Source organism: Plecotus auritus (assembly GCF_963455305.1).
Source record: "Plecotus auritus genome assembly, chromosome: 1".
In the NCBI taxonomy this organism is placed as follows: Eukaryota; Metazoa; Chordata; class Mammalia; order Chiroptera; family Vespertilionidae; genus Plecotus; species Plecotus auritus.
In genome coordinates, this window is record NC_137770.1 from 237,743,831 (window position 1) to 237,815,919 (window position 72,089).

The window sequence follows — 72,089 nt, forward strand, 5'->3', positions numbered from 1 at the left end:
TCAAAGAGAGGGGATGTTTAAACTGTGTTTTCAAGGATTTCACTATGAATAACAGGTTTGAGAGAGAGGGGAAGTGAATATACATACAACAGGCATAAAAGTGATTGTAGCAGATGTTTCTGAAAGCCTGACTGAGATGTGGGTCTCATCTGCCAAGCTCTAACTGCCCATGACTATCTGGGCAAGTCATTTCACCTCATTGGATGTGATTCTTATTCTATGGATGTTTACACTGCCAATGCCTCACACATTTTCTGCCACGTGGTAGGCACTAATAAAATGTAAAATCAAATTGAACAATGACAATCTGAATATCTGTTTTAAGGATGAAGGACACTGCTTACATAGACAGGTTTATACTCCCTGATTGCTTGTTAATGGAGACTAGAGTTATTCAATAAGTTTTAAGTATAGCATTTATTTATAAAGTGCCCATATTATAAATTTTATTTATAATAGGCCAAATTATGATATTCAGAAAACTATAATTTGGGAGCCCAGATGTCATGGGGAGGATGAATTGAGCCAAAGGAAGAAAGGGAATGACTTAGGAAACATTTAAAGGTGTGAAAAGAAATCTAGGATTAGTTAAATTAGATGCATGAAAATTGTTTACTAAAGGAGCTAAAGTACATGTTAAGTCAGAAGATGAATCTAGCAAATGTAGTCACCAAGTCCTATGTAAATGTGGGCCATGGGGATTTGCTTGAGGAAATCATTCAGGAAGAGAAAGGCAACCTACCTTCAAGCCAAAGTGATAAATGGTTGGGTAGGTCAGAATAAGAGACCTGGGAAATAATGGGTTGAAAAGAGGAATAATGGAGGGATAAAGAAAACAAGGCATACTTCTTGTATATTTAGGCAGGAGGAAAGACAAATTCAGAATAAAGAAAATCTTTCGGTACAATCAATTAAAAAAACAAATCAGAGCTCAGACCTTAGTTTCTTTAAAAAATATATTTTTATTGATTTCAGAGGGGAAGGGAGAGGGAAAGAGAGATAGAAACATCAATGAGAGAGAATCATCTATCTTCGGGCATATGGAAATGCAACCGTGACCTCCTGCTTCATAGGTGGACACTCAACCACTGAGCCATGCTGGTTGGGCTAAAGAAAACCTTCATTTTCTTTCCTTTTGGCAGCCCGTACTGAATCTGCAGTACACCTGATTGTGCTCTCATAGTATGGTGGGGTCTTACTCTCAGAACAGGCAACCCCAGATTATTGAGAATGGTTTCCTTACACATGAGGTTTCTGAGACAGCACCAGGTTTCCAAGGCAGTCACCTAAGAGGGATACCAGTATTTAAATTCCTCTCCAGAAGTGAGGTCTTCATAGAGGAAATTCAAGTGCATTTCCTTGGGTCTCTGACTTCACTGCAAACCAGATTGTGTGACATCTGCATGTACAGCTCATGGAGAAAGCTAGTGAAGCTTGATGGCTACAATGATGGATGGGTGGTCAGGCTTCGAGACGTATTAAATAGAGGGAAAGAAGGTATTAATTCTATATGCCTATATAATTTACATTTAGTAGACTCACATATGTGGAACTATGCGTGTTGTAAACATGAAGGGCACTGCTGGGTTTAAGGGCAATTGCTTAAGGGTCATGAAGATGAGAGTTTGATACTAGATTCTCCACTTGCTAGCTTATTTACATCGCCAATTTACTTAAAGATCCTCAGGGTTCTTATCTGTGAAATGGAGATAATACCTGCTACAGTAATGTTATAAGGTCAGAAACAAATATGCAACAGACAATGTAAAGATAGCACAGTTTCTCTGATAATTTCACTAAATAAGTATTGAATGATAGATAATATGCATGTTACAGTAATTGTAAACTTGGAATGCATTTTTCTTTTGCCAGACGTTTGGGGGAAATAGGCATCACGCATATATAGCTCTCTTCAGAACATTCGGCTCACCACATTCTACCTGGGGGTCTTATATGACTCAAAGCTTTTGAACCAGAGCAAGAGTAAACATGAGCAGGTCTATTTCTATAACAGGGCCTTTGTATATTCTCTGCACCCCCCCTCCACCTATATTTGCACATGTATAGATAACTTCACAGTCGGATGCCTTGTCTAAGGTTTATGTTAATAAATCGCTGTTCCATGACCCTTTTATACTATGGACTAAGGAGAGGCCATAGTTTATTATTTCTGTTTTATGGATTATATCACTGAAACTCTAAACCTTAAATGGCTCCATTTTGACCCCAACATTTTAGTTCATGGAATCTATCCCAAGTAAATAATCAGAGAAGGGGCTAGAGATTTATGTATAGGCATGTTCATTGTGGTGTTATTTATTATAGCAAAACAGAAGAAAAATCCCAAATATCCAACTTTAGGAGATTTATTAAATATATTATGGTCTGTTCATATGATGGAATTTGTTCAATAGTGAAATGACACCTTTAAAAGGCTATTTCATGATATAATATTGAGTAAACAAAGAATGATTTAAAACTATTTATATAAGTGTAATAAAAAATTTAAAATATTTTACAAATTACCAACTCAAGTAAATATACTCAAATGCTTTCACTCCTTTTCCTTTATAATGCTTGGATTATAGAATATTTTAAAACAATGTTTCCTATCTGAGTAAATATATCTGCAATAAGCATAATTGTTTCAGTAGAACAAGTGAAAGTACATGTCATGTTTTTTAAAAAAAGAAAAAGGTTTTCTTTTTGGAGAACTGAATATAAACACCAGCTCTATTTTCATTATTACAAGTCTATATTTTTAATAAATATATAGATACATATTCTGTTAAACCAGAATATCAAATATATACAAGGTGGGGCAAAAGTGAGTTTCCAGTTGTGAGTATGTGAAACAGAGTTAACTTTTGTTTTATATTTATTAATTACTAGAGGCCCAATGCACGAAATTCATGCAATGGACTTGGCCCTCGCAGCCCCAGCTTCTTCTGAAAGGTCTTCCAGAGGGTTGTCTGCTTTTCAGTCTAATTAGCGTATTAGCTCTTTATTATATAGGATTTTATTATTTTAAATTAGAATAACTGTAAAGCTACTTTTGCCACACCATGTATATATAATATACATATATTTTAGAACAGGGGTCCTCAAACTTTTTAAACAGGGGGCCAGTTCACTGTCCCTCAGACCATTGGAGGGCCGGACTATAGTTTAAAAAAAAAATTATGAACAAATTCTTATGCGCACTGCGGGTCCGGGACGAGTTGGCTGCTGAGCAGGACAGGCAGCGGCACCCGGTGGGCTGGATAAATGTCCTCGGCAGGCCGCAGTTTGAGGACCCCTGTTTTAGAATATATATTATAGACATAAACTTCAACATTGTTATGCATATATATTATGTAACAACTAAAGGCATGGATGGGGTCCAGCCAGCCTGCCCTGATGGGGGCCCATCAGGCCAGGCCAGTGGAGGGAGGGGCCACGAGTGGTTAGCTGGCCATCCCCGCCCACAATCAGGGTGTTGGGGGCTGACTGGGGGCAGGGCTGCCCAGGGTTGTGGGGGGCTGATCAGGGCCTGGATCAGGCTGGTTGGCTGCTGCAGTGTGCGTCATAGCCACTGGTCATTCTGGTCATTCTGCTGTTCCGGTCACTGGGCTTTTATATATGTAGACTAGAGTCCTGGTGCACTAATTCATGCACAGGTGGGGGTCCCTCTAGCTGGCCTGTAGGGATCAGGCCTAAACCTGCAGTCCAATGCCACCTGCAGCTCCTACCAGCTGCTTCTGCTCATCCTGGTCCCCCGTGCCTGCCACAGGCTTGCGCCCAGTCAGTCCCAATCAGGAGAGGCTCGTGCTGCTGCAACAGCGCTCGCCAGCCATGAGCCCTGCATCTGGTGCCCTCCCAAGGAGAGTGGCCTGTGGGATCAGGCTGAAACCAGCACTCTGACATCCCCCAAGGGGTCCCAGATTGAGACAGGGTACAGGCCAGGCTGAGGGACCCCACTGGTACATGATCAGGCTGGAGAGAGACCGCAGGAGGGCTCCAGAGAGCATCTGCCCCCTGGTGGTCAGTGCACATCATAGCGACTGGTCGACCAGTCGACTGTCTGCCCCCTGGTGGGTCAGTGCATGTCATAGTGAGTGGTTAAACAACCTTAGCATATCATTAGCATCTTATGCTTTGATTGGTTGCTCAGTTGTTCTGCCATTTGGTCTATTTGCATATCACCCTTTTATTATATAGGACTAGAGGCCTGGTGCACGAAATTCGTGCACGGAGGGTGGGGGGGGGGTCCCTCAGCCCAGCCTGCACCCTCTCCATTCTGGGACCCCTCGAGGGATGTCCGACTGACCGTTTAGGCCCTATCCCACCACTGGGATCGAGCCTAAACGGGCAGTTGGACATCCCTCTCACAATCCAGGACTGCTAGCTCCCAACTGCTCACCTGCCTGCCTTCATGATTGCCCCTAACCGCTTCTGCCTGCCAGCCTGATCACCCCCTAACCACTCCCCTGCCAGCCTGATTGATGTCTAACTGCTCCCCTGCCAGCCTTTTTTCCCCTAACTGCCCTCCCCTGCAGGCCTGGTCACCCCTAACTGCCCTCCCCTGCAGGCCTGGTACCCCCCAACTGCTCTCCCCTGCAGGCCTGAGTCCCTCCCAACTGCTTTTCCCTGCAGGCCTGGTCGCCCCCAACTTCCCTCCTCTGCCGGCTTGGTCACCACTAACTGCCCTCCCCTGCAGGCTTGATCACCCACAACTGTCCTCCCTTTCAGGCCTGGACCCTTCCAACTGCCCTCCCTTGCTGGCCATCTTGTGTCCACATGGGGGCAGGATCTTTGACCACATGGGGGCAGCCATCTTGTGTGTTGGAGTGATGGTCAATCTGCATATTACTCTTTTATTAGATAGGATAGAGGCCTGGTGCATGGGTGGGGGCCAGCTGGTTTGCCCTGAAGGGTGTCCCAGATCAGGGTGGGGGTTCCCTTGGGGCGTGGGGCAGCCTGGGCGAGGGGCCTGTGGTGGTTTGCAGGCTGGCCACGCCCCCTGGCAACCCAAGTGGAGGCCCTGGTATCTGGGGTTTATCTATCTTCTACAATTGAAACTTTGTAGCCTGGAGCGGAGCCAAGCCTTCTGCTTGCACCGTGGCGGCAGCCATTTCTGTTGGGGTTTATGTATCTTCTATAATTTAAACTTTGTAGCCTTAAGCGGAGGCCTGGGCCAGCCAGGGCTGCAGAAGCTTGGCTTCCTCCATTGCCGCAGGCAACCCTAGCCTCCTGCTCTTTCCAGCTCTGTGGCTGCTGCCATTTCTGTTTGGTTTTATGTATCTTCTATCATTGAAACTTTGTAGCCTTGAGTGGAGGCCTAGGCGGGCAAGGGCAGGCGGAAAGCTTGGCTTCCTCCATCGCTGTGGAAACCCAAGCCTCCCTCCTGCTCTCTGTGGCTGTAGCCATCTTGGTTGGGTTTATTTGCATATTCGCTCCTGATTGGCTGGTGGGCGTGGCTGGTGGGTGTAGTAGAGTGATGGTTAAATTGCATATTACTCTTTTATTAGATAGGATAGTATATATCATATAAGATTTTAATTAGGTTTAATTATATGTAAACACTGTATTCTGGTTTACCAGAATAAACGATCTGTACCACTATTCACTGTTGTCAAATCAATGAGAGTGACCTCCATAGATGGAGAGGAAATAATGGGATTTGCCATGTATGGTGCAGTCATTTGTCACATAAAATCTCTTCCCAAAATGCATCCCTGGAATGATTGTATTATTAGTTCAATGTGTACTTCAAGCAAACATTTATTAGGACCCTTTATTAACAATGGACATTTAAAAATATTTGTAGAATTTTCTGTTTATATTTTGCATCTTGTAACAGTTAATTAAAATATGTGTGATAAGCTTTGTTTTACCTCTTTTGCAGTTTCAATTAGGACTTATCAACCTTAACCTTATTGACCTTTGGGGCCTGAAAATTCTTTGTTGTGGGGAACTCTTCTGTGCATTGTAGGATATTATGAAGCATCCCTGGTCTCTCTATTTCTCCCCAAGTTGTAAAATAAAACATGTCTACAAATATTGCCAATTGCCTCTGAGCACAAACAAAATTTCTCCCTGTTGAGAACCACTGTATTAAACAATAGTTGTGTGACTGAGAATTATAAATACGTTAACTAGAAAATCTCAGTGGTTTCCTTTTCTAAATGAACTCATTTAGTTCTTGTGAATAACATTTATTTTAATTTTGTATTGTTTTGCTTGTACTAGTTATATCTAGACAGTCAATCTTGTTTGAAGATTTGTCTAATTTAAACAAATAAGTATTTCAAAATTTAATTGAGTGGAAGGGCTGGTAATTAACTGCTTATCTGATTTTAATCATTTTCTTCCCCCAGTCAGTTTGTGTGTAGAAAAATACTCAATCTAACACATAACAGAATATCCCAGTCAATGATTTACTCAGTTTTTATGGAGAAATAAGCATCGTTTACTAATCAGAAAAACATCTGTGTGTAGTGTGCCTGTGTAGCTTTAGTCAGGTCATTAAATTTCTCTTGGATGTATTCTTTTTGTGTATTAAAAAACTGGAATGAATACCAATATTCTTTAAAGATTTTGAGGGTTAAACAGAAAAGAGCAAAACATTTCAATATTACATCTATTACTAAAGCTATTGTTTTGACGACACAGTGCTAACTTTTAGGGATACAAAGGTGAACTGGGCCTTTTCATTGATTTCAAACAACTCACAACTTAATGGATGAGACACATGCATACAGTGACCACAGTCTGTATCCAGGGTGAATCAATGTCCTTCCTGCCAAGGATGGAACAATTTTCTGGGCAAAGGACTTTCCATGTTAAAACAAGAAAGGCACATGAAATCAGAGACAGTTGGTCACCCTAATGATATGTGCTTCTGCTAGTCTGTGAGAGCACAGAAGAAGAGCATATTTGACTTGGTCCATGGGGTTTTAAGGATTCTCAAAAAAGATACCACATTTGAACTTGAGATTTTGAAGATGAAGTTAGGATTTGAAGGAAGCAGGCGTCCTGCCAAAGAAAGGGGCAGGACCACCAAGGATTAGACAGCATATCAAATAGTGTGAAAATAATCTTATCACTGCAACCCAGGCTGCTAGTAGCAGAGTTGGCAGAAAGCAAATTTCAAGACATAGGATAGAGTTGGCAATGGAAAGCTAGGCATTTAACCTTTGGGTTGCAGACAATATTTACTAACTCTTACCTGGAAGTAACATCATCAAATAGGTTTAAGGAAGAGAGTTTTAACAGTAAAATATAGGGTGGATTGGCATCAGGCAAGTTAGATGACTCAGGACCCTATTACATCTATGTTTCCAAGGCATTGTGAACGGAAAAGTAAGGTGAATTTAGGAAAAAGGTGGGGGTGGAGGAATACAATTGATAAGGCTTACTGACCGATTTCATGTAAGACACAGGGGACAAGAAGCAGTTGAAGATAATGTCTAAGCTTTTTGATGATGGCTAAAATAGTGAATGGTAGAGCCATTCACAAAATTAAAAATATAGAAAAAAATGGAAGTGATTATGAGGTGTAGGGTGGGTAAAGACAATCAGCTTATTAGCTACATTGATCTTGGGGTGCATGCATGATCTTTATTTGGGCAATGATGTTTAGTCGGTAGTCACAAATGTAGGTTGAAGCTGAGCTTGAGGCTGGAAATGAAACTTTAAATGACAAAATATCATGTGCACAAAAGTCATTGTTTAATCTGGGATTTATGTGAGTTCACCTAAAGAGATTCTGAGAGTTAGAAGAGGAAAGTTCTGAGCACTGGGCTGCTTAGGGAAGGTTTCTTTCATTCTTTGTGGCTTTTCATTTACTTAGTGTCAGGAGAGACAGATTCTCACCCGCAAACACTGAAGGATTTTGAAATATCTGGTTTTAAAGAAATTGTCTTTGATGTTAATTTTGTTCTGACTTTTCAAATTTGTTTAAGGACAACTTTATTGTTTTCATATTCACTCTTATCCATAAAAAAAGGAAGAAAAAAAGGATTTGATTAAAGTTGGTGCAGCTGGAGAAAAACTTACCAGCAACTAATCATGTCACACTTTCCTAAAGGTTCCGTGAATTCATTTCTTGTTATTTTGGGTCTGGGTGAAAAGAGACAGCACTGAAATCACCTTTTGGTTGCTTGGCCAAAAACTCAGCTTCCTACGTTTAACTGAAATAAGTATAACTCCTTTTTGAGCCAAGAATTAAGGCAGTGAATTCAGCCATCAATTCCCATTGCATGTGATGTGAAATCTAACAAATTTTCAAACAAGCACTCTGGAAACAATTAAAAGTAAGCAAGCTGCCCTGATCAAAGGCGGCTGATGTTTCAAATTGCGTTTTGGTCACCCACAACTAGTCTTCCAGAATGTGCCTTGCCCAGTCGGAGCCTAGAGCATAAAAAAAGAAAGTTTTTGTCGTCCTGCCTAGTGTGAGTGTAAGGCTGTGGGTCATTAGGAAGCAAACACATTAGAACTAAAAAAAATATAATTGTTTGGTTTATAGTCACTTGGGGCTTCAGCCTGAATCAGACCTTAGCTGTGGTGTGGTAACATTATATGCAAAGCTCTATGAAAAGTTTGCTGATATGTTACTGTCAGAAGCACATGGGATATTATTAACTTCCCAAACAAATATGCAATTCGTGCTAACTTCAGAAAGACAAACACCATCATACTTACAAAACATACTTTCCATGCAAACCTGGGAGATAAAATAAATATGTTTTGTGTATCATTTCAGCTCTGCAAATCTTCTTTGTTCTGGACACACAGTTTGGGTCCCTGGTGATCTTGATCTCACAGTCAGGAATCCTCCACCTTTGACAGTGCATGGCCAGGAAACAGGGGTTCATTTCATGCTGAGTCCTTCCAAGGAATGTTTAAATGCTGGTTATGACTTTGACAAGACCCCAACTTTGGTTTACACATGTATTGTTGGTTCAGGGAACTCAATATGATGCAATAATAATAATAATATTTAAACAAAAAGAAGGATGATGCAAGGTCTTCTGGCCTGCATCCATGTCAGTGAACACACTTATGAAGTTGTAGTGGTGGAAGGAAGTGTAACTATCCAGCTCAAATTCTCACTTTACAGAAGAGGGGAACATGGCCAAAAGGATCTGAGATGACTTGCTGAGGGTCAGAGTTAGTCAGTGGCAGCTACAGGACTGGAGATTGGGTGTTTGAATTCCCACTAACTTTTTTTCAAGGCATCCTATAGCCTCCACAATAATAATAAACATCAATGTCCAAGAAATATTTGCAATGCTAAAAATACTGTACTGTATGTAAGCAAATTATAAGTGCCTGGAGTTTACAGAGTTCACTGTGTTGGTACTTAAATTTAGTCTTCAAAGGTTCTTAATCCTCAGGCTTGACCGCAAGCACTGTCACATTGAATGACCCCTTGAAGGAAAATGCATTATGTGGTAGATTTAATTAGTGATCCCAATCCCCGCGCCCCGAGTATTATTGCATATCCATGCCCTTGCATAATTCTTGGGGTGGATGAAGTATTCTTCTCTGTACCTTGACTTGGGGCTTGATGTGTTTTAGAGAGTTAAGGGTTGTCCAAAGGTTCAGATGTTAGGAGACATGATGGTAGAGGCTTGAAGTGCAATTGCACAATCAAATTTGCCCTTCTTTTTCCTGCCTTTTCCCATGAGAACATACCTGGGGTAGCCACTGATTTTACCCAGAATCAGAGTCAAGTGCAGTTAAGTCCAGCCTAGATTAGCTGAACCCCAGCTGACCATAGATGTGTGAGTGAGAAATCATTGCTTATTGTGAAGGCCATTAAGGACTTAGTAGTAGTTGGTTAAGGAACATTGTTATGATAATACTGACATAAACTATTATCAGTGTGAATTCACATATGGGGCACTCTACTTTCTAAGGCAGGAAATAAATGAAGTCTTGACTTCAAAGACCCAGAGCTAGGTAATAGATGTTGCCCAACGGAGTGATGCTAAGTGTTCACTTATTCAATTTCCCCTCATTGCTTTACATTCCTGAGAGATTAAGAGTGATTCATTTTTAAATCATTCTTATATATAGTTCTCTTCACAGGGAGTTGTTAGGGACTGAATGTGAACCTCCCCTCCCATATCCTGAATCACATGTTGAAAGCCTAACTCCCAATGTAATGGTGTTTGGAGGTGAGACCTTGAAGAGATAATTAGGTTTAGATAAGACATGAAGGTGGGACCCCCTGATGGGATTGGTGTCCTAATTTAAAAGAAATGGAGATAGAGATAGAGCTATATAGATAAGGGGAGAAAGAGAGAGAGAGAGAGAGAGAGAGAGAGAGAGAGAGAGAGAAAGAGAGAGAGAGAGAGAGAGAGAGAGAGAGAGAGAGAGAGAGAGAGCGCTCTGCTCTCTACCATGTGAAGCCACTGAGAAGTTAGCTGTCTGCCAGCCAGGAAGAAGCTCCTCACCAGGAACTGATCTGCTGGCACCGTACTCTTGGACTTCCTAGTCTATGGGACTGTGGGAGATAAATGTCTTTGTTTAGCCACTCAATCTGTGGTATTTTGTTATAGCACCCCATGTGGATGATGATTCAACACATTTGTATGGAGTACTTACTTGAGATGATTCAGGCCCTGATCAAGTGTTAAAAAGCATGATTCCTCAAGGGTGTAAACTTCTACTTCTTTACAAATTGAAATTTCCTTCCCCCAAAAAAAAGAAGATGCAGAAGAGATACATTTTCTCCAGAGTTACATTTCAAGTGATGTTTTGTACCCCATTATGGATTGGCAGCCTAGCTGATCACTTCTGGATGGCTATCTCAACAAGGTGGGTGGGACCCAATGATTAGGAATCCAGACCAACGTAAGGAAAAGATAAGAGTGGCTGGTGGTGGGAATGCCTAGAAAGTATCCCAAGGTCAAACAGGGCCTGGCCCTTAGAGGGTAGCATGGCTGTGATCAACAGGACAGAAATAGAGTCCACACATATGAGTTGAGCATATTCTGGGGCTGGGCTAAGCTCTGGGGGTAGGATTATGAGCAGACACCACCCCTCCCTTTGGAGGACTTACAGTGTGATGGTGATAGAAGGAAATGACACACAAGTAGATGATATTGTTATAATGTAGTTGGTGATAAGACAGGGATAGGCATGGCTAGCCCTTCACTTCCTCTGGTCTTTCCTGAAATGCCACTGTAATCCCCGAGTCTCTCCAGGCCCCTTTATAGAAAACCACATCTCCCTGGATATCTCCTGTCTTCCTACCAGCTTTACTTTTTGGTTCAGAAACTTTGAACACATTTTTATTTTACTTATTTTTCTAGTTTGCTCTCTTTCTCCCCTATCATAATGTAAGGTTTCTGGATAGAAATATTTACCTGTTTTACTTTGTTGTTATTGTTATTATTGTTTTTCAAATACAATAACAATTATTGTTTTTCAAACTGATGTCTAAAAGAATGCCTAGCATGTGTAGTTCTGAAACAAAATGTCAAGTGAATGAATTCATAAGAAGTTCGAGGTATGTAGAAGATGATCCTTCTTGCTTTATTTGAGACTTGGAAGATTCCACAAGGGAGTGATGCTGAAACTGAAGCTTGAAGTATATTTAAGTGTTAGCTTTATGTAGAAAATCAAGGGCTGTTCTAAGACAATCAGCCAGTCCTGTGCTGGGATTGTGTGCACACAGCTTAGTTCCCATTTTTCATGATGATGTTGTAAAGGTGGAGAATTTTTTCGTGCTGGGTGTACTTCTGGAAGCTTTTTCTTTATCTGGATTTGTTGCAAGAGCAAATAGATAAAGAAATGACATTGTTTTCCCTAGCCAGATATTTGATGAAACTCATTCACCTTGGCATCAAAGAAGTATAATGTGATAAGGATACAGATTCAGGAATTAAACGTAGCGATGGTCATTATCAGAAAGATGGCCCTAAAGGGCAGAGGAAGTCTTGGGTTTGGAGAAGCAAGTTAGAGAAGTGAGGGAGAGAGTGACATTCCATGCCACAAGTCCTCAATACTGGAACCACAGGTGGGAGGAGGTCTGTGTACCTTCAAAGATGGGGGAGGTAGATGTTTTGTGGTGGTGACCTGCTCCCTTGGAAGAGAGGCCATACATTGAAGCAGGAATGGAAGTATCCAAACAGAATGATTAGACCAAAGCTAATTATATTTTAATTATGCATGGAGGGTATTTTAATAATAATTCCATAATCATATTGAAAGCTTACTCTCTCTGGGCTATGCAGGCTCACTTGTTCCTTGTAATGATGCCATGTGGCAAATGGTATTTTTAAATTGTTTCTTAAGAGGGAAATGAAGTTAGAGAGGTTAAGTACCATATCTGACATCACTCAACTAGAATGCAGAACAGTATAAAGCATTTGTGTAGTCAAGATTTTTTTCTCATTTTGTAGCAAATAAATATTGAGCATCTGCTAGACCTCAGCTAGCCCTAGGAATATATTGTGAATAAAACTGACACATATTTGCCCTCATGGACCTATATAACTATGTGCAATCTAAATTCCCAGGCTGTGGACACCTTCAAGCCATTAACCTATGGGCAAGAGGGAAAAGAAAGGGATAGATGGGATAGAGTAGAGGGGAGGAAAGAACCATTTGCAGTTGCATTTCTCCAGATAGGAAAGGCATAAGAAAGTAAGTATTGCCTTGATTCAACAGCTAATAGGGATTCATTAATTTATCGAGTCCATTGATTCAACACATTTGTATGGGGTACTTACTTGAGATGATTCAGGCCCTGATCAAGATGCCTAGGATACAGTCATAAACAAGGTGCTAAATCAGTAATTCAGCAATTTCAGATAGTAATAGAGGCTGTGATGAATAGTGACTTAGGTTTTCTGAAAGCGGCATTAGAAAGGGATTCAGGGGAAGCTATCTCAGAGCTGAGATCTGAATCCAAGAAGAAGGCATCCATGAAAGAGTTTTTCCAGGCAAAAGCTGGGAATTAGGGGAGATTTATTCCAGGCTAAGGCTCTATGCAGAAAACATTAAGGCATAGTGTTAATAATAGAAGTGGGCTCTGGAGTTCAGGGGGCATTTAAAGGGCAAGGAGGTAGCCTGGTATGATGGGGGGGGGGTAGCCTTATCACATACTACTTTGCCTTATCACATACTACTTTTCCTTATCACATACTACTTTGCTGATGAGCGTGAGGGGCCATCAATTTGGGGAGATGATGGAATATTTTTCTCTTCAAATTATTGTGGTTTCTCTCTTTGAAGGCTTGCACCCCACAGGAACAGAAATAGGCTGTAGCTCACCTCTCATAGATGAATAGGAACATCCCCTGTTAAGCCCAGGAGGAGAATGTCCTCAAAGGCATTATTTTTCTGCATTTGAAATACTCTTGGTTTGGTCAATAGTAGGGGTGTCCACAGCACTGGCTGAGACCAAGTGCTCTTTTTAATGTGTTGTATATGATTTTTGCAATTGGAGATTACATAGCATGTTGTTGATAAGATCATTAATGGTTTTTCTAGTAGTTATTAATTGTTTTTCATCCATTTATAAATTGTGCCTCTGCAAACTGGCCCCATGGTATAAGTACAGAAATTGAGCTTTGATTATTATAATAAGTAAAGTATTATTAACGAAAGCAATTACGTTAATAGCTTCAACTAAGGAAAACAAAATGATAGCCTTTAGTGCTTTCCCACTGGGTAAACTAGATTAAATTACTTGCAGAAAAGAAAAATCTTTATTCCTGGTCCCACCAAACATTATAACTAGATGTTGCCTGCGGATATTTCTATCTCCTTTGTTCAGAAGCAGAAACTAAGGCTGGAGCTATACAAGGTTATTGCTAAGTAGTTGCTCTGATGAGGTTAGATCGCAGCAATCGGGATTTGAATTGGGTGTTATTTTCCCCATGTTATAGATGGATTAACTGGGTTTCAGAGAGTTTGTCTAACTTAACCTCAATCTTGAAACTTAAAAAGTAACCCAGTGGAGATTAAAAACCTAATCAGTCTTCCTTGGCTCAGGATTTTTCTACTGTTTTCTTTGATCTGATCCAGTAATAATATGTGACATTAAATTTTTTCTAAAGGATTAAAAATGGACATTCTCATGTATTATGTTTCTTACTTATTATAATTTTCTACAAATGGCAATGCGAGGTGTTTACCTTTATGGTGTTTATCAGTGTGATCAGAGAAGGCTGCGCGTGATTGTGGAGCTCAAATGTTCTCTAGGAAAGTGAGGCTCAGAGAGGTTATGGGATTTGCATCTGATCACATAGCTGTTAATGAGAGACTTGATATTTGAACTCAGATCTTTCTGCCTCCAAACTTCAATCTCTTGCCAAGAGAACTCAAGGTCACTTTTTGCACAAGGCTCCTTTTTTTCACAAACAACGTATTCATTCTGAAGGCAAAGGCCAGCTCAGAATATCTGCCAGCTCCCAGCTCTCTTTGGATGTCATATAATCTGCATTTCCCAAGGCCTGGCTAGTTGTTGGCCATGGGAAACTAATCGTAATATAATAACTCATGCTTTGATGACTTTTGCTCTTGCCTGTTCACATAGTTCCCGTTCCTGACAGTCTTCTTACTTGTGTTTGGAAGTCCAGTTCACGAGTGGCTCAAGGATGCATCTGTCAGCTAGACTCACCTCTCAGAGTTTGCTCACCTGCTCCCAGGTCCCGGGTGAACATCCTCTGAGGCCTGAAGGTGGTCCCCCAGCACCATGGGTACAGGCATCCTCCGAGCCTGATGTTCTCTGTGGGAGGGCCCCATGTGCCAGGGAATCCCCCCTCCTCTCCTTCCTCCAAATTCTCTTCTGTAGAATTGGGTAGAGAGCACACACAAGAGCCAAAATGGAATTAAATTATAAACTTGTTAGCATTTTGACTGCAGCACCCAGGGGCTGAAAAGGTAACCTAATCCAACATTCCTATATTGAAAATACCAGGTGTCCAGTGAAGGGCTGCTTTATTACCTATCTAATTTTAGGTGGAGAAGTCTGAACGGAGAGAGCAGAGACCAACAGCCACCCTTACTCAGTCTCTTATCACAAGGAAGAGGAGGTTAAGGTGACCCCACCCCTCCCTGAGCATAGGCAGTTCAAGCCAAAAATAATAATAATAAAAATAAGTAAATAAATAAAAGAGAAGGAATGGCTCAGCTGCCTTTCAGTGAGAAACTACATGGTGGAGAACCCAAACCAAGTGACATCAGACTGCCCACATTCCCAGCCAACAAAAAGGTGGCTCAGTCCTAACAAGGAAGGCAGTGGAGGGGTGGTGGTGGAGAGACAGAGACAGCGACAGAGACAGCCCTTCTAGAGAGGATACAATTTCTACTGGAAGTTCCTTCTTCAGGGATTCAATACCCACATTGCATTCAATACCCACATTGCCACATCCCTGCGGGTGCCAGACTCTCATCTTCAATTGAGTGTGGAGAATATTCCTCTTCCCAGGTAACCATGCATTGCCCTGCAGATCAGCTCTTGCAAACAGAGCCCTCCAAAAACTGCCCCTTGCCAGAAACCTGTGCTCCTCACAGCCTAGCAACAAGCAGAGACATCACAGGGCAGCCAGCTCCGGATGCTCTGCCTTTTCCTGCCTTGCAAGGTGCATCCTCTGCCCTTGTTCTCCAGTCTTAAATCCTCTTCTAATTCATCATTAGATTAGCATTCTTTTTCATTTCTCTCCTCTCCTTCCTTCATGCTCTGCCATGTCATTTGCCATGGCCTCTGTTTTCCTTGGGAAAACACAAGCACGCATACACCGACACAAAACCAGACCAGCCCTCACATCAGAGCAGTGCTGTGTTCCAGGGTGAACTTTCATCTCTTATTCTCTACCTTAAAACCTAACACACCCCTCTCCTCCTAGACTAAAGTTTTCTTTACTTGCTTGCTGGCCATTTCATCATCAAAGCACGTACTACCTACAGTTCCATCAATAAGTGCTCAAAATACAAGTAGATGTAGCTCAGCTCTGGCCTTAGGGCCCCTACACCTAACTTCAGAGACAGGTAGGTCAACAAACATTTGAAACAAAGTGTGACTTGGGATATAATTGGGGTATGAACCCAGTGAAGAGGCAGCACAGCTGGTTGGTAAGCACAGGCTTTCTGAGTTCACATTCCAGCTCTGGGATATACGTGTGTATGGTTTAGGGCAAATCCCTTATATCCCTGTCTCCTCAGTCTCCTCACCTGTAAAATAGAGGTATTATCAGTACCTCCCCCAAGGGGTCAGGATGGGGATTAACTGAGTTAATTTATGAAAACATGTCTTAGAATTGGGCCTGGTACAGAGTAAGTGCAGGGAGGATGCACTTTCATTAACTGACGACGGAGGGTGGAGAGAGTGATAAAGTGGGTAGTGTGGGGGGCTGCCCTTGGATGTCTTCTGTAAGGAGAGAATATTGGAGCTGTGTTTTGAAAGCAGAGTATGGTTTTGCCTGGTGGGTGAGGTGTGGAAGGAATGTTGGTTAGAAATGGACATGAGCCCAAGGTTGCAGTGTGAGAGAGGCTCTTTCGAGCATTGCTCCTATTGGATGTGGCCAGAGAGCAAGGAAAGTGTGAAGAAATGCTGGCAGGAAAGGAATGCCGGGAATAGGCTGGAGCCAGATGTGGGTGGTTCACGCATGTCATAGAGAGACGTTTGTATCTCATCCTTAGAAGACAGGGAGTTTGGGGGAATGTTAAGTAGATTCGCTTCATTTGACTGTGACTATGGTAGCAGGCAATGGCTTTGCTCTTTAAAATCATGGAGTGGTGAGGAAGGGCACTTTCTAAGGATTCTTGACCCTCGAGGTGTGTCCATTTTTTTGTTCAAGGATTGGCTCCTGCAAGCCAGCAAATTCCCGCCAATCACCATGGGTTACAAAAACGAACTAATTTTCTGGATTGAACTAATGTTTCAGATCATTTTTCCTTTCCTCCCTCAAAAACTCTGAGGGTTTCTCATGCAGCTCTTTGCCTTGGTCATGTTCTTCCTTGCCCTTCCTTTTTGGCAGGCATCCAAACCTCATGGTAACCAAGCAGAGGCTATGATGTTTAGATGTTTTCCCTTCTGCAAAGTGACTCACAGGTGGAATGTGCTTTTTCTCCAGTGGAAGTATTATTACTCTAACATTTGATCCAGGACTTGAACTAGTGCAAATGACTGGAACTCTGAAAAAACGCATGTGAGTGAGTCCTCTCCATATTCAAGGGAGTGGAGGCGTCCTTGTCTAGCAATGAGAACTCTCTGACTGCCTAGGTCTCTGTCACTGGATCTTGTTCTTTTTCTTTCTTTCTTTCTTTTTTTTTTGTACCATATAAAGACTTATCATAGATTTGTTGAGCTTGACTCATCCCACACAATGCATCTCTTTCTCTGCTGTAATGCACCAATACTTCCAGAACAGCCATGTCTTAGCAATAGCAAAGGCCATTACACAGTCCATAAAAGTGTTGGAGAAACACTGAGGGATGACCTCATTGTTCACGTGCAGATGGGCCCTGGTGTTAGACCTCGGTGTGAGTCCCACACGTGGCCCAGGCTAGGGGGATTTTGTGCATGCCTACATGCACACATGTGTTTGGCAGCAGAATTATGGATATGGATGTCATATTCTCAATAAGGGTTCTTCCTCTTCCCACATGTTGCAGAACTCTTATCTTTATGAATTCTCAGTTCTCTTCCTACTTTGAACTAGGTGTTTTTCTTTCTGTGAAATGTCCCCCCTCTAGCCCAATGCTGCTAAAAAGAAGTAACAAAATGCAATCATTTCTTTTTTTTAGTAAGTTTATCAGGGAGAAGAATCTTAGTGTCACTAGATACTATATTTATGGATATGATGATGTGATCCTCTAGAAAATATTATATTTTACGTTCCTAGCACTTGGCACAAGAATGAATATGTAAATTCATTAGTGATTACTTCACATCTATTAACAATTTGGAGCTTATCTCTTTAGAGTATACAATATATATTTTTAAATTAAAAATATTGTATCTATTGGGGTGATATTGGTTAATAAAATAATATATGTCTCAGGTGTACAATTCTATAATACATCCTCTGTATATTCTATAATACATGCTCACCACCCAAGTGAAGTCTCCTTCCATTACCTCTTTTCTACCTCCTCCTACCCCACTTCCCCTCTGATAATCACCATAGTGTTGTCTGTGTCTATGGTTGTTTTTTTCCCTTTGCTTAACCACTTCACCTTTCTCACCTCTTCCCTGACCCCCTCCCCTCTGACAGCTGTCAGTCTGTTCTTTATATATGAGTCTGTTTCTATAAAAGATCTTCCTTTTGCTCTCAAGTTTTTCTCTTGAATATTATGTATATGTACTATAATGTCTTAGTTTTCTTTTGAGAATGATATTTTTATATTTTTGACATGAGGAAATAACTCATATTTTTGTGATCTAGCATCCACACTGGAGCATGCAAGTATATTAATGTTTCTGGATATTTTAGTTGATTTTAATTGAATTGGCAAGCAAAGGGAAGCAGTGGAGTGTACAAGTGGAAAGCTCTGGTTCAGTCCGTCTTGTTTAAAAACTGGGCTCCTCCTCTATCAGTGGAAACTTAAATAAGTCATTTTACTTCTCTATCCTTCAATGTTCTCATTCATAAAATGTTTAAAACCCACTACTGGAGCCATATTGTGAGCAGTAAGCAATTTAATTCCCACAAAGGGCTTTTAAGAGGAACTGGTCCAAACTAAGCAGTCTATAATTGCAAACTGATATTTAGTGCCTCGACTAAAATCCCTTTCTGTCATCTGTCCTTGGTATTTCTTCCCATAATGTTGTAATGTCTAGACGAGTGCCACTATTAAGATCCACAGATAACAAAATCTAATGAAATCTCTAGCCAATCCTTCTTTAACCTATACACCAACCTTTCTTTGGCCTCCAAGCAAAGGATGCAGCTGCTTATGAAGAAGCCAGATTTCTAGAGGATTAAAAAGGGGTTCTCTTTAATCCAGATGATCTTCTCATCTCATGACCAAACCAAGCTGATGGCCTGTATCACAGTGTCCCCTGGAACGAGTAGTAACAATAACATTTATGGAGAATTTACTATATGCTCAGTACTAGCATACTGCTCTGTGTACTTTACATGAGCTAACTAGCTTTATTCTTGACCCTATATGTTAACTAATGTTACTATCCCCATATCTTAGATGTATATAGTCAAAGCACACGGGCTAAACAGATTACCTACAAATGACTGCTAAGAGGTGAAGATTAGATTTGGATTAAGCAGTGTGTTGGCAGAGTTTGAGCTTTTTAACTACTCTATTTCTGCCCCCATTCTCACTCCCAGAGAATTAGGTAATCATCCCATGAGAATCAAGAACATGTCTGGTTGCTTCACAACCCATTGATTCCCACAGTGCCTGGCATGTAGTATGCTCTCTGTAAATGTTTTACTCAATGAATGAGCAAATCAAGTATAAATATCTTTGAATTATTTTATCAGATTAAGTAGTCCAGATACAGATTTGAGGTAAATAATTGGGTAAACTTTGCAATGGGTCTGGTGAAGGTCATGGAGAAGAATAAAGTCTTGAGTTTATTGAAGTTCTCTGTGCTCTAATCCCTGTGATGGACACATTTTTGTTCGTTATATATTCATTATGATTTAATCCTCAGAAATGTGTGGGATGAAGAATAGAATCTCCCATTTATATCATGCCAGTCCTTTATTACCATTGGTGTATGTTTCTCCCAAATAGGAATAAGAGCAGAACACAATTGTGTCGTCTACTTTAAGCCTCAAAACCACAACATGACCAATTGCGTCATACTCTATGTGATAGGATAACAAGAATAACAGTAGCGCTAACCAGCTATGTAGCTATCAACGTTTCACAAACCAATTTACCAGCTCCTGTGGGGTGAAGGAGAATTTGCCCAGTGAATTGCTGTTTACCATTCCCTTGGCTGACGTGTGTTTTGAGGAATTTTTGTTTTGTTTCAGGCTAGGTTCTGAGAAAAGCTGACATAGTCATATACATTTAGGGGAACCCTCAAATGAATTTTAACTACATAGCGTAGGTCCATAACAAAACAGTACAACCACGAGTTGTTATGATGGCCATTAAACCCACTTGATCTTACTCCAGATGTTTCCTGTATCACATGAAACAAACTCTTGGAAAACAGTGCACTCCCCCAAATTTTCCTGTGTTTAAAATTTAGGTACTAAACATACATGGTCAGTGAAAATGTAGAAATCAAGATTCAATTTATCATCCCAGTTGCCCCCCACAGATGTGCCTCCTGGCCAGGTGTCAGATCCATTGCTGTCGATATGGTAGCTTTTCCAAAGACTCCCTTTCTTTTCCGCTTTTTCTACACTCTGATATAATTCCTGTCTCTTCATTTCTGGCAGCTGCTTTTATGACATCTTGAATCACGCTTGGAGAGGTTAAAAGCTGGGTCAGTTTTACTTTTCCTCCTGCCTTTCTCCATACAAAATTGCTTATGGATTAGCCCTGGAGGAGGAAAACTAAAAGGCTATTGATCAGGTTGTCTTCTTGTCTTGGTCTAAGTACCATCAACACTCCCAAGCCTGAGAAAATCATGACCCTGGCCTGAGACAATGACTTTCCCTTCCGCCGTCTGGAAGCCTCAAAACCCACACCCATTTCCTCTCCAGCACAATCATCTCATTTTCAAACCTCACATTTCAGGTTTGGGAAATGACAAATCAGATTTTTGGAAATGCCAGACTTTCAGGGTTGAGTCTCATTTGATGGCCAATGATATTCACTTTCTGCTGTTGCCCTCCTCTCACCCACAACAGGAAACACTTTTTTATACTTCTCTAACATCGCAGACTATATCCACCCAACTCTGTCTGAAGAGTTGTTTTATATACTATTTATAATTTGTTTTTAAGCACTATATTTTAAGTAAATATTTTATTTGTACAATTTTGTCAGAGTGGTGTTCTGCAATGAACTACAGAATAAATGTTCATACCCACCCCCCCAAATAAAAGTATATGTTGAAATCCTAGCCCCCAGTGTGATTATGGTAGAAGGTGGGGAAGGCCCTCATAGTGGGATTAATGTCCTTATAGAAGAGATTCCAGAGGGATCCCTTGCCACTTCTGCCATCTGGTGACATAGCAAGAAGATGGCTATGAACCAGGAAGTAGACTTTCACCAGACACCAAATTTGCCTGCACCTTGATCTTGGACTTGCCAGCCTAGAAAATTGTGCAAAGCAAATATTTATTGTTAAAACTAGGCTGCAAATGAGCCCAACTGGTATGGCTCAGTGGTTGAGCATGGACTCATGAACCAGGAGGTATAGGTTCGATTCCCATGCCCAGGGTGCAGGCTAGATCCCCAGTGGGGGTTATGCAGAAGACAGCTGATCAGTGATTCTCCGTCATTATTGATGTTTCTATCTCTCTCTCCCCCTCCCTTCCTCTCTCTGAAAAAAAAAAAAAAAGGCTATTCAGAGTATGATATTTTTGTTTTAGCAGCACAAAGGGACTAAGTCACAATTCCAGATAGACTTCAAGACTTGGAAAAATGATCGATATCCAAAGTAGTGAAGGGGATGCCATGCCCCTTGTAGACTTGGGTTGTGCTAAATAGCAACACACTGTACTTTTACATGTTTTAAATGTTTTAATGTATTTACGCTCTTGGTTTCAATTGCTTTTTAAGACAATATATTTGTATTATTCTAAAGCATTGTGGTGTCAACCGAGGAAACACACAGAGCCCAAACAGAGTCTCTTTAAAAGTAGCATCTGAAAGTATTAGATATCAAGTTTTTAGAACATAAAACTTTATTTTCAGCTTCTCACATTATTTTTCTTAAGGAGATTAAGATTCAACTGGTTTATGACAAAATGAGAGCAGGGCTTATTGTGAAAGAACATGAATCTGTGATATAAGACTCATTAGTATACTTAGATGATTTATGACATCTATTGAACAAGAAAAATGATATCATACATACTTATGACTCTTGATATTAGAGAATTGTTTAAATAAATGTAAGGTTTTTTTCTTTGGGCATTTTTGTACACTCAGTAAAATATGGCCAAGCCAGTAAAAGCCATAATTTGATTAAATTGGTCAATGTAGGTATTCTGGCTGAGTGGTTCTGATTTCCCAATAACTATAGGCAGGCTTGATACTTTTATTGATGAAATCAAATAGAAAATGCTTATTTCTTCAATTTGGTTTGATCTTGATTTTATAATATAAGGTTATTTGAGCAATTAGAATGAATTCAGGGAGTTTTACTTGCCTTCCAATACTATTTTTTACCACTTATCTAATCCAGCTGTGTTCTCCACTTACCAATTTCTTAAAAAGTCTGTCCACGCACTGGGTTTTCCATACTCTGGTTTTTTTTACAAATGTTTTTCCCTCTGTAAGTACCATCCTTGCCCTGTTTATTTGCACAGAATGTCTTACCACACTGAGAAGGTGAGGGAAGCAATCTTTTAGTTGAAATAGATGAATAGGTAATATTTGGGATCACAGTGCTTTGGTCTCTGTGGATTTATTTCATAGAAACATTGATATATGAGTAGGGAAATAATCCATTGCTTAGTCCTTTCTACCTGAGCCCTGCTTGCTGGCTGATATAAAGTGTCATGTGGTCAATTTAGTTTTAATTTGTTCAGGCAACTGCATTCCTAATGTTTCCCATGAGAGATTCATCTCTGTGCTCAGTGACTCAGTAATTTCCTGGTTAAACATTTTTTTTTCCATAACATGTATGTGTTCTGTATACATGGATCACCCTTTTTAATCTCTTTATCTTTATGATATTTGCATATCATATGCTTCAGATGATGTTAAATGGTTCTCCCATACTCTTTTCTCCTTGGGTCACAGGCAATGTATACTTAGCTCTATTTCTCTACTTTAGGAAGTTAATTCCTAAAGATACTTATGGTGAGTTTGAGTTCTCACTGATTTAAAAACATATTTCTCCAAGAAATTACTCTGTCCTCCATACTGACATTAGGCCTTTGCAAAGTCTGTTTTTCTTTGCTATGGTAAGTGACCTCCTGCCTTGTAGGTTTTTTTTCTTACTCTTCACCAGACTCATAGAATCCAAAATCTGTAAGGAACCCAGTGAGCAGCTTGCCCGATGGTAAGAATTTAGTTGTAGAAATGAAAAAAAAAAAAAAAAGGACTATTGGTGAAGCTGAACTCTAGATGAAATTTTTTGACCATTTCTCATCAAGGTTATTTTGATGATTAGCTGAGTCAAATGTTTTTGATCAAATAAGATTGTCATTTAGGAAATAAGTAGCTTAGATAGAGAATCTTATTGTTCAGTTGCATCATACATGGGGAATAGATTATAAAATCAGTGTTTAGAGTGAAAAATTAATCCAAAATTTCTATTGAAAATTCCACAAGTTATCTACCAAATAAAAACACTATTAATGATTGGGGAAACTTCATACAAGTATTTGTCATAGGTTTGCTAAAATGCAGTGGTTATATATATTCATGATGGTTATAGGATGCAATCAACACACATGTATGAATTCCAACCAAAAAGTCATGGCCAATTTTTGGCAAGTAAAACGTGCATATTATATTAATATTATAATTACTTTGTAACTCACATACCAATTAGCACAAGCAGAGGACTTTTAAAGCCAGTGTACAAGTGAATACACTCCTTTATTATTGTGTTAGAGTTACTATAGTAACAAAGCAAACTGGATTCTCTGTTGATCTTGGGTCTTTGAGTGACTGCAGTGTGAGTCTCCCTGCTAACCTATGCTGGTCATTGTTGAAATGAGCATAAATGAAAAATACATTGTGCATTACACCACTGAAACCCAGGGGTTATCTGTTACTTCAGCATTATATGGTATATCCCAATTGATAAGATGCTATTTTAAATCTTTCTTTTCAATCTTTTAACCCTTCCACTCTATTACCTCAGCCCAGAAAGTGACCTGCTTCTTATTTCACCAAGAAAATAGCACTTAGAAGATTACATCTTTATCCTCCCACCTGATCTATAAACCCACTTATTAAAGGACCTATGTATTCTGCACTGTTTCCTGTTAAAATGGAAGAACTATCCTTGTATGTGGAAAGAACTCTCATGCTATGCCCTCTGACTTACTCCAGGTCTTGTTATCCTTACAGTAATCCCTGCTCCCTCTTTCAGTATCAAATTCATCCTCTCTGTTGGGTGATTCTTCTCAGTATATTCAGAGTAGAACAAAACTAGGTTTACAGTTGTTCAAATGGAAAATAATACAATGATTAATAAATAATAATATAAGAATAAACTGTTTTGCATATTCACAACTGTAAACCTACTTTTGCCCCACTCTGTACATGTGCTGTAATATTGTCTATATTTAAAACTCTCCCAGATCAGCTGTCTCTTCAGGGATACCTTCATCTCACAGCACAATTTATGGATAAACTTCAAATGTCATTTTCCTGCGCTGGCTTCCTTCAATGTTTTACCTCTAATTTTCCTCTTAATTCTTATCAGTCTATTTAATAAACAAAGTTTACAATTACTGACATCTTGCCAAATGCAATGGTCAATTCTCATTCCTTTTTTAAATTATTCTCTCACAGCAACATAAGATGTCGATAAAACTTGCCATCTTAAAGTGCTCTTTCATTAACTCTGAAACACTCTTCTCTTGAGAGAAAAAGTCACTCCTAACTTTCTTGCTACTTCTCTTATCCTTAACTTACGTTAAAATGTCCTAAGGAAGACAATGCTTAGCACATAGTAGGTATTTTAAAACTTTTATTGGAATAAATGAATGAAGGATTTTGCTATTAATCTACTGCCATCCAAATACATGGAGGATATATTATTTTACTAGATGCCCGATGCATGAAATTTGTGCAAGAGTAAGCCTTCCTTCCCCCGGATGCCGGCACCAGTTTCCCTCTGGTACCCTGGGCTTCCCTCTGGCCACCAGCAGGCACCCAGAACCCAGGCTTCCTTTGCAGCCCTGGCTTTTTCCAGAAGGATGTCTGGTCTAATTAGAATATTATGCTTTTATTATTATTATTATAGACTAGTGGCCTGGTGCACGAAATTTGTGTTGGGGGTGGGTGTCCCTCAGCCTGGCCTGCACCCTCTCCAATCTGGGACCCCTCGGGGGATGTCCAACTGCTGGTTTAGGCCTGATCCCAGGGCAGTCGGACATCCCTCTCACAATCCAGGACCTCTGGCTCCTAACTGCTCACCTGCCTGCCTGATTGCCCCTAACCACGTTGCCTGCTGGCCTGATCACCCCCAACTGCCCCCCCACTTCCAGCCTGATCACCCCAACAGTTCCCCTCCCCCGCTGGCCTGCTCGCCCCCAACTGCCTGCCCCTGCCGGCCTGATTGCCCACAACTGCCCTCTCCTGATGGCCTGATGGCTCCCAACTATCCCCCCCGCCGCCAACCTGATCGCCCCCAATTGCCCTCCCATGCTGACCTGATCACACCTAACTGCCTCTGCCTTGGCCCCGCCACCATGGCTTTGTCCAAAAGGACATCTGGAAGATCTCCCAGTCTAATTATCATATTACCCTTTTATTAGGATAGACTGATAACTAGTAAGTATGTCAGAGTGTATTTCACCTACTAAAGAAAAGGTGCACTGCTCCATCCTGCCCAGGACTTTGATCATCCCTTTGTTTAGTGTACCCATGCTGTATACATTACCCACCTGTTAATCACTTAGTAGGTCTCTTGGTTATCAGGTTGACTATTGCAATATCACAGTGCTTAGGTATGTATTTAGAGGGGAAAAACATCATTAATATATATGGTTCAGTACTATCCATGGTCTCAGGCATCCATTGGAACATATCCCCCTTGGATAAGGTAGGACTACTGTAATCAAGAATTCACAATAAAACTGTGGCCTATGAATATAGGGCTCATTCAGTACCCCAGTCAAGTCAATAATATCACAGGCTTCCCAACCCATTTTTCTCAATTATTATGATCATGTTGCCTTTTCCTTTATCCAGGTCACTACACATGGTTGATTGAGCAGCTCTAAGAACCATATTCTTGGGCTATTTTCAGGAAAAATTAGAAGATCTTTAGTTTTATCAGACAGAACCACACTCTTTCATTATATTTCTGCAAATATCTCCTTGGTCATAGCTAGCTCCCATAGCCTCTTCTAGTTTCACAGGAGACTGCATATATCAGGTAAAGGGAATAGAATTATTTTGATTGACTTAGTTGTATCATACTTTCCTTTTTTTGCTGGCCACATTATAATTCCAAATGATCCAGGATTCCGTTAGCAAGCCTTTTTGAGTAGGGAACTAGCATTGCCCACCACACTTTCCATCCTTTCCTCCCCATTCCTAGCTATACTTCTTTTTTTTTTTTTTTAGCATATAAGGCTTTTATTATATAAGGTTATAAGGTTGAATCACATAAAATAAGTGAAGTTCTTTGAAGAAGGCCTAGCACACAAGTATTCCAAATATACTCATTACATTGTGATTAATGCATGGTACAAGGATTACTATGGACCATGTCCATTTAATTTTTCATTGTTCTTGAGTGGTCCCTATTGTTATGATTTCCAGCCACAGAACATGTGTGGTGAGTTTCATATCTTGACCTTCACACATGGCACTGGGATTAGTGCAAAAGTACTATCTGTGTGCTTTCTGAATACCAGTTTGTCCTGCCACTATTCATCCCCCCTATCTGTGTTATTGCCTCTTCGTTTGCACCCACCCCAACAGTCTTGATGTTATCTGTCTATATATGCATATCATCCACCTTATTCAGATGTATTCTTCCTTAGTATTTGACATATAGAAGATGATCAATAAATATTTTTGCAATGAATGAATGAATGGTTACATGGTTTTCAGAAAACCATTCTGAATTGTCTTATATCATAGCACTTCCCTGTTCAAATCCACCAATACCTCCCTTTTCTCTGTGGTAAACAACACACATGTTACCTGCCTTTCAGGAAATCTAAAACTCAGATCTACTCAACTTCAATTCTTATTACTCTTCAATAAGCCCCCTAAATTTAATCCCAAGTGGTCTTATCACAGTGTCATATAAACTACTCTATTTAGTGACGTTTGATATGTGAAAATGATTTATACAGTATAAAATGGTACAAAAAAAGAGTAATTCTTTTGAGTAGCTTCATGTCCTTGTACATACTTATGCTTCTATCATTTGAAAATCCTTTCTTTTCCCATTCCCTTTCCCAAAATTTTTGTCTTTGGCCCTCCTATTGCTGATGCTATCAGCAACCCACCTACCTAAACCTCATAGCACTCATCTCCACATACCAAAAACTGATATTTTTAACACCCAGGACTCTCTACCAAGAACAGATTATTTTTTTTTTCTGACTGAGGGATAAAATCCCACCTGTGTTAATATCTCTTGGATCAGCCCTTAGCTAATGACATATGGGGAACTTGTGAATAAATATCTTAACTTTCTCATCACTTAGATTGCATAACTGTGAGGTATGCTGGACATGATCTGCCAGAATACCCATTGGGATTAAACTCAAAGTTATTGATAGTAGTAACCTGTGTTTTTGTCATGTATTACGTGTGTTTTTTTACTTTATCTGACTCTCTTCCTTTTCTTATCTCACTTCTCTATCATTATTTTCTAGGTGTGTTTCAAATAAAGCCCTTAAAGTCAATTCGTTGTCTCAGTGTCTGCTTCCTAGGGAACTCAGATTAATATACTAGATCAGTGGTCAGCAAACACATTAGTCAACAGAGCCAAATATCAACAGTACGATTGAAATTTCTTTTGAGAGCCAAATTTTTTAAACTTAAACTTCTAACGCCACTTCTTCAAAATAGACTCGCCCAGGCCGTGGTATTTTGTGGAAGAGCCACACTCAAGGGGCCAAAGAGCCGCATGTGGCTCGTGAGCCGCGGTTTGCCGACCACTGTACTAGATCAACCCAGACTCATAGCCAGGTTAACACACCTCCTTTGAGTGACTTCATTCATGTGACTCTCACTGATTTTTAGGCCAGTTTTCATTTTCTCTCCCACTTGTTACTTATGATCACTCATTATTTTTCCTTCCAGATATTTTTGTCCCTGCTTATACTTAAAAGATTCTCAAAATGTTCTTTTACCATTGTTTATTCTCTTCAATAAATTCTTCAGCTTCCCTGTGGAAGTTGCTATGCCTTATGGAAATTCTATATGACCTTAAACTACCTGGCCTAGACTTGACCACTGAGAAGTTACCCCACAAGTGCTCTCTGCTTAATTGACTATTGCAGGTCTATGAGATATCATGAACTTCTGATAATTTAAAAGAATCTGTACCCCAGGTTTTCATACAGAAACTGTTAAATCTAATTTTGTAACTCATCAATGTCTTTAAATTATATCTGAGTTCAGATGCTGACTTTGGCAACTAATTATTGGCTAGTGACTTTGGAAATGTCAGTTAACTTCTCTGAGCCTCAGTATTTACATTGGATAAATGGAGCTAATTACCTCTATCTCATAGAATAATCATGCCATCAAGAATATATATAAAAAGGAAAAATGACAGATATGATCATTGAAGGAAAGACAGACCACAGCAATAGGTGGGACAGACAAGGTAGTGAGATCAGCAATAATACAGAGATATGTGACCAATGAGATCATTAAAACTATCCCACCAACAGTGGAGTCCTTTATAGGATTAGGAAGTCTTAAACTTCTTTTCAAAATTGGTTATTATAGGAGAGGAGTTCCAGAGGGCAGCTCGTTAAGGGAATTTAGTTTAGAGACACAAAGGGCAGAAGAAACTGAAGAAGAGCAGCCAGACTGAGATAAAAGAGATTATGTCAAGGATTACAGGTCTTGATCTACTCTGATCAGTCTCTGGGCAAAGCCTGAGTCTGAGAGTCCCCCTAGCTAACTCGGGAGTCTAGTTTTGTGAAAGTAGAAATAAATATAAGGAAGAGAACCAGAATTAGGACGAATATTCTGATTCTGTTTCTAGGGTGAAGAGAGGAGTACATAAACAAGACCATGTGTAATTAAACATGTGTGTGAATTATTATAAGCATGCCACAGAAAAGCCATGTTTTGTTTTTTATCTCTTTTACTGTATAATTTTCCTTGTTTATATCACAAATGTTTATGGTGAAGAAACATTAAAGAAAAACAGATCTGAATTTAGTATTCAGAATCTACTGTATCAAAGGATATTCCCATCATTTTGTTGGTCCTTGACTAACTCTTTAAGATCACTGTTTACAGAGTCTCTATTGTAACCTAGGGGAATTTAGCCTTCCTTTGGAAAAATCTATGGAGACTATCTCTCTTATTACTTTCCTACAATTGTTATGAAAAACACCTTAGTATATCATAAATGCTAAGCATAAACATTATGCCAAATATGGAAATGCAATAAGTATATTCTAATGATGATGGCACATATTAATCAGTGAATACTAGTTCCATCTGATTGCTGTTTGAAATCAATAGAAAATTTAATGAACATTTATTTTTGAAATCTCTTTTTCTTAATATTTATCTTGAAAATCACCTTCAAACTGAGCACTAAGTGTGAGCTATTACATCTTTTCTGTTAATTCATTGTTCAGAAAAATGTATTTGGGAAATTCTCTACAAAGGGACCTTTGCTTTCTCTATATTCTGTTGGAGCTACATTCTGATGACCTTCAGGGCCAGTAGGGTTCTGATAAATGGTAATTGAGATGGGAGTGGACTTTAATTGCATGTCTAGAGGAGGACTACTGTATAACATTAGTGAATATATTACCATTTTATGGAAATGCAAAAATATCCAAATGATTTAGTTCTTAGGACTAACAAAAACAAATCTTATGTTTGAAAATCAGCCTGATCATTTATGTTAATAGAGTCAATTGACTCCTGTACTCTCTGAAATAAACTGTTATAAAATGTTTTGCAAAAAACCCATGAGTGCAGTATAATGTTAACTTACAATTAAATTCTGACATATCTAAGGAGGAAAACATATTTTTCAAGTAAAGAACCTCCTATCTATTTAATATTGATGCCTTCCCTTATCTAGTCAAATATTTACTATTTGCTTGCTGGAAGTAATGTGGTTGGATGTCCTGTTATGTGCCAGATACATTGTAAATTATGGGAGATATAGAGAAGTGAAGGAGACGAGTCAGAACCCATTACAAGAGACATATAATGATTGCAATACTGTGTGATTATAGTACATGGTATGTTTGGAGTGATCAATTCTGTGGCATGAGACTAAAGTTGGATTCTGAGAAGTCTTCTTAGCAGAGGTGACACCTTGGCTGTGTCTTGACTTTTAGGGTTTGCCTTCCCAGCCAACAATTCCTACTCATCCTCAAAGACACAGTTCCTTTCTTATCTTTGGGTAGATTTATCTTCTCCATATCCTTGGCATGTCCAAAGAATACCTGCCCTTGGCAATCAGCTCTTTATCTGAAAGGTCATCTTTGGCACCCAGGAAATTTGTTTCCTGTGTTTCCTTTCTAATAACATATTATACATATTTTTCTTCATAATCATAATAATCTGATTTTAAGTAATATTTCTGTTTATTGACTTACAGTCTCTCTTATACTCTTTTGTAAGTTCAATGAGGGCATGGATCTTTCCTCTTTTGTTCCAGATTGCCAACCCCATGGATAACACATTGACTCACAATGGGCATTCAACAGATACTTTGAGTGGGATATAAAGAATCTGAGATGCTGATATCAAACAAATACAAAAAGAAACTGATTTTTTTAGCTCAAACTTATAGTGATTAAAGTCTAGTTAATGTAGAAACTGGATAAAATTATATATATATATATATATATATATATATATATATATATATATATGTATGTATGTATATACACACACACACACACACACACTCACGTCAGAACACTGGGGAAAAAAACAGTGCATTAGAGAAGAGATTTACAATAAAATGTCAGGGAAACAAGTCCAAGAACAACAAAGGAGAAGAGCACATTCAGCTAAGGAAGGAAATCATACTAAGGAAACGTGAACAAGTGACAGAGCCAAATACCTCAGAAAAGTCAAATCAGTGTGGACAGTCATTAATCTTTGTCTTATATGTCAATTCTTTTTTAGGTTTAGAGAAAAAGAAACATTTCTCCCTTTAAAGTGAATTGATGTTGTGCCTACACATATATGCGAATTTTCCCTTGGTTCTGTTGGTGAGTTTCCAGAGATGTATGCTACCATTTTCCATGGTCACCTTTTGGGGGCATTATTATAATGTAATATTGACCATAATATTATGCATATGTATCGGCAAATATTTACCTTTTCCATTTTTATATGTGATAATTTTCTCTGTGAAAATGATGCTTCTCATATAAAATATAAATTTTCTCTAATAGTATAGGCATAAAAACCCATTAACTTATTCAATTACTTATATATATGTAGCTGCTTACTAGGTATATGGGAAATTAATAAAAAGATGTGGACTCTGCCCTTATGAAGCTTAAATTCTAGTACATCAGAGATGGAGACAAAATAATGGCACAATGGACTGTATACATTCAAGTACAGTAAATACTATGAAAGAGAAGTATGGATTAAGGATGTGTGTAACAGGATTGAGACTTGGAGAAAGGAAGAACAGGAGTGTGCCAGATAATGTGGGAGAAATTAGGGATGAAAAATGTGCCTGATACAGGAGAGTGTAAGTCATGAAAAGGCAAGGCATATTAAAAAAAAAAAAAAAAAAAAAAAAAAAAAAAAAAAAACACGGAAAATTCATGCTAAGTGAAATAAGTCAGTCAGAGAAAGACGAGTGCCATATGATTTTACTCATATGTGTAATCTAATGAACAAATAAACTAACAAACAAAGTAGAAACAGACCCATAGATAGAGAACAGACTGACAGCTGTGAGAGGGGAGAGGGGTTGTGGGGCTGGGTGTAAAAGGTGAAGGGATTAAGCAAAAATAAAAAAAATAAAAACCTCATAGACATAGACAATAGCATGATGATTACCAGAGGGGAAGCAGAGTAGGGCGGCATAGAAGAGGGTATAGGGGGCATAAATAGTGATAGAAGACTTCAGATAATATATTATAGAATTATATACCTGAAATCTCTATAATTTTATTAACCAATGTCATCCCAATAAACTCAATTAAAAATAAAAAGCCTAATGCAACTAGAATACAGAAACTGCAGAGGAAAGTGATATGAAATTAAGCTGGTAGGGTAGGCAGGGGCCAGATTGCATATGATATATCATGACTATATTAAAAGATCAATCTCTCTCCTGTGTAAAGGCCTGGTTAAGGTATAGGAATGGAAGCAGGGAGAGCTACCTGGAGCGAATAAAATGTTTGTGGTGAAATATAGCACTGGCTGGTGGCCAGAGTGGCTATGGACTAGGACTGGTAGATTGCTATGCATTAGAAGGAGAAATCTAAGGGCCTAGTGTTGTTTTGGGATTGATGATATAATACATGTATTCAGCGATTGTTCTGGCACAGAGTAAGTCCTCCATAAAGGTTAGCAAAATTTTAATTATTGTAATTGATGCAGGATCCTGAAACATCTTGACCTACTGAATATGAAACAGTTCCTGGAATTTATTGCCAAGTGAATAATTATCTCCTAATACTAGGAGGAGCAACCCATTAGATGTTCTGAGGCATCCTTCAAACCAATTTTCAATGACATCTTTCACAGGGTCACCCTTCTTCCTGTTGAACTTGCACTCTGCCTCTGCATCAGGGAAACCTTGCACAGATGGATCAGGGGTTGCTATTCTGTGCTGATAACATGCAGGATGCATTCATGGGTTCAGCTGCCCCTGTTGCTAAGAACCCAGTAACTTTGTCTTTAATAACATTTATACTAGAAGTTCCCCTTTCATTCTTTTGGCATGTAGTGCTTGAAGTCTTATCAACAAAGATCAAATTTTGTTCAAGCCTTTGGAAAACTACGTATGGCATTCCATATTCCAGCTGCACCACTGGTAAGTTAACTCATGAACATGTTCCAAACAATAGTGTATTGACAGAATAGTCCTGAAAAATAATTGACAACAACCAAAATAAAATTTCAATTAATCAACTGTGAAATTTACCGTTTTTAATAATGACTAATGGCCATGGTAAAAAGGACATTTTTTGCGTTTCAAAAATTTCTTTATATTTTGAAGTTCTAAATGACACCTAGTTCTTGAGAAATCTTAGGAGAGCCTCGTAAATGAAGGTGTAAAGTGAGTGCCACCTGCTAGGCCTCTGATTTGCTTGCTGGGAGTAATGTGATTGGATGGACAGAGAACGAGAGGGAAGGTCAAGAGACACTAAAAGTCTTCAATGGATGGCTTCTGAGCTTATAACATTTAGCCTAAATTTATCCTGACTTAAATATATGTACATATAAATCCTGACAAACAGGCTTATAGACTTCAAAATCTTAAAATATGACAAAGCAATCATTTCAAGTTTTGGCATCTTCAAATTCCAAGGTAGTGTTGGAGAGTGAATTTATTATCTTCTACTTCCATATTTGCTTCCTAATGCCATTTCATTTTATCATAGTCAATAGTTCAACCATTATGTGTTCAGAACAAGTCACTCTTTGAAAGAATGAATGTACCAGCATTGCTCCTTGAATGTGGTCAGGTAGTTTAAGCGCTTCCACAAAGAGGTCTTTAATGCAGTCACTCAGTGGGCAAAATCTTAACTTGCTACAACTGAACGGAATAAAACTACCACTACGAAAACTTAAATACGGCATATGTTCTCTCATTTAAAAAAAATATTGCACTTTCTCAATGTTCCAAGAACTAATCTAGGCAGCACAGGTGCAGCAGTAAACAAAACCGTCAAAAATCTCTGCTCTTTGGATCTTGCGTTCTAGTGATGAGAGACAGACAACTTTCCTGGGTTGTCAGGGAAGGCCTTGCTGAGAGGGTTACATTTGAAAAGAGATTTAAAGAAGAATCAAGCTCTATAGATAAATACCTGAGGGAAAAGGAGTCTGGAAAGGGGAAATGGCAAACATTAGGACGTTGAGACTTTGAGAAACAGCTAGGAGGTCAGTGTAGCTGTGCTACAGTGAGATAATAGGAAGTTAATAGAAGATGTGGTCAGAGAAGTAACTAAGGTCCTTATGGTATAGTCATTTGAAGACCATTGTAAGAACGTGGCCTTTTACCAGGAATGAGATAGAAACTGCGTCAGATTAAGAATGGTCACAAAAATATTGACATTTATTCCATGGAGACACAGGGCTTATGTCCCTTCCCCTTGAATATAGGTAGGCTTTGTGGCTGCTTTGACTAACAGAACCCAATGCACTGTCCCAGTTTCTGGGCCCAGGTCTTTACAGACTGGCAGCTCCTATTTCCAGTTATTTGGAATATTCATTTTTGGAGGGCTTCACTCTCTGGGAATCTCAACCCACATGGAGAGACCATGATAAGCCATCTGATTAATAACTTGCTGACCTCCCAAACAACTGCCAGCATCTACTGCCTGCCAAGTGGGTGAACTATCTTGAATCCAGCCCCGTCAAGCTTTCAGATGATTCCAGCCTCAGTAACTATCAGTTGGCATACACAACTTGTGTGGATGACCCAAGCCAGAGCGCTTGTCTAAGACCAGTCAACAAATGGATTCATGGGACAGAATAATTTTTTTTTCTGTTTAAAACAACTATATTTTATTGTAATTTATTTTGCATTAATAGATAGCAACAATAGAACTTATTGTAGGTTTCTGGGTAGAGTCATGATCTGAATTAAGTTTAAGAGGACAGTTCTCTTGCTTTAAGAAGGGATGGTATCAGACAAAAGTAAAAGTTGGTAGACTAGTTAGGAGGTTATTATGCTAATCCTAACGTGAGAGTAGAGTTGGTGGACAAGGGGAGTTAATATGAAAGTACTAAGAAGTAGTCAGATTCTGAATATGTTTTTAAGGTCCAGACAACATAATTTGTTAATAAATTAAGTGTGTGGTGTGAGAAAAATAGTGGAGTCAAGAATGATTCCAAAATTTTTGTTCAAGGGACTGAAAGAACAGTTTGGAAGTTAGCAGGAGAGAGAGTTTGGGGGATAAGATTTTGGTTTGGGGGATACTAATTTAGAGATGCTTAAATTAGACATGTATATGGAAATAACAAGTGGGCAGTTATGTATATGTTTCAGGAATTAGGTGAGAATACCATGCCAGAGCTAAACATTTTGTGACTTCCATTAGTGACTTCATAAGAACACAAAGAAAGAGCCATAAATAAATAAGAGAAGAGGCCAAAGAATTTTGCCCTGGGATACTCCTACTTTAAGTGATTGGAGAGAAGAGAACAAATCAGAAAAAGAGATTATGGAAGAAAGGCCAATGAAATAGATGTGGTGTGAAGAGAGTGAGGACAAGGGAAGAAAGTGAATACAAGATGAAAGAGGGGAGAGCTCTCAAATGATGCTGACAGTTTAAGTTAAAGGAGGACTGAATTGACCATTGGACTTAACTATGAGCGACATGGTGACCTAGACAAAGGAGCTTCAGTGGAGTCCTGGAGGCAAAAAACTACTTGGACTGGATTTACAGGAAAAGGGAGGAAAGGAATTAGAGATGTAAACATAGGCAATTCTTTCAAGGAGTTTTGCTGTTATAGGGCAAAGACAAAGAGGGACTTCATTTGGAGGAGTGTGGTTAAGAGATGTAAATAGATTTTTTAATATTTTAAATATATATTTTTATTGATTTCAGAGAGGAAGGGAGAGGGAAAGTTATAGAAACATCAATGATGAGAAGGAGTCAATGATAGGCTGCTCGCTGCATACCCTCCAATGGGGATTGAGCCCACAACCTGGGCACTTGCTCTGACTGGGAATCAAAACCATGACCTCCTGGTGCATAGGTCAACGCTCAACCGCTGAGCCATGCTGGCCAGGCTAAATAGATTTTTGCTTTGTTCTTTAATATGGGACAAGTAACAGCATGTCTATATGCTAATAGGAATAATGCAGTGGAGAGAGAAATTATTGCAGGATTAAGGGGATAATTTCTGCAGCAATATACTTGAGGGGAAAGTTTATCAAAGGTATTAAAAGAGATGACAGAATATATTGAACTAATACCATTAGTGGATAGATGGAATGGTGAGATTATTTCCATTTTATAAGTGAAATATTTAGCAGCTAAAGTGATACTGGGAGCAAATATGTTGGATGCTTGAGGAGAGAAGAGAAAGTATGACATCATGGTACAGGAAAGAGGAAACCTAATTACACTAGGGAAATGTGTTCTGATTTCTGGGCAGCATTAGGGCCCAATTGAGGTTAATGATCGTGGACTTAAAATGAGACCAACCAGCATAGCTATGGTCTCCATCTATGTTTAGCTGTGTTGGTGCAGATGCAAAATAGAATAGAACTTGGGATAGAGTTGTAAAGTGCATAGGATAAAGAAAGGAATGAGGAAAAGTTGAGCCTTTGTGCAGGGGACTGATGATAATGATTATTCATAAAATTATAACTGGATTTTTATTATATCATAGCTTTAAAAACTTTTCATTACATAATATTAGAGATGAAAATATGAGTTCTAACAAGACCTCTCTTTGCCATACCATCTTATATCAAATCTCTCAAATTAATTTGATCAACATTTACTGAGTACCTGGTCTGTAGATGATAAAAGATTATGAACAGAGAGCTTCTGAGAGCCATTTGATACCTAGGCAGGAACGATTGACTTTTTGACACTGGTTACAAAGACATGATCTTACTCTGGGAATTCTTTAGTACTCATTAGAGAGGCATTTTCATGACTGGAGTTATGATCCACTTAGCATTCATTGTGAGCTGAGACCTTTATGGAAAATATAAACAACATTCCCCCTGCTTTTATGAATTTTATAGGCTATCCTGTGTTTTTGTCAAGTACCTAATAAAGACAAGAAGAACTTGTTCTAAATTGCTATTGTAACAATGAGAGAACTGGGATTTTGCTACTAGTACTGCTAAAGAAGTTCTTTGCAAATATATTTGAATCTAGCCAATGAGTTCACTTCTTAAATTATCTTGCTTCAATAAAGGTTACTTTGTCTGGAAGCATATGCCTCCTGGAATCCTGATAATTCTAATGACTGCCCTATTCATCATCCCTAATTCTTTATTAGAAGCATATTGCATTTTCTCCTTACAAATCTTTATTCTGATCAAAGAGTCAATTAAAGAGAGATGAATCTTTTTTCCAAATAAGAAAGTATCTCCTTCTTCAACTTGAATTGCAGTTGTAATTTTATTTTCAAATTCAGTAGTAGATGCTAGAGGAAAAAAAAAGTACATAACCTATATAACATTAACATCATAGCCATTCGGCAGTGGCATATGCATTTACCTTAGTAAAACTACCCTAGATATCTTATATATTTTCTTTCTTTCGCTGTCTATGTGATTTTAATCTCAGTGGGAGTTTTTTCAAAAGATTTATATTCACTGAATAAATAGTGGCTGAGGGTTCTTACTAAACTTAGAATGTCTTTTTCATCTCTGAATTTGGCTCTCTATTTTACATTGTATTCTTAAACTTCTAAGCTTGCCAACCTCCCTAAGTTGCATTGCAAGATTTCTGAGACTTGGGTATTATATGAAAGACCCATTTTCTCTTAGATAGAAATACAACTCAAAAACAAGGTTAAAGCTCCTTTCTGCCTACAAACTTTGAAACAAAAATTTGAAAGAGTGGCATCCAATATTCTCTCTGATGAGGTTCCCTTTTTAGCTTTACTAAAACAGATCATGCAAACTAACATTTCAGCATTAAACTACAGAACCTAATTCTGTTGGAAAGCACCTTCTCACTGCTGCTCCCCAAAACAGGGTCCCTTGCAGTGTTCTCATTTGGATCTGAAAGGAACTCGACTTCAACTGCCTAATTTTTCAGTTGAGCTAGGCCCTAATCCATCTTTTGATTTGCACTTCAATATTCTTCTGGTACACCATTCCAGAATGAATAACTAACTACACCGCTCATGCCTGTGCATTTCAGAATTCAAATTATACCGATGCAGTTTAAGATTACTGGTAACTGGGCTTTTGGAGACCTCTAATTTTTATTACCATGGCTTAATTTTAGGAACATTTATAATGAATATCTGCTAGATGTTCACTGATAATCAAAATGTCTGGTATGTCAGGTGGCTAGGATTGGTGATAGTAAAGGTAGCAGTTAGGAAAATATTTAGAGAGAGAGTAAGAAGCTGCCCAGGAATCATTTATACTTACGTAAGAGAAAATATAGAAAAGAAGGGAAAAAAAATAGACACCTACTAAGAAGGAAAAAAAAAATAGACACCTACTTTTTTAAGTTCAGTTAGCTCCTGGTGGCTAACTGAACTTAAAAAAAAAAAGAAAAGAAAAAGAAAAAGAAAAGCCTAGCAGCCATTTCTGCAAGGGGACATCTCATACAAACTGCACTTCTCCAAAAAGCCTGTGCTAACCTGCCTGCCTGCACTGTGTTACTGCAGTCTGGCCAGCCCTTATAAAGTTTTCCTGGAATCCTATTGCAACCAAAAGGATGGGAGCTTTCTCCATCCAATCACAGCGGCTGGCTCTGACCAATCAGATCAACTCTATGCTGACCAAACGGGATAATGGCTTTTGGGCCAATCAAACTTCGAGGATTTAGAGACCTCATTTGCATGAGGATGGTCCAATCGGGGACCAGAGGTGGGGTAGTCCTGTCCATATAAGCCAGCTCCCCTCTGGTTCTGAGAGCACACTTTTCACCTGTGCTTTCCTGGCTAGAGCTGAAGATATCTTGCTGGAATAGTGCAGAGAAGACCAAGGAGGAGCATAGCAGAGCTGGAGAGGGGCCTGGCCTCAGGGCCACCTGGCCCCAGAGCTGTTCCACAGCCATGCTATTTCACAGACATGTTATATTACAATTGAGCTGCTTTGCACTGAATAAAGTTTTCTTCTTTACTGCACCACGCGAATTAGGGATTCTTGTTGGTGTTGAATTGGTGCTGAATTGGTGCTAACGACCACTGATTGACAATAATTAGACAGGGCAGCCATACCTTGGAAATGCCTGAGGCTCCACGTTCAATGTCAGTTATAGTGGAAGCATCAGAGTCACATTTGCATGGGCACAAACATTTTGGCATTGAGCATTGGTAACTTTGGTAGGGGCAGCATGTAGCTTAGATACAGGTCCCTTTGTTGTCCATGACAGTGACCTCTCTCTTGAAGAGGTCATAGATATTTCCATGTCTTGACTACTATAATTAATGCTACAGTGAACATAAGGATGCCGATATCTCCTCAGAATGGTAATTTTATCTCCTTCGGATAAGCACCCTGAAGTGTAATTGCTGGCTCATGTGGTAGTTCCATTTTTAATTTTTTGAGGAACCTCCATACTATTTCATAGTGGCTGCAGCATAAATTATGTTCTTATTTCCATTTTATATAAGCACAATTAAGTAAGAAGCTTGCCCAAATTTACACATATCTAATAGAGCTCAAATACCAATTCTAATTAAAGCAGTATACATAAAGATAACAGAACAAAGATGTCAGAACAAATAAGCTAATTTAAACTCAAGAAAAGGATACCAGAGAGAAATTCAGAGGGTTAGAAGCCATTTTCAGGAGAATGGATATGTTCAGAGAGAGTTTACATTAAAGAAGAAATCTTTCCAGAGGAATAATTTCTTCAGACTTTCAAAAAATAGGAAACTAGTTATTTTGAAAACCTATAGAAGAATTTCATTATTGTCCTCCTGTCTTTCTGGGTATTATCAGATCACTGATTAATGACACGTACTATGTTGATGATCATTATTACAGAAGCTTCTAACAATGCTTCATCCAATTCCTAATTTACTATTTAATTGAAATTAAGTCACACTAAGATGCTCAAAATAGCAATTGAGCTAGAAATTAAGCATATTAATAAGGGGATTTCTGTCTTTGGGAGGAATGTCTGCTAACTAGAGCACAGACGAAGCATCACTTACCAGTCTTCAGCTCAGGTTCTAACCTCTGAAATAGAACAACGCTTGAAAGGAGAGAACATGACTTTTGCACATCTCAGTAGTGAGCCCTGAACCAAGAGACCTTACTCCTGGTCCAACGTGAAAATTTTACTCCAGCTCCCACCCAACTGCTAGAAAACTACTTTCTGAATCACAAAAGAACTTTAACATCTCACTCTCATAAATTACTCTCCTTGTGTCTAATGGCCACAGATTCATTAGTACACACCCACCACCCAAAGTCCTTGCACTTATTAAATTCCTCTTATATACAGAAAAGTGATTTGGAATTCCACTTGTTCTCAAATTGAATATGGGAGAAAGGGATTATACTAGCATCCAAGTGAAAGTGAAGTAGATCCATTTACTGATTGAAGAGAAAACAAACTTAGTGAGATCTCTGCTCAGAATGAAAAATCAGAGGGAAAAGGAAAGAATGAATAGGGAAGTCATAAACCTCCTAGCCTAAAAGGAAATTAGCATTTGATCAAATTGTTGTTGTTTTCTTTACAAAAGGAGTTGTAACATGAGGCAATGCTAACAATAAACTATCAAGGAGACTTTTTGTAGTAAATAGATGCTATGAGCAAATATGCTCCTGTTCCATTATCATAGGAAGATACAATATTCTTCTTGTTCTTAGGGTTCTGTTTTCTTTGTCCCTAAAATGTGAAATTGCCTTTTTATCCTGCCGAGTGGTTTAGCTAACATACTTGAATGTTATATATTGATATTTTGATATTAATCTTGCTGGAAGATTTTTTCTGAGAATTTCTTAACTCTTAGAAGCCAAATGCAGTTATTGTAAATTAGAAATAGACCCTCCCCTAAACCAGTGAAAGGAGGAAAGGGTAAAATTTGATGAAGACCTAACAGTTATGTTGAGACATAATCCTGTCTTCGCATAGTGGCAAGAGGCTGATGCTATAAGAAAATTTGGGGGAGATACATGAGAATCCTTATTTAATTAATTATTAGTATCGGAATTTTTACCTTGAGTAGGATTGTCAAAATGTGTCACAACTGAGTTAATCTGTTATCAAATGCCTCTTCACATTAGCTTGCTGAAACACCCTGTGTGGCAGATGGCAGAAGACTGAAAGGTCAAACGCTGGATATTAAATGCCAAGTTTCTGAACATCTGGGAGGTTAACAAAAAAATAAGAGAAGAGGCAAGAAATGTAAATATATGTAGGTGTCATTGGCTTTTTTTTTCCTTCATATTAACATGACAAAGTACACTTCCTTGCAAGTCAGCCAAGGGGATTTTGAGTTGGATACAATACATCACAAGAGAAGACATCCCTCCTTCCCCTGATATACCTGCACAGATGATTTATTTGCCTCACCCTCAGGCAATGAGCAGCCTGATGGTGATGGAAGTCATCAACATGTACACAAACACCATCTGTGCAGAAGCTAGGCTAATGAGCAAAATACGCAGAGGCTGGCGAGGGACTGAGGGAGTGAGGGGAGAGGGCCATGTGGTTGGATTTAACTCCAAGCAGTTCAGAGGTGGACCTTCATACAAAACGATGAATCTCAGCCATGGCTGTTAGGTTACAAGGGGGAGCTGTTTTAGATTTCCAATGCTCATACCCCATTCCAGATGAATTGATTCCAAATCTCTAGTGAGGGGTCTAGACAGTGTGATTTTTTTTTAAACTTTTCAGATTTTTGTTATAGGCAGTCAGTCATGAGAGACACTACCTGAAAAGGTAATGTGCTGAGTTCACTTTGCCCTGTACATCCAGGTTTGGATTCAATGCTTAGGATATTGCTAGTCAAGTGTGTTCCAGGGACCACCAGTCTCAGATTTGCTCATAGTACGTACTTAATTTTTTCTAGAAAATATCAATAATTAGTGTAAGAATTAGTTGAGATAATATAAGTTGAGAGATTGAATTGTAGCCTCGAGCCATAAAAAATGGCTATCGTTATTTATAGTTGCTCTTTATCATTGGTCTCATACTTACGAATATATATGAAATTAGGTAACAGAAAGTAAAAAACAAAAGCTATGAATTTACCATTTTTCAATAAATATTTATTTTGTGTCATCTCTGTTCTAGACATTGTGAGATTTACCTGAAATGATATAAGATAAAAATGGCACAATTCATCTTCTCAGGGAGTTTGCCAACCAATAGGAAAATGTAGACACATATACTTCAAGGTATATTTATTTAAGCAACATATGTAAATACATTATTACTGCATATGCTTGATTTATAAGGAAGGAAAGACCTCTGTATGGAAGAAGATGTGTTTGAAATGGGGGCTGAGAAAATGGATCAGGATTCACCAGAATATAGTAGGAGGTCCAGGTAGCTTTGTGGATTCTACCTGAACTAAATGTAGCCCAACAAGGCTGAAATGGAGGAGTCCATAAGATGGCAAGGCAGATAACATTTTAAAAAATATTGTATTAATAAATCAATGGGAGGGCCTGAAAACTTTCAAACTTCATAGTATAAGCTGATCTATGGTGTGTTCCCCACTTCTTCCATTTGATTAAAAATGGGCAAGGTTTTGTCAGAAAATATTCCAGAATCATCTTCTAATAAATTCCACCTCTCTGGATTCCTCTACTCTGGAAACCAACATCAATTCTCAATTTGCATTTCTTTTTTGTTTGTTTTGGTTTGTTTTCACATTGGTGTTTTTTTGTGTGTGTGTGTTTTTTTATCTTCTAACCATTTTGTTTTATATGATTTTTTAAGGTTTTACATATGTGTCCTTCTTCCCCCATTACCCCTCCATCCTCCCCACTCATGCCCTCACCCCCCTGTTGTCTGTGTCCATTGGTTAGGCCCATATACATGCATACAAGTCCTTTGGTTGATCTCTCCCCCTTACCCCCACCCTCCCCTACCTTCCCTCTGAGGTTTGCATTTCTATTCATTTATTAAGAAACACTTGAATTATAATGCATGTAAATATGTATGTTTAATAACTTTCACTTCTCAATTTATTTCTGCATATTTTAAAATTAAAATCAAAATAATGTTACCTTCTAGCACTTTCTCAACAGTTGATTTAAAAATAAATTACTCCCTACCCTCTATAGGTTTCTCACCTGCACTTTCCTCCCCAAGTGTACAGTATTTATTTAAGTTTTCATCCAACTTTCCTTAAAATGAATCACAGATTCTATGGTAGTGAATTAGAATATCACAAATAAGAAAATGCCAGTAGGCTCAAGATAGTCATTCTAGAATTTTGTTTTGCTCCACCCCCTCCAAAAACAAAACAAAACACCCTCATAGTAAACAATTGGTTTTACTATAATTTATTAGGCACTTTCGTAATCATATTTTTTCTTATTTTTCTTTACCTCCCTTTTCCTCTTCCACATGCACACAGCAGAAAGACAGGATTGTATAAAATGAGCCAAGTTTGGAACTAATCAAACAAGCGAGGTATGTTACAAAAGTTGCTGAAACTGCTTTATTCACTCTCAGAATGAACACATTTCATGGCGTGGGGAGGGGAAGTGGGGAAACTGATAAAAGGAAAATGTAGAGGAAACACTAATAACTGGTAACTGTTGAATTTGTTTGAATGAACCCTGATCTCACTTTTGTCAAGACCCCAAGTCTCATTACCATGATGGTGGCTGAAATGCATGACATCCACATTTTAGTCCTGTACCCCATGACTTCATTTTTATAAAGAAAACAGTAGAAGTATATTGGTGGAGGGGCATTTCTACAAAATATTTATCTGCTCCATGAAGAGAAATTATTATTTTTTTTTTATTTTTTGAGGATCCCCAATGAGTTTCAGAAGGATCCAAACAAGAAGGAGAGCAGTAATAACTTACATGCTTGAAAGCCTTTTTGACAAAAAACAACCAAGAAACATGCACTCTGTGCACATCAGTAACAGATAAGAAAGGCAGCTGTTGAGCTGGGTTCCTCCCTCCCACTAGAATGAGGCTGCCAAGGGAGATACTCTCCTGCAGATGTTTCCCATGGTCAGGTGGAAAGTGAGCTGTGCAGGCATCACAGTAGGCATTGCAGTAAATCAGACAGCATCTCTTCTGGAAGAAGGCCAAGCTGCCCTTAAATTTGTTAGGGACTGCTCCCTGGTAGCTTAGGGAGCAGGGATCCATTTCAATCATTTCCAGGAGCATCCCTCAAAGCAACTTTTTTTTTTTTAATTTGTTTCATGAGGGGGTGGGTGTTGGAGTAACTTCCTGATGATGTTATAAAGGGAAAATAAAAACCCCACACTCATCCCTTTAGACTCTGACTAGTCTGGAAAACTAATTCTTGGTCACAATTCATAGAGTGAGTTTCATCTTGACTTTCCCTTTCTTCTTCATTCTTCCCTGTCTCCCCTTACAAAGCAAATGACCCCACAATTAGTAGTTGGGTGAAGAATGGCAGTATAAATTAAAGCAAGATTTCAAGATAATTCACAAAGCATAGTGTTCATCCAATGGAAACAATGGTCTATGAAGCAAAATGGACTCCTAAGTAACTCATGAGTGTGAACAATTTATTTGGTTGGCATTGACAGGTAAGGGGGAAATCTGGAACAAGTTATGGGACACAAAACCTTAGAGAAAAAGTATGGGCTTTATTGGCTGACAAGTCTGGATTTGAGTCCTAACCCCACTATTAATTAGCAGTGAGAAAGTGTGTGAGCTTCTCCAAGACTTTGGTGTCACTATAAAATGGAGATGATACTTCTTTGTAGTGTTATGAATCCTTCATAAGATAATACAAATTAGTGAATTAAACTAAAAGACTATTTAGTTTCATATTACTGCTGTAACAAGTGATCACAAATTCAGTGATGAAAAATAACACAACTTTATTATCTTACAGTTTTGGGGATCATAAGTCCCAAATCAATCTTACAGGGCTAAAATCATGGGGTTGACAGAGATGCTTCTATCTGGAGGCTTCAGAAGAGCTTATTTCTTGTCTTTTCCAGCTTTTAGAGGCTGTCATCCATCTTTCCTTGGCTTGTGGCCCCATCTTTTCAATCTATGCTCTCATCATCACATTGACTTCTCCTCTCTTTAACTTCCTACCTTCCTATGAGAAACTTTGGGATTATATAGGACCCTCAGGATAATCTACCTATCACAAAATATTAACTTAATCATATCTATGAAGTCCATTTTACCATATAATGTAACACATTCACAAGTTCTGGGCATAAGGAGGTGAATCTCTTTGGGAGGGGGCATTATTCAGCCTATCACAGGTACTTAGCACAGGTATTAGCACAAATAGGCATGAAACCAATTTCATCCCCTGTCTCCTGTTTTACCAATATTGGAGTCAAGATGAACCTAGTTACTCTTTTCCCTAATTCTTTTCACCTTGAATACTCTTCCAGAGGTCCAAAAAGAAATGCTGAAGAGATTCTGTAAAAATAAAAAGGGAAAATCTTAAAAACTATAAGGAAGCAGAATTATTGTACTTATATATCTGTTTCCTCCTTTGGTGAGTTTTTAGGGTCTGGTATGTTTTATGTATCTGAGTTATGTTTATAAACCATCTTGATGAAAACCAAATGATGTAGTCAACTTTGAGTATAAAACCATCATTAGCAAAGAGGAATTTGAACACTCAATGTGTCCTGACACTAGTTACAGAAAAACTATTTGGACTTTGAGAATGAGAGAATCATCTTAGTTTTTATAGTTCATGAGAATCTGGACCTTGTGATGTGAGGGAGTTGGAACTGCTAGGTATTTTCATCCTCTGATTTAATATTCTTTCAAATTTCACTGACATCATAATCATTTATCTTCAACAAATCCAGAGGGAGGCCAAAATAGTTTTAGTTTCACTCTGTTTTAGTGGAAATTCCTATCCTTTTGCTGATGTCCTCTCTAAAGCATCATTCATACTGCCATTATATGAAATGAACCAACTAAATCAAAATATTTTTATAGAGGAGTAGCCTAGGGAAGTGAAGGAAAAAGCCTGCTGTACTTCTCATGCTGGGCTATTTTTGGATGGCCTTTTTCAAGGATCAATTTAAAGCTAACTTCTACAAAAAAGCTTTCTTCAATGAGGCAGAAAAATATACAGAACCTCACACATACTTAACAAAAGTAGTCAGCTGATTGCACCTGACTTATCTGTACAAAATACAGAGTTTGTTCTCAAGATTGTAATAGCTACCAGGAACAGTAATTATGAGTATAATGTATGATTCATTAACATACTCATTTATTTATTCATTATTTCATCAGAGATCTTTGACAAACCTATTATTTTCTCATTTATTCGTTTACTTACTCCTTTGTTCTTTCATTCTTCCATTTTCCATCTTCTAAATTGAATTATTTTGTGTATTCATTAATTCATTCAACAAAACTTCATTGAATATCTTATCTTCATTCATATTGCGTTGGGTACTAGAGATAGAAACATAAATCTAGCAACCTTCCTATTGGCCCATTCTTCAGTTAGAAGACTGAGAAGCAGACCTGATGTAGGATGTTTTGTTGATGATAATTTTAAATTTAGGCAGGTAAACTGTGATACCAAAGATAACATTGTGTTTATTATTGGGAATCTGACTTCTCAGCATCCAAATAAATGTGTGGGTATGCATCCATAATATTACATCTTTGTTGAGCAGTACAAGCTTGTAGGGAGAGTTTGTGCTAAAAATCCATGCCATCTTTATTGATCTGTGATTAATGACTAATTATGTTACTATCCCCAGAAACATGAGGATTCCTACTAGACACCTTGTTTCTATCCTGGTCAACATCACAGTGGAAGAAATTGTGTGGTACTGTCTCATACTTCACTGGCTGCTGAACAGTGAACTAAATCTGGCTTGAAAATAGCACTGGCTGAAGTTCTCTGTGTTCCTAAGTAAGGTCAGTGTACCTTGTTCACTTTTGTGTTCTCAGTCAGTCTTTGCCATAATGACATATAGCTAAGAGAGCCTGGGCTTTGTGGTTTTGAACCTCCTAACAAAATCAGGACACCATTTGTATCTTAGAGATCTGATTCAATCCCATCCCAACTTGTCTTTCCATTAGAGTCTCTCTGCTTTCCTCCAATACTAAGACTGGTCCATGAACTTTCTTAATTCTTCATATATTTTATTTTATTTTTTCCCATTTGTTTTTTAATTGAATTTATTGGTGGGGTGACATTGGTTAATAAAATTATACACGATTCAAGTATGTAATTCTACAATACATCGTCTGTATATTGTATTGTGTATTTTCCACCCCAAGTCAAGTCTCCTTTCCCCCTTTACCTTCTTCTTTCTCCCCACACACCCCCTTCCCTCAATCATCATACTGTTGTCTGTGTCTTTCTTTTTTTTATTTGCTCAACCCCTTTACCCTTCTCACCTAGCCCCTAACCCCTCCCCTCTGACAGCTGTCAGTCTATTTTCTGTATTCATGCCTCCATTTTGTTAGTTTATTTTGTTCATTAGATTCCACATGTAAGTGAAATAACATGGTACTTGTCTTTCTCTGACTGGCTTATTTCACTTAGCATAATACCATACCTTATGTTGGGGTGGGTGTGATAATAAGAGACAAGCCATTCCATTTGGAAAACCAGTAATAGATTATGGAGAACCAATTAATCACCTGGAATTTCAGGTTTGAAATATTTATTTTGGAGAATGTCAGCCTTAAAATCATTGTCTTTAAGTCTGGTCAAATATATTTACCTAGAAAAGACTGTAGTAATTTTCAAGTGAAGTGTCATGCAAGAGATAACAACAAACAAAGAAATAATTACTAAGGCATTTCTCATCAATCCTCTCTCTGTAAATTGCATGGGTGTGTGCAATGCGTGCCATTCATCTGGAACAATTGTCTAGGTTTTTGGTTCTGCTTTGGAAGCTAAGGAATGTGTTGAGTTTTGGAATTCCTTTCATGTGGAAAGAATCCAATTCCTGAGGACTGTTAACAATGAATAAACACTGTGCGAAAAGACCATAAGTAAGACTTCCAATTTCAGTTTACTTAAGTAACTTGATGGGAAGCACCCAAAAGCAGGGTTTTCTAGAAGTATGACAAAAGCTTGGGTCAAGAGATAAAGAGTTGATATAAATTCCACTTTAATTAGTTTACATTTAATTATTTTCCCAGGGAACAGAACTTGCTAAACAATCTTCAATGTATTTTGCATTGGGGTATCAACTCCTCTTTTTCTTCCTTTGTGTTCCAAAATCACTCTCTACAAAAAAATAAAAATTACTCTGTGCCACAGATATGCCATGAAAACAGAAAATCTATGACACAATTTTATGTTACTGGTACTTATTAATACCTGGTGATAAGTGGAAAGATGGCTGAGTGAATAGATGCTTAAATTAATAATAAATGAATGAAATGCTTTTATCTAGATTTGGAATGAAATCAGTAGTTTTATAAAATTAAGCAGCCCCATTTTAGATGAATATTAATTTTGTAAACATTTTCTACACATATGGTTAGAGCAGAAAAAATATTTAAATGATCTGTTTTGTTAATGATCAGATTAGGAGATAAAGAGAGTTGGTAATTAGGAGTTACTGTGAAGATACTAGAGGAGGGTTATAGTAGATGTAGTCAGAGGAAATGAAGTAAGATTCCATTTTGTTGTTGTTTCTTTGTCTTCTTCTATTTTATTTTACTGTCCTATCACTCTCCTACTCAAAACTTCCCAATGATTTTCCATAGATCTAAATAAGACCCCAACTCTGTAACGCTCAGCCTGGCTTAGAATGCACCCTCAACCTGGTCACTGTCTACATCATTGGCCTCATCTCATTCCATATCCTCCTGTGCCTCATGTTCTCTCCTCGGGGCTTTTGTACTAGCTTTGCCTAGAATTCTCCTCCCTTACCTTCACTTTGCTCAATCCTGTTCCATCTTCAAGTCTCAATTTAGTTTAACTCCTCAGAGAGGCTTTCCTTGAACACTCTCCAAATTAATCCCCCAGTCACTCATATCATATCATTCTATTTTAATTCTCTGCATAAATCTTAACATGATGGAGATGTCACATGCTTGCATCTCAGCTGAGGCTGTCTGAACTGCATATCAGTGATGGACACACAGCGGATGTTCCATAAATGTTTGCTAAATGCATTAATTACTTTATTAATTGAGCTGGATAATTTTATATTCTTAATCTCATCCAACCCATTTGATGATTCCCTATAATATTATTCCTATTATTACCCCTAAATAAATTTCTTCATTCTCCAGATGAAGACAGTGACTATTACAAAGTGGAATACTTTTCCCACATTACTGAGGTAATAAATCACATCATTAGAATGTGAACTAATTTTAAGTTGAATTCTTTTGTCATAGTCTTAACAAAATAAATTGTTGTATTAACCTTTTCTCCAAATATACCTTCAACTGTAAAGGCTTATAGTAGAGTATGTGAAAGTGTAGAATCTGGAGCCAGACTGCCATGGCTCTAATCTGAGCTCCTCCACATTTTGGGTGTGTCACTGTGCCTTAATTTGAAAATTTCTAAAGTGAGTTATAATTCTATTAGCCAGGATGGTTTGAGGATTGAATAATTGAATATATCTAAGCATTTACACCAGTACTTGGCACATCATAAGTGTTCTGTAAATACCATCTACTGATTATTACCTTCATTATTGTTATCCTTATTGTATGATTTTTATAGATGGTTCAATACCTCTCTAATAACTAGATATTAGTAATAAACTATTTTCAACATTTTAATATAAAATATTTGTTATAAGACAGATATATATATATATATATATATATATATATATATTAAAGTGAATGGTTGTTACTATGAGTACAAGTATTCTATTTTCTGACACATGTGGCCTAGGTAAGTGCTGTGAATTTTTTTGTTGTCATGGCTGTTTTGAACTCTAACAAAGTCCTCTCTGAAATTAAAAGACATATAATTTAGACATAGAGACTACTTTGGAGATGACGTAAGTCAACTCTCTCATTTTTTAAGAACACTGATGACAACAGAGGTGTGAGATCACAGTTAAAGTCACACAGGAAATAAATACCTGGGTCAGAATAGGAGCCAGGGTGGCCTGAGACCAATTATGGTGCTATCCAGCTTCACTATGCCACTGCCATACCAGCATGTTATTCTTGATGAAGAAAAGTTTTTTTCCAGTTAACTAATTATCAAAATGTGTGTAATTTATCAAAATGTATGCATGTTAGCAAAATTTGCTTACTCCTCTATGCAGAGTGGAAACTCAACAAATACTCAATCAAGACCCCTACATTCTACTGCCCTTCAGTAAAAATGGTAATATTTACCCCATAGCAAGGCAGGGAAATACCTTTTTCTTCCAGGATAACTTCAAGTCATGAGAAGCAGCCCATATGCAGAAGAAAGAAAGGGTGTTGAAGGATATGAGATGGACTTTAAAGAGTGTGCCCTCTCTGGTGCCTCTGACTGTAATTAGTGGCCTGAAGCTACTGGCCGCAGCAGTCTAGTCTGGGCCTTCCTACGGCAAACAGCTGTCCTCCTTTTTTAGGAAGACCTATATATGGCATGCAAACCATATGGGTTTCCTTTGAAGCAGCTAGAACTTTTGTCAATATAATCTTTTATCTCTCTCTTTTGCTTCAGACCCTCTGCGAAGAGATCATATGAAAGAGGGAATCAAAGAAAGCTTCTGGTGTTACTATTTCCCAGACAACTTTCTGGAATTCTTAGCCATGGAGCCAGATTCCTGACAGTTGTGATGTAGTTTGCACTGGTGTTTTCTCCCTGTGCTCTCTGCATATGTGTTCAGGCTGTGTGGACAGAAGCCAAACAGAGCTTTCACCCCTGCCCTGCATTTTCACGAGGTGAAGGTCCATGTTGTCCTTGCTTGCTCTTTCTCTTTCCTTGAGGTGTATCAGAGGGTTCGCAAGTAAACACAAGTAGACAAACGACCTCTCTTTTTCTATTTTCAGCAGAACTTTAAAAATCATTCTGCTTTAACATATCTTCAGAAAGTGTTGCAGTTAGTTCAAAAATCTGGATCACCCTTTTAATTGTGCCACAGAGAGAAATAAATATGGCAATATTGCCAGGATGGTCATTGTCAAAACCAAACACAGGATTTTTATGTGATAGCATTCTAAAAATTGAGATCTATCAAGGAAAATAACTTTCTCCCAAATACCCCACTTCTGAATTTAAAATGAGCCTCAAACTGTGAGAGTATATTTTTTTGTTGAAAATGCAAATCAGCTTAGATATGGACTTCAGTCACTATTTTTGGTTGTGTTCAACAGAAAACTATTCTGGTTAATTTAAGGAAAAAATGGGAATAATGAAGAAAAAGGTTGGGGAACATGGTTCAATCTATGTGCACCCCACAGGAAAATAATAGTGGGTCATGCTATGCAGGTAAGGTCACTGAAGACTTTTCTATGGGTGGGTACTGTTCTATGGGCATTGACTAATTCAACCCTTTAGTCAGTATTATGGGATAATGACTCTTATTATCCCCACTTTACAGATGAAGAAATTGAGGCAAAGTTGCTAAAGCTTTTTCCCAAGGACATTAATCTATTAAATGGCAGAGATGACGCACCAGTAAAATCTATGCTATGGGAGCACTTCTGCTTCTACTACTCAATTGCCAGTGTTTCTCTGACCATCAGCATAACTGCCACTGAGCACTGGGCACCAGCCTACTGCTCTGCATCACTTGTTCCAGATTCCAAACTTGGCCATGGGTACTTTAAATCCATGTCTTGTCTTCTAGGAGATTAAGAAGCCAGTATCCAGCCTTTGATGGTTGGACTCAGTACAATACTTTCTCAAACCTGGAAATGCAGTTCAGAGGCTTAGCAGCCAGAAGAACCCAGCAGGCACGGCCGTCTCTTATAGTAACTTCTAATACCCTTGGATAAAAAAGCTAAGTCCTGCTGAACAACTACCATGCAATTTAGTAAGATTGCGACTGTGGGTAACATTAATGGATTACAAATGTAAATGACCTTGTTTCCAAAAGATACCATTTTGCATCCTATCCCAAGCACAATTTTTAATCAGTAAAGAGAATAATTATATACTCTGAGTAAGTTCTTTTAAATCTGTTGAGAACTAATGCTATGGGACTTTGATTCTAATTCATAGCAATTTCTTCCAATATAAACTTGAGAGTTAGATAGGGCAAGAAGTGAATGGAGGAAAAGGGCTGAGAAAAGGAGCAAGCGAGTGAGGCTTTTACTGTAGAATGCTTTTGACATGGTCCAGTTACCGCGTCACGACTTCATGTTTCTTAATCTTGGCAATAGAATAAAGTCCTCAGCAGAAGGACTTTTTTCAAGTCCAAAAACATGACACTTCAGAGCCCGAACCATAACTTTTCTTTTTATGTCTACGGGATTTACAGTGTTTGCAGATGGAAGTAATTTAATACCATGGTGATCTTTCATCCAGCCTGTTTCCTTTCAGTGACCTTATGTTTACTATAAGAAAACACCAACAAGGTGTCTGATTTCTTCATGGAAAAATGGCAACTATTTAAAACAAAAGGATTTTGTCCAGCAGAATCATAAATCTTTCACTGTTTCTGTAATTTAACAACAACAACAAAAAAAGACTCATTTGTTCTATAGGAGTGTTTGCCTGCAAGACAAGGCCGATTTGACTTTCTCATAAAAAATGCATTTTTCTGAGGTTTGGGAAGATAGCAGTAGAATAAAAAGTTACTGTTCTATCTATGGCAGGAGAATCAAATCTTGTAATTTCTACGGCTTTGCCTCAAACTGTCCATAATTTATTGTTCTGAAAGAAAACCCCAGAATCCTTCCTGGCATTTCCCAGGATGCTTTGAAAATGAGAGCAGGTTCTTTGTGCCCTTCACACATCTTTGCTTAAGCATGTGTGGTTCCTGCTGATTTTAAAGCCTGTTCTGCACCCCAGAAAGCAGACTCTTCCTGGGATAAGAGAAGCTCTTGGTAACCACAGTAACACACCTTTCCAGGGATTCTTCCCATTGACATTTAATAGGTTGAGTTATAAATAATGGAATGAAATCTTTCAGCAGAAGACCAGAAGCTGCAACTGGAACACTTAGGAAATGGATAACAGCTGCCTTTAATGTGATGAGATGCAAGATGCCTTCTTCTATCAGAGGCAATTTTTCCAAGAAGACAGAGAACTTGAATCTGGAATGTCCATTCTGTTTGCACCAGAGATCAGGGAGATGAAAATGCCAAATATTCTTATGAAGACATATTATAGACTCTAGAGTGTAGATTTGGCCTCTCTATATAACTCTTTCAGGAATTATTTACAAATATGTGTTTTCATGATATTGAGTGAGTCCTTAATCATGGTGAGATATATTACGTTAAACAGTAATTATGTGTTGAGTCATGTCAACATGTTCTGATCCTTGGAAGTAGCATAGAGAACAACACACTTGGGAGATACAGACAAGGACAAAGCAATCTGTAAGGAGATCCTGGAAAGCTGACTATGAGTGAGTTACGTGGAAAGTGGGGGAAAGTAAGGAGAGAGGGTCCAGGTAGAGGCAATAGACTTAGATGCAAAGAAATCATGGTGTATTTGAGAACTGAAATTGCTTCAGCATGTTGGTCTCTAGCCAAAAAACATATTCATTCAACATTCAAAAATACCTTTTTTTGTTGTTTTTACACTGTAGCAGGAAGTGGCCCAGGTGTTTAGAGTATGACCATCAGCAAACCAGGGAATGTTTTTAGTCCTTGTGGAGCATATTACACAATCCATCCCCATTGATCCCCTATTCCTTCTTCCCATATAGGGAAGAGGGAATGATTACATATATTGCAATGGCAATCACTGAAAACCTATTGTCTTAAGATTTTGGGGTAGTAGCAAATCATCTACCTTTAATTTGTTTCAATAGCTGTCTGACATCAACAAAAATTAAGGGGGCCTCCTAAGTACTATGCTGGGCACAGGTAGTAAAAAGATGAACTTGATCTATATATAGAATCAATGAAATCCCAATCAAAATTTCAGTGATCTATTTTATAGATATTTACAAACTGATTCTAAAGGCAAAAAAAAAAAAAAAGTATAGCCAACATAATATTTAAGGAGAAAAACAAAGCTGGAGAACTGACACTATGCAACTTCAAGACTTACTCTAAAGCTACAGTAATCAAGACAGTGTGGTATTGGTGAACGAATAGACAAAGAGATCAATGGAAAGCAACAGAGCCTAGAAGTAGGCTCACTCAAACACAGTCTCCTGATTTTGATAAAGAAGCAAAGGCAAACCAAGGGAGGAAAGACAGTGCTAGGACAACTGGACAGCCACATGCCAAAAAAAGTAATATAGTCACAGACTTTATACCTTTTAAAAAATTAACTTGAATGGATTTTGGATCTAAGTATAAAATGAAAAACTATAAAACTTCAGGAAGACTACACAAGAGAAAATCTAGGTGACCCTGTGTTTGGTGATGACTTGGCCAACACCAAAAGCATAATTCCTGAAAAAATGTTAAGCTGGACTTTAGTCATTTAAAAAAAAACACAAACTTCTATGAAAGATTCTTTTAAGAGACTGAAAAGAAAAGTTACAAGATAGTACAAAATCTTTGCAAAATACATATCTGATAAAGGACTGATATCTAAAATATACAAAATACTCCTGACACTCAACAAAAAGAACACCCACAGGACAATTAAAAATGGGCAAAATATATGAACAGACACCTCAACAAAGAAGATATACAGATGGTAATTATGAACATGAAAAGTTTTTCAACCTAGTATGTGATTAAAAATTGCAAAATACAACAATAATGAGATATCACTACAAACCTAGAATGGTAAAAATTTAAAAAATGAATATCACCAAATACCTCCAAAGATGTGGAGCAATGGGGACTCTCATTCATTGCTGGTGGAAACACAGAATGGTACAGCCACTGTGAAAGACAGTTTGGTAGTTTCTTATAAACTAAGCATACTCTTACCATATGATCCAGCAATTGGACTCCTTGGCATTTACCCAAATGAGTTGAAAACGTACATCCACACAAAAGCCTGCACACAAATGTTTATGGAAGCTTTATTCATGACTAGTCAAACATGGAAACAGCCAATACATCCCTCAATATGTGAATGGATAAACAATGTGTGGTATATTCAACAATGAAAAATTATTCAACAATAAAAAGAAATGAGCTGTCAAGCCATAAAACCATACACAGGAAACTTAAGTGCTTATTGCTAAGTAAAAGAAACCAATCTGGAAAGCTACATACAGCATGTTTCCAACTAGATGACATTCTAGAAAAGAAGAAACAAAACAATGAATGCAGTAAAAAGATTATTGGCTGAAGATGTTCTGGGCTAAGGGAGGAGGGATGCATAGGTAGAGCAGGAGGCATTTTTATTTCTGTGATAATAAAATATTAGATATATATTATTATACATTTGTCAAAACCCAGAGAACTTATGACACAAAGAGTAAAGCCTAATGTAAACTAAGACTTTGGTTGATAATTATGTGTCAATGCTGGTTCATGAATTATAACAAACTGGAGGCCTGACCTGTGGGGATTGGGCCAAAACTGGCTCCCTGACATCCCCCAAGGGATCCCGGATTGTGAGGTCACAGGCCAGGCCGAGGGACCCCGCTGGTACACAAATCCATGCACCGGGCCTCTAGTATGCATATAAGATATTTGGTTAATCTCTTCCTGCCCTCCCACTTCCCTCTGAGATTCATTAGTCTGTCCCATGTTTCCATGCCTGTGCATTGAGTGTCTGCCCCCCTAGTGGTCAGTGCGCATCATAGCTACTGGTCGAATGATCCAACGGTCACTTAGGCTTTTATGTATATAGATGTGCCACACTAATGGGAAATGCTGATGGGAAGGGAGGCTGCATGTGTAGAAGAGGGTGGGAGTACATGTACACTCTGTGCTTTCCATTCAGTTTTTCTATGAACATAAAACTACTCAAAAAACACTATATCCTGCTGACATTTGTCATAGCAATATCTTTACTGATACAGCTCCTAGGGTAATGGAAACTAAAGAGAAAATAAACAAATGGGACTACATCAAAATAAAAAGCTTCTGCACAGCAAAAAAAAAAAAAACCATCAACAAAACAACAAGAAACCCCACTGCATGGGAGAACATATTTGCCAATGTTATCTCTGATAAGGGTTTAATCTCCAACATTTATAGGGAACTCATACAACTTAAGAAAAGGAAGATAAACAATCCAATCAAAAATGGGCAAAGGACCTAAATAGACACTTCTCAAAAGAGGACATATAAAAGGCTAAGATACATATGAAAACTTGCTCAAAGTCACTAATCATCCGAGAGATGCAAATCAAAATGACAATGAGGTACCATCTCAGACCTGTCAGAATGGCTATCATCAACAAAACAACAAACGACAAGTGCTGGAGAGGATGCGAAGAAAAAGGAACCCTCGTCCACTGCTGGTGGGAATGCAGATTGGTGCAGCCACTGTGGAGAACAGTATGGAGTTTCCTCAAAAAACTAAAAATGGAACTGCCATTTGACCCAGTAATACCACTTCTAGGACTATATACCAAGAAAACAGAAACACCATCAGAGAGGATATATGCACCCCTATGTTCATAGCAGCACAATTTAAAATAGCTAATATTTGGAAACAGCCAAAATGTCCATCAGCAGATGAGTGGATTAGAAAACTGTGGTACATCTACATAATGGAATACTACCTGCTGCTATAAAAAAGAAGGAATTCTTACCATTTGCAGCAGCATGGATGGAACTGGAGAGCATTATGCTAAGTGAAATAAGCCAGTCTGTGAAAGATAAATACCACATGATCTCACTCATTTGTGGAATATAAAGAACATTATAAACTGTTGAACAAAGATAGATAGAGGCAAAGAAGCATCGGACAGACTGTCAAACTACAAGGGGAAGGTAGGGGAGGGGGAGCAGGGGTAAGAGATCAACCAAAGGGTTTGTATACATGCATATAAGCACAACCAATAGACGCAAGACACTGCGGGGAGAGGGTGAGGGCAAGTGCTGAGGGGTAGGAGAGGCCAGGGGGAGGTCAATGGGGAAAAAAAAGGAGACATATGTACTACTGTTTGTAATACCTTAAACAATAAATAAATTAATTAATTAAAAACAAACACAAACAAACAAAAAAATAGCAGGTTAAACCTTCTTAGGTTGTGGAGAGGATTAAATGAAATAATGATGCTTATATAAAGCACTGAATCCAGAGTCTGGCACATGCAATAAACGTTCAGTAACTTTTATATCCACTAGCTTCACAATATGTACTGGCTACAAACATGCAGACATTGTAGGAAATGTCACCATGTTGGCCTATGTAGCTATTCAAATTTTGTTTTTAATGGTGTTGGATAGGATAATGTATATTGTATTATAGACTGCATTTTTCTCTTAATAATATGCTATTTTTATATTAAAAACAAAAATATATATGACAAAAAACTATAAATTTAAAAAGAAAAAAAGAATAGGTAATTGTCCTTGATTTTGGAGGGTTCTTGGTGACTCAGGATGTCTTTCTGTCTTTTTACCTATTTTTCTGTCATCTATTGATCTCTCTATATGTTTAACCATCTAAAATTATGATATGTGTTATAATAAAGGGATAAAGACAATTCTTTATAAACACAGGAAGCATAGGTCAGAATTAACTAACCCCATTGTGTTTTTGTGGGTAACTCCAACAAAGAACTAAGGAGAAGATCTAACATTAGTATTGGACCATAAAGGATGAATAGGAGTCCACCAGGTTAAGAAGAGTAGAATGCAAAGAAATATCCTTAAGCATGGTGATGAAACATAAAAGTCATTCTGGAAAGTGTAACTAGAGCATATATACCTTATCTAATAAAAGAGTAATATGTAAATTAACCATCATTCCGCTATACCCACAAGCCATGCCCACCAGCCAATCAGGAGAGAGTATGCAAATTAACCCAACCAAGTTGGCTGCGGCCATGGAGAGAGCAGGAGGCTTGGGTTGCCCCCGGCAATGGAGGAAGCCAAGCTTTCCGCAGCACTGGCCTGCCTTGGACTCCTCTTAAGGCTACAAAGTTTCAATTATAGAAGATAAATAAATACCAACAAAAATGGCTGTGGCCAAGGAGCAAGCAGGAGGCTTGGCTTCGCTCAAGGCTACAAAGTTTCAATTATAGAAGATAAATAAATCCCAGATCCCAGGGCCTCTGCTTGGGTCGCCAGGGGGTGTGGCCGGCCTGCAAACCACCACAGGCCCCTCGCCCAGGCCACCCCATGCCTCAAAGGAAACCCCACCCTGATCCGGGTCACCCTTCAGGGCAAACCAGCCAGCCCCCACCCGTGCACCAGGCCTCTATCCTATCTAATAAAAGAGTAATATGCAAATTGACCATCACTCCAACACACAAGATAGCTGCCCCCATGTGGTTAAAGATGCTGCCCCCATGTGGACACAAGATGGCCACCACAAGATGGCCAGCAGGGGAGGGCAGTTGGGAGGGACCAGGCCTGCAAGGGAGGGCAGTTGGGGGTGATCAAGCCTGCAGGGGAGGGCAGTTGGGGGGGACCAGGCCTGCAGAGGAGGGAAGTTGGGGGAGACCAGGCCTGCAGGGAAGGGCAGTTTGGGGTGACCAGGCCTGCAGGGGGGGTGCAGTTAGGGGCAATCAGGCTGGCAGGGGAGCAGTTAGGCATCAATCAGGCTGGCAGGGGTGTAGTTAGGGGATGATCAGGCTGGCAGGCAGAAGTGGTTAGGGGCAATCATGAAGGCAGGCAGGCGAGAAGTTGGGAGCCAACAGTCCTGGATTGTGAGAGGGATATCCGACTGCCTGTTTAGACCCGATCCTACCAGGATCAGGCCTAAACGGACAGTCGGACATCCCTCGAGGGGTCCCATATTGGAGAGGGTGCAGGCTGGGCTGAGGGACACACACCCCCCGTGTACGAATTTCGTGCACCGGGCCTCTAGTATGAGAATAATAAAGGGTAGATGAATTGATTATTAGTCTGGAGCCAGGCTATAAACAACCTTCTAGTTTCCATGCATTGAGTACCTACTCCAATCAGGCACTGTGCCAGGCACTGCCCATGCCTTGTGCTACAAGCACTCATAGCAAACCGGAAAGGCAGGTATTACTAGCTTGATTTAACTAAAGAGGTCACTGTTCTCAGGGAAATGTGCTAACTGGCCTGAGTGTCAAGGCTGGTAGTCAGTAAGCTTCAGTGGGGCTGATGAAAGGGAACTCTGTGTTGATCAATACAGAGGAGATCATTCTGGGGTGTTTTTTCAGACACCTGCACAACTGTCCTCCATTTAACACACCAAGGTGATTTTGGTCCTCCTTTTGAGCTGGAATGCCAGCTCTAGAATCATGGTAATAAGGTGCTCTATTCCTCAGATATTGAGGGACTGAAAATAAAGAGAAATCACAGTTGTACAGGCAACAATGATATTGCAGAGGTTTATACAGCAGCAGTGTATAAACTAGTGTCTTAGATATATCACTCCTGTGTGTGTGTGTGTATTGGGGGATAGACCAATAAAGACACTTTTCTCCTGGAAAGAAGCCACATATGATAGGACTTGTAGGAAAGTGTAAATAAGATGGAGAAGAAATGGGAAGGGTCCCTTCCTCTGACACCATCTCCAACCCATGGAAGCTGTTGGTGATCTCCTTCCATTCTCACCGTTCAGAGGATGGATAAGGTGCTTGGCTGTCTCATATGTGACACTGGCACCTTCTTATTATACAAAGACAGAGCATTTGATAAACCCTTTCTATGTGCCACACAATCTTATTTTTACAAATCAATGAGATGGAACAAAACTGAGACTCTAAGTAGTTCAGGTGATTCAACAAGGAATAGTAGTAACAAGATTGAAACACAAACTTTCTGTCTCCAAACCCTTAGTCATTCATAGGAACTGAAACCTGTGATGTTGGGTCAACTTAGAAGTATCTTGGTAGTTGACCTGAATATTTAATCTGGTATTAATTATTTCCAGCATGGTGAAATTATTCCAATTAAAAATTTCTTTGATTGTCCATGTATGTACACACACACTGACACATTCATGCAGTTTCAGAACACATTTGCTTGGATCAAATAATATTAAATGCTTGTCTCCCCTATTGGGATATGAGTTTTAGCAGTGAAAACACAATGTGTAAGTAGCATGTAGTATAGTGTCTGGTATATATTAATGCTTAATAAATATTTGTTGCATAAACGAATCTCCTCTCACAAGACACTTTCCAGAAGTTATGCAGATGTCAGGCAACGACAGCCTCTGGTTACTTTCTTTTTATATCAGAGGAGTTGAGACCACAAATGAAGCAAGTAATGGCAGTTACAATTTGTCACTCTTTGTCCAGTAGATCCCACTTGAGGACCTTCACTGCAATCCCATCTCTTTCCCTAAACCACAGCCTTCTCTCATCTGGCATCTTTCTGTCCCTGTTGTCTTGATAAACTTTTTTTTTTTACATTTTCTTTTTTCTCCATCATAATGGGATGTTTCATCAGCTACAGCTGCCCTTTACAAATCACCCCTAACCTTCACTTCTCGTATTCACTCTGTGGCTTATTGCACTCTTGGCTCCATGCATCTGGCACTTAGAGACTTCTCTTTCTAATCTCCAGGATTTAGGCCCTTCTCTTGGGGCAACTGGGATTTTTTAAGTTGGTTAGGACATAAAGATGTCCAGACAGCTCCATAGTGTGGGGCTTAAGAATACAAATAGAGTGCTCAAATACACTCATTAATTTGTAAAAACAAGGCTTTGCCACTGAGATCCCTGAGAGGAAAAAATTTTTAGCAAAAATAATTTTATCTTTTTTAAGGTATGAGTTCTTTAAAGAAGCACAAACAGATTCTTGGTTTTTAAAATGCTTTCAGCAAACTTTCAGTAGTATAGGGCGATTGTTGCTTATATTGATATTACAGCTAATTTTGTAAACAAAGACAAATGTCTTGGATTTTATGGAAGTTCTTTTAAACTTGTTCATAATTTGTAAAGAAAGCCTAACTTTTTGTTTTGCATACAATTATTTAAATAACCACGTGATGTGCATGCATATGATTAATGGGCCATTTGTGAGAGCTCTTTCTTTTTGTAAAAATACCAGAAATACAGAGTTTAGTTCATTACTGGTTTAGGAAACATCTTCCAACATTATAAATTATTTGGATAAGATAACATGCATTATGTTTTTTCTCTGGAGAGCCAGGCCACTTTGAGCAGAAAACAGATTCTATGGCCCTCGGCCCACAGAAACGCTGTGGGCCTCTCTGGCAGGGCATGAAGGAGTTTGATCCTTGGTCTAATTAGGCAGACTCCCTCTGGGACTCTGCTTCGAAGTCAAAGTGAAGGCTTGCCTTGTTTCCTCGCAGCGATGGGGAAATCCATTTCAATTCAGCAGCATTCCCTTGATTTAAACACATTTGGGGACTTGGAAACAGAGCAGAGTAAGCTCAAGGGTTACAGTCTGAAGCTGCCAGTTAGAACAATTGGCAGGCACCCCTCCTAAGCTTTTCGGTCTAAAGAGGCTGCTTCCCTCCCACAAGGAAGAGGCCAGAACCATATGGCCCAAGCCCCAGGTGGCTCCCCTCCATGGCTTGTGGTTTCCCTGAAACTTATTTTCCAAAGTTGAGGCCTGCCAGCAATTCCATGATGGCTGACACATACAGTCATGGTTTTGTAGCTGGTGGGGAAGATAGACATACTATTCAATCCCAAAGACATAGGTGTGTATCTACAAGGGGTCTCAGACATCCTCCTATGAAGGAGGAGATAAAGATGCTATTGTGCCTACCCTTAGTGCCTTACAGTTTTCTGGTTTCTGCTGTTGTTGTTGATGTGCTCATTGATCTACTCCTGTCATACAAAATAAAGGAAATTAGAAGCAGAGGTACTCTGATATGTCAGTAGCATGGAAGATTAGAAAGCACCAAATTTGGAGTAAGAGGACTCTGTTTGATACCTAATTCCATCACTTAAAAGTTATGTGCAAAAGTAATAAACTAAGCAAATAGTTCTCAAACACTGTGTTTTGTTCACATTGCTAAGTTGTAAGGATACTAATATAAATAAGATACGATCCCCATGTTCAAGATGTTTACTCTATGCCATCTGAGTTTAACTTTTTCTCATCTATTAAAAATATTATTATAATAAATACTGCCCCTTCTATCTCATTAAGCTATTTTGAGAATCAAATTTGATAATATACATGAAAATCTTAATTATAAAAGATTGTATGAATATATCTAGTAGATTTAATCTTTTATTATGTTTAAGTAATTTTCAAGCTTTGGAGTATCCAAACTAGTATATTTTGATATAAAAGGAACAAATGCTGACAAGACACCTTTTTGAACTTTCAGATCACTGTTGTTGTTCTTTATTTTTTTTCTCTTACAGCAATCATTCTGAAAGTGTGGTCCTGGGAGCAGCATCAGCATCACCTAGGAACTTAGTAGAAATGCAAATTGTTGGGCCTTACCCAAACCTAATGAATTAGAAACTCTGAGGATGAGGTTCAGGAATCTGTTTTAATACATCCTTCAAGTGATTCTAGTACAACCCATCAGCTCTTCTTGTGTTTTGCTACTTAAGCCATCATGCCTTTTCTACCATGCAGGGTAGTGGTTTTTCAAAGATCTCTTCAGGTATAGAGTTTAGAACTGAGAATAAATGGATATTTAAGGAAAGTCTGATTTATGCAGAAGGTAACTTCCCATTGCTTCATCTTTCATTGATCAGATTCATTCACTAGATGACTACTGAATACACACTATGTACCAAATATTACACTCAATTCATTTTTATAGCTTTCTGTCTCCCATGCCTTATTCAAATGACATGCTACATTTAAAAAAAAAGTTAAAAGACATTCTGACATTGTTCTTAAGATCTGGAAGACAACTTTATTTATTTTCTGCTCAAAGATCCATTTTGTTTTTTCCCCCTCTGTTTTTTATTATTCTTTCCCCTTCAGTAAAGAGCCAAATAAGACAGTAGGGGCCAATATGTTGATGCATTTTCCTCGTGTTCATGAAGACTTTACTGAAAAATCTCCCTGGGAAGTTGTCTTTGTTTTACTACAATTCCACAATAACCTGGTGACCTTGAAGAAGGAATTCTAGCTTAAAAGTTGAAACATCTTACTGCCTGCCAAAAACAAGTGGGACCAGCTCTTTGGGATTTGAGGAGATTTTATATTTTTGGAGAAACATTCCCTTGATTATATCCTCTTCAGAGACCAGAAGCAAGACATTCAGACACAGCTGTGTGGTGGAAAGCTGCCTGGGCAGATCCTTCATGTTTAATTAATTGGCCCCACACAAACCTTTGTGAGAGGGAGACTTCAGAGGAGTGGCTAGAACACAGGAGCTGAGCTTCAGGTGTTCATTCCTTTGGTTTCCAGCACTGTCATTTCTCCTCAGTCTGAGAGAGAATTAATTTGAGGAAAGTAAGCTGAAGGCTTCCTTTGTCCAGCTTCCTCTTTCTATGTATCCCTATAACACATCTGCTTTCCCTCTCTGAAATTTTCAATTCTTCCAGGAAGAGGAAAACAGCCCAATGAAGCTGATATACAACATGTCTAATATGTTTCCCTCCCAGGATGTCAGGTTTATGTAATTGCCATTTATAAATATCCTTTTATGAATCTCTTTTCATTTTATAAGGAAATTACCTGCAGAAAAGCACAAGATAGCCAACATTTGAGATCATCATCATCAGTTAATGGAGAAGTTATTTTTTTTTACAGGTGGAGGGGATTGTAGGTTTCAACTGTCTCTAAAGTCACAGTAAAAAGAAGGCTAGTAGAAGAGAGGTGAAGATTTAATACCTAGGTTATCACTAAACAAGAAGTTGTTTTACTTCCACAGAAATCAGTTTCATCTAAAAATGAGAGTTACAAATCCTCATTATGCCTGTTCTAAGCACTTTTCAACTATCAAACTACTAAATGTATATTACAACCTGGTGATGGTTAATTATGTGCCAACTTGCAGGAGCCCCTGGTTGCTCAGACAGTTGGTCAAACATTACTCTGGGCATATCTGTGAGGGTGTTTCTGGATTAAATTAACACATGAGTTGGTAGCCTGAGTAAGCAGATTGACCTCCCTAATGTGGGGGTGGGTCTTGTCTGATTGGATGAAGACCTGAATAAAACAATAAAGGGGGACTCCTTCTGACTGACTGACTGAGCTAGGCCATTGGTCTATTCTGGGCTTCAGTTTGAGACTGAAACCCTGGCCCTTCTTGGTTCTGAGTCTGCTGGTCATCAGACTGGAATGAACATCGCTGTCCTGGGTTCCTAGCTTGCCCACTGCAGATCTCAGGGCTTGCCAGCCTCCATAATTGTGTGAGTTATTTTCTTATAATAAAGCTATGCCCTCCCAACAGACAGACCCCACTTATTCTGTTTCTCTGTAGAACTCTGGCTAATAGAAACACTGCATTGTAGGTATTATTTATGTATCCATTTTTCAGATAGAGAAACACACACAAAGAAGCTAGGTAATTTTCTGTGATGGTTTAAAGCAGGAGTCCTCAAACTTTTTAAACAGGGGGCCAGTTCACTGTCCCTCAGACCGTTGGAGGGCAGGACTACAGTTTTTAAAAAAAACAAACTATGAACAAATTCCTATGCGCACTGCGGGCCCGGGACGAGTCGGCTGCTAAGCAGGACAGGCAGCTGCACCCGGCGGGGCCGGATAAATGTCCTCGGCGGGCCGCATGTGGCCCGCGGGGCCGTAGTTTGAGGATGCCTGGTTTAAAAAAAAACATTTACAAGTTTTTTAATACCCCCCCTTTAAGAGGTGAAGCTTAATACCTCTCCCCTTGAGTTGGACTGAACTCAGTGATTAATTTCTAATGAATAGTATATTGTGGATGTGATGGGCTGTCCTCTCAAGACTAAGTTATCAAAAGCTTCTGCCATGGTGTCCCCCCCCCCCCCTCTCTCTCTCTCTCTTTCTCTCTCTCCAGTCATTATGCCTGTGAGCAGCTTTTTGAAGTGATCCATATAGTGAGAAATTGAAATCTGCCAACTTTCACAGGGACTTTTCCAGCTTCTTCAGATTAGTCCAATCTCATGAGAGATCCTGAACCACACCCAGCCAGCCAAGCCTCTCCTGAATTCCTGACCTTCATTAATTGTGCCTGATAAATGTTTGCTGCTGTAAGCTTCTAAATTTGGGAGAGTTTATTACACAGAAAGAGATAACAAATACATTTGTCAAAGGTCACACATTTCATAAAAATCAGAACCAGGATCCAAACCCAGACAGTGTTCTCCAGAGTCAGTGTTTGTAACCAGCACCTCCTGTTGCTGCTCTGAATGACAAACCTACCATTACATTACCATCCCGCCCCAAACTAACTCTGACAAAATAAGAGGTCATGGACTCCATAATTCCCTTCAAATCAGGCTTTTCATGGATCTTTTTTGAAAAAATACAACAACAACAGTAAATTAAATAAATTAAATTGACTTTCTTCTTTTCAACAGACTTCAGAGATGTTCTCATCAAATTTCACATAACAGATGAAGGATTGAGGCATCATTGTCCCTAAGAGACTGCCTAAAATAGGGTTGAATGCTTGTCATTCACATTTTCTTATTAAAAATACTATTCGGTGAGATACAATCACACTAATTGAGGCTCTGCTTAATTGAGATCTAATTTAATAATTTTTTGATATAATTTTCATAGAGTAATGCGGGGGTGACATAGTAGTATCCTCTTCCCCAGAGACACTTCTTATGACAATATAATAAGCTCTGTGATGGATTACAATTCCCTGAACATTTCTTGCTTCTCACCTCCAGGCCTTTGCACAGGCTGCTCTCAGTGCTGACAAAGCCTTTCATCCTGGCACTCTCTGCATCTTTTTAAATCCAGTTGCCCACCCTAGCCAGTTTGGCTCAGTGGATAGACCATCGGCCTGTGGGCCAAAAAGTCCTGGATTTGATTTTGGCCAAGGGCACGAACCTTGGTTACAGGTTCCTCCCTGGCCTGGGCCCTGGTCAGGGCTCGTGCAGGAGGCAACCAACTGATTGTTTCTCTCACATTGATCTTTCTCTCTGTCTTTCCCTCTCTCTTCCACTCCCTGAAACATCAATGGAAAAATATCCTCCGGTGAGGATTATCAAATTTTTTTTAAAATAAATAAATAAATAAATCCAGCTGCCTCCCTTCCATCCTTCAAGACTTAGCTACATAGTCAGTATCTTCTAAGATGCCTCTTGTTATCATTTTACCCACAATTATTCCTTGGAGTCCAATAGCAACCTAAATAGCATAATGCAGACTGAAAGTATATTTTTTTGGGGAAAAAAATGTTGTGATACACTGCATGGGGCAAAAGTAGGTTTATAGGTATTCATATGGAAAAGAATGCAATAATTAATAAATAATAATACAAAAGAAACTCTTTGTTTTGCATATTCACAACGGTAAACCTATTTTTGCCCCATATTGTATATATAACTAGAGGCCCAGTGCACAAAAATTCGTACACTCGGCGGGGGGAGGGGGGGTGTCCCTCAGCCTGGCCTGCACCCTCTCACAATCCAGGACCCCTCAGGTAGGGTCCCTAGGCCTGGCCTGAGATCAGGGCCTATGAGGGCTTTCCTTCCCTGGGCTACAGACAGCTGGCCCCACCCCTGCTGCTGCCACTGCTTGCCATCTGTGCAGTGCTGCGCCCCCACCCCTGCCACCGGTGGCCTCCCTCTGCAGGTGACAGGCTGGGGTGCAATGGCTTGGTTGGCCTGGGCCTCCCTCTTTCTTTGCTAGGGGTTGGGGCCAGCCCTGGGAGGGGCCGTCTGCCTACCTGATCACCCCTAACCCCTCTGCCTGCCTGCCTGATTGCCCCTAACCACTTGCCTGTGGGTGGGGCCAGCTCTGCTAGGGGCTGTCTGCCTGCCTGATCTCCCCTAACCACTTGCCTGCCTACCTGATCACCCCTAACCACTGGTCTACCTACCTGATCACCCCTAACCACTCTGCCTGCCTGTCTGATTGCCCCTAATGCTTCTTGGGGGCGGGGCCAGCACTGACTTCTGGTTGGTCAGCCTCGAGTCATTACTGATCGTTACAACCCAGGGTTTTTATATATTAGGATAGCTGTGTGTCCTTGAGTAAATTTCTATCTATTAAATGGAGATAATACAAGTGTGAGATTTAAATGACTATATAATTCAGCATAACACCTGACATATAAAAAGTCCTTAATAAATATTAGCTAGTATATTTATTGTGTTAAGTACATATCTCAAGGTATGAAAAACTTTCAATTACTTTCTCTGTTGGAATAGGTGCTTTTTGAATGAACCGATGTAATTTTGGTGTTTTTGTCTTTGTAGCAGTCACGCTATAGGAGAGGAATATTTTTCATTTATTCTTATTGCCACTTCATTTTAAAATATATCCCCAACTGAATTCCCGACATTTGTTTCTACCCAATCTTGCCAAATTTTTTACATCTTAAACCTTGAGTCCTAATGACTCCCCTGCTCTCTTTCTTCCATCCCTGTGCACATTTTGTAAATTATTCATACTGTGCCATTCACATTTACTCCCTTCTGTTCATTCCAAGGGCATCAGACTTAACCCAGCGCTCATTTCCTCTAATTCTCCTGCTCAGCCACCTCTGGTAATTCACAACTTCTTCCTTTGGTTTCTCCAGCTCCAATCTACTATTCACTGTGTAGATATATTTATTTCTCCCCAAATAGCTCTTATCATATTACTCCTGCTAAAAATAATTTCTTGGCTGCCCATGTCTTAAAAATGGGAAATTTCACAGATTTGTTCAGGATCATAGTGAAGACACATTGCCTATTTTTACCTATTCATTCACTCTCCTCTATTGAAACCGTATGTTGCATGCTTCTATAACATACTCCCACACTTTTCTGTTTCTAAGCATTTAACCATTCTCTTTTCTTTTTCTACAAAGTCCTCATGTCTCAACTCTTCCTGTGGTAATAATGTCTCCTAAAGACCATCTCAAATGTCATTTTCTCCATAAAAGCTTTCCTTTTCTTGTTCTTTCTCACATCCAGATTCTGTAATTTCTCTTTCGTTGTATCATCATAGCCCTTTGCACTTTGTTTACAAAATTTGTCTTATGCCTTAGGTAGTGGGATTTTTGTCTCCTTCCCTAGTAAATTTGAAATTCCTTGTATTTTAACCACCTCAATAATAATCTCCCTTCTGAGGTTAAGCACAGTGCTTAACTTCAAATGAAGAATCAGATCCTGAATTGAATTGTATTACTTAGTTAAAATTCTTGGTAATTGTCAGTATAATTTGAATTATATAAATGTAGTGTAAAATAAAATCATCTTATTCTCCACAGATTTTTGACAAGTGACAAATACTCTTGCTGTTTAGGCACCTCTAGCATAAATATCTCCACCTAAATCTCATTACTCAGTGGATAAATTATTTTTGTGTGAATGTTTGGGATCAAAATTGCTGTGTGCCTCCCAGGTACTGGGAGACCAAAACTAGCCAACTCACAATAGACTTTCAACAAGACACTTCCCTGTAATAATAATTGCTTTTGGGCCTCAAACTAACTTATTCACTGTTTTTTGTGTTTTTTTTTTTTTTTTGAAAGTCATTTCTTTTTAGGACCCGAAGGGAATTGGGCAGCCACCTTTAATTAGAAAAAGGCCAACATATTCAATATACACTAAGATCTGTGATATTTGTGATAGGGCCGGGTCAGGTGAGGAGAAAACGCACTTTGGAGAAGGATGAAAGCACTCATTTTTTACCTTTTTTTATGATATTTCCCAAGTCAGTAGGAGAAAGTAAAAACCAGGCATTGTGACTTGTCTTCACCAAACAAAGGACCCTGGGTAGACTCAGTGGACATTAGCATGATAGCTGGCCAGCATGGAAAACACTCTATGGAGCAATATGAAATCTACAACTGTATCAGGGGTGGGGAACCTTTTTGCTCCCAAGAGCTATTTGGATATTTATAATATCATTCACAGGCCATACAAAATAATCAGCTTAAAATGTAGCCTGCTATATTTGGTCAAACAAAAATTACCTTCCTATATTTGGTCAAACTCATTCTTAATGCCTTGACAGGACCAGACCAAGTGATTTCGTGGGCCTTATATGGCCCCCGGGCCAGACGTTCCCCTCCCTGGTTCAAATGAAGAACAAATGGTACCAGGGAAATAAAATAAAGGTTTTCCAAGTATGTTGTGTTAATTATTTTTTTAAATAAGAGTTTACATTCACATTTGACCCAATAATTCTTAACCTTAATGAAAATGGCATGTTGCAGAATTCCCACCAGAAGTATCTAGAACACAAAAGACAGGTTTTGCTCATAACACAAATGCCCTTGACTCTTGGAGGCAACATTTGCCTTTGAAAATCATTAAGTCCTTCAAATTTTGCTAATCTATTTGCCGTAAAAATGTGAGTTGAAGAGTATATATCATTACTAGCTACAAAATAAAAATGGTGTCCAATTTTGTCTACATATTTTTGGTTTGTTATTTTTTCAGCATGTTTTATACCTTTATACAAAAAGAAAAGAGGAAATTATATGACTTAGAAATCTCAAATTATCTTTGAAATGCAAGTTACCTTTTTAAAAACTTAAAACTAGGGATTGGGAAATAAGCAACACAATTTTACTTTAAAAGCAACATTAACCCAAACACAGATGTTTAAAAAAGAAAGAAAGAAAATTGCCTTTTCCCCATCTATCTCTAGAGACTCAGGGATATTATCAAGGATTGAAATAATTAATTGTCACTAAAGGACACCCTTATCAAATATCATTTACATCAAGTGTGGTTTTTTTCTATATTTAATAGTCAATTAAGATGTAAAAACGTGCCTGTTAAGTAATATCACACCCATGTTAATAGTGAAGCAAAGAATTTATAAAAGGCTAATCTAGAAAATCATTCCAAATTTGCTTACAAAGGAAATTAGCATTGATAATTTCTGTCTGCAGAAGAAAATGAAAATTATTATTTCCATATGTGTCTATAGCACCTAAAATATTTTAATTTAAGGGCATCTTAAAATAGTAATTCAGTTTTATAAAATTGTCACATCAGGAGAAGATTGTTTGCCTTAGAAAAGCAGTATTCACTCCATCAGTTGCTATGGTAAGCATCTCTAAACAATATATTCCTTACTGCATTTAATGGTTGATTTTGAAATAAAAAAATAATGGAGGCCACTGAATGTATAACTGATGATAATGAAATGCAATTATTTTTTTTATGGTTTTCAAAGTATCTAATAATGTGGCCATTAGTTTTCTTATTTTGTGTGGTGCATTATATTAGTAGATTTTCTAGAATTATGTTGCTATGAATATATTTCTTTAGGGCAAACTTATAAAGTTTTCACTCTATTTTTTTCTATGTATACACATGTATACACACATTTATATCAAATTGTATGGGTGTGTATATGTGTATGTATAAATATATATAATTTGATTAAGGTATAATTTATATTCAATAAAATACATTCATTTAATTATACAAGTTAGTAAATTTTGAAAAATATATAGAATGTTGTATCTCTCACAATAATTGAGATATACAACATTCCAACAAACTAAAAATACCCTTGTTCTCCTTAATATCAATTGCCAAATCACATTCCAGATGAATTAAACACGGATCTACCTTCTGTCACTATTGACTTGTTTTGCCTGTTCTAGGATTTTGTAAGTATGTACTATTTGGCTATTTCTTCATTCACCCATCATAAAGTTTTTGAGATTCATACACTTTTTCTTTTTTGTTGTTCAATGGTAGTTGATTGAATGAATAGCACAATTTATTCACCTATTGATAGATAACTAGGTTGTTTCTAATTTGGAAGTGAGATGATTAATAAATCTAATATGAACATTCTAGTAAACAAATGTGTGTGGACATATATTTTCATTTCTATTGGTACATACCTAGGAGTGGAAATTCTTTCATTCAGAACTGTTTATTTAAATTTTTTTAAAATATATTTTATTGATTTTCCACAGAGAGTAAGGGAGAGGGACAGAGAGCTAGAAACATTGACGAGAGAGAAGCATTGATCAGCTGCCTCCCACACACTCCCCACTAGGTATGTGCCCACAACCAAGGTACATGCCCTTGACTGGAATCGAACCCGGGACCCTTGAGTCTGCAGGTCGATGCTCTACCCACTGAGCCAGACCGGTCAGGGCTATTTATTTAAATTTTTAAGTCCCTCCCAAAGTAGTCCTTAGATACTCCAAAGCAGTTTGCACATTTTACACCCCTTGAAATGCGTAATAATTGCAGTTGCTCCACTTCTTTACTAAAACTTGCTATTTTCAGTCTTTTTACTTTAAGCCATTTTAGTGAGAATATTGTTGTCTCCTGTGGCTTTAATTTTAATTTCTCCAAAACTAATATTGCTGAGTACTTTTTCATGTGCTTATTAGCTGTTTGAGTATTTTATTCAGTAGAGTGTTGTTCAAATTTTTGCCCATTTTTAAAATCAGATTGTTTTCTTATTATGAAGTGTTTATATAATCTATATAAAGTCTCTTGTTATACATATGCTTGACAAATATTTTCTCCCAGTATGTGGCTTGTCAGCTTGTCTTTTCATCCTCTGTATAGTGTCTTTCAAAACAACAGAATTTTAAAATTTTTTATTAAATGTAATTATTAATTTATTTCTTTTGGATCTAGGTTTAAAAACACCTTGCTTTCCACATCACAGGGTTTCTTTTTATGTTTTTTTTCTAGAATTTTTAGATATTATGTTTAGGTTATATTTCATTTCAAAATAAATTTGTGTATATATGTATAGTAAGAGGTAAGGTTATTATTTTTAAAAAATATGGATATCTAGTTCCAGCACCATATATTGAAAACATTTTTATTTTTTTGAATTAAATTAGTCCAGTACTTTCAACAAAAATCAAGTATTCTATTTCTGGAACATACACTGTTCTCTTATTGTGTATTTCTATCCTTATGCCAATATCACACAGATATTCTCTTCAGACTTAATTTTCTCCTTTTCTTCTGGGACTCTGATCACATGAATGTTAGGTTTGTTGTAG